This window comes from Lathamus discolor, chromosome 5, assembly GCF_037157495.1.
Source record: "Lathamus discolor isolate bLatDis1 chromosome 5, bLatDis1.hap1, whole genome shotgun sequence".
Taxonomy (NCBI): Eukaryota; Metazoa; Chordata; class Aves; order Psittaciformes; family Psittacidae; genus Lathamus; species Lathamus discolor.
In genome coordinates this window covers 76,671,605-76,743,693 of record NC_088888.1, presented here as the reverse complement: position 1 = coordinate 76,743,693, position 72,089 = coordinate 76,671,605, and positions in this window count along the sequence as shown.

Genomic DNA, 72,089 nt, shown 5'->3' with positions numbered 1-72,089 from the left:
TTCCATTTGACTGACAATTTTCCTGCCGAGGTGATTCAGACCAAAAGCATCTCCCACAGCTCGCATGCTGATGTGAGAGAGAGACAGAGCCTCTTCCAATCTGTGGAGCGCTGTGCTGCCCAGGCACCACTTCATCACCCACTTGGCAGCCCCCCCTGCCTGGCTTGTGGCAGGCAGGTGACACTGGCTGTGGTCTTGGTAGCCTTAGATCTGCCCAGAATACCTTTACTGACCAGTATAAGCTGCCCTGGAATAGCTAAGACCAAGGCTTCAATAAGTCTGTCAGCACACGTATCGTTACAGGTGTTAAATCATTCACTCTATCATTCATTCTAGTCAGATGACTAGACTGTAGGGAAAATAATGCTAAAGGTCAGAAAATAGAGTTTCTACTCACAGACAGCTGTGAATTGTGTTGGGTTTTGTTTAGGGTTTTTTACTTGGTTTTGTTTTGATTTGGGGTTTGGGTTTTTTTTTTTTTAATTTTAGGGTTTTTTTCAAAAAGAAACATTTATACATGTGTGTGCTTTCACATATGTGTGCATATACAAATAGGAGTGTATATATGTGTATGGATGTGAATATGTGCATGTGAATCTATGGATATGGGAATGGGCATCCACATGTGTACGTATAGGTGGATTTACACACATACACACATTCGCATAAAGGCCAACAACCAGAGTACTTGAATTCACATGGAAGCCAGAAAAAGAATTGTTACAGAGTGTTTTACATCCCCTTTTCTACCTATGGATCACTCCTCTGGCATCATAAACTGTTTTCTCCCTCTAAAATAAGGGGAGTATACATACAGTAAGAATTGCATTGTAGGTGGTGTAGCATGGCCAGAAAATCTGATGCCTAAAAGAAAATGGAAGTGTAAAGCCATTTAACATGCCCAGGAGATATCCACTGGATTAAAAACAGGGGGATTTTGACTCTTTAAATAAACTCTATTTCTGAGAGTGCAATTTCTGAGAAAATATCACACCCCAAAAGAAGGCATTTTACATTAAAGATCTCTAGTTGAGAAATGAATTTTTCAGCTATTAAACAATCCTGAATGAACATATTCCTCACCACGAGGGTGGTCAAGCAATGTGGCAGGCTGCCTGGAAAGGCTGTGGAGTCTCTGTCCCAGAGGGTTTTCAACACTGGACTCAGCATGGCCCTGAGCAATCTCCTGCTTTGAGCAGGACGCTGGACAACCCCACCTCGCATTTTCTGTCTGAGCCTGTGATTTTCAGCAAGTTACCACATGGAGGAAGCATATAGTTTATGCTGGTCATACAGCAGGCTTTTAGGACTTACTTAGAAAGTGACGGGATCTTTCTGCAGCCCTCAATAGTGACCAGCAGTGTCCTCAGTTGTCATCTAATCTCATATTTAGCCATGTCTAATTTATTACTTCCTGGCCAGCAACAGGCTGAAGGATGAAAACCTGACTGGGGTGGTCCAAGGTTTTGTAGCTCTCAGTCTCACTGAGGCACATGAAATGGGAACTGGTGGCAAGCCCCTCAGAAGCAAATTCAGCTACTTCAGCATCCTATTCAGGAACAGAGACAGAAGCACATGTGCTCCTTGGTCTCCATTCTGCTCTCACAAAGCCCTGGATGTCACCTGTGAGGCCTCATTCACTCCTCTCTTGCCTGACATAGCACATTTGTGCCACTGCAGTTGCAGAAATTCACTCCTCAAAATCCCCTGAGTAGAGCCTGGAGGACTGTAAGAGTGGCTGCAGGGAAAGCCTCAAGGTCTGGGACCTTGGCAGGTCCATCAGGAGGATTTCTGAGTGCCAACCTGCTGCCAAGGGACTGAAGCGTGTGTGGTACATACCTCTGCAACTCTTTGCGTCTTTCTCGATACCATTCTGGTTTTTATCTCTTGCTGTCTTTTCACTATTGTATTTCCCATCTTTCATGTTCCACTTGTGCAAATAAACAAGACATAGAAGTAACACTAATTCATTTAGCAAAATAGTAACCTTGGCAAAAAGAGACATTTTCAAAGAGAGCTGGCAGCAAAATAAACACAGAAGAAAATAAAAGGGGAGCACTACTTTTTTCTCTGAGCTGCCGAAGTTGTCTTTGATCTTATTGGAGCCAACTTTCATCCAGAAAAAGAAAACTCAAAAGCAGAGTGACATGGTTAAGTTTACCTAGAAACTATATCTTACGAAGAGAAAACCATCTAATTTAAAGTAGGGAAAGTCTGACATTCTTCAGGCATCATGGTATTGAAGAGAGACAAATTCAGAAGAGAAGTAATGCGAAGGTATGACAATCCAGTGCCAGCCTCTGCTATTTGTTCTGTGCTTCTCCAACAAGAAGTCAAATGGTTTGGTAACAGCCAAGAACATCCTGGCTTGCACGTCACCATATAAGCAGGAAATTCCAGTCACGAAAATATAATCCTGTAATAAAAAAAAAAAAAAAAGAAAGCAGGGAAAATAAGAAAAAATATCTGCAGCTCTGAGGAAGGAAGAAGAATTATGCAGAATTGCCAGGCCTTCCTTCCACCTGCTAAACACAGTAGCAAAATCCTGTAACGTATGACTTTTTTCCCCCTACGGGACTAATATTCTTTAGCTTTTTCTTATTGACAGTGACTGTTATAATAATCCTTTTTTCACATAGTCATAATGTTCTGGAAAAACAATTCACTTTAGGGACTAAAAGTTCTTTAAATCCAGTCCCAGCCCAGAGACTTTTCTGGAAATTTGAACAAGATGCTGTCAAGTATTTCTGAATTATGTGTAGATGTCTGTCAAAACAGATATTTCCTTATTATTTCCTTTCTTTCTCTTTCTTCATTCACAACTTAAGGTAACTTTTTTTAGCATAAAATTTCTGTTCTACACCTATACACTTTTCTGGCTCTTTATAAATGATTTGAAAATGGATCTTCATTATAGCAGAGTAGTATGTGTGAAATATTCAAAGCTAAGGATGGTTATGATTGTCACATGAAGTTAGAAATTTTAGGAATTTTCTGTGTCAGAAAGTTCATTTTTCCAGATACTTACCATGCGCAGAGACCACAGTGAATTACGTTATTTATGCGTGAAGCGCAAACAGGCAAAACAAGCAGAAAAATAATAGAAAGTCACACCTAATTTTTAAAATTAAATAATCACAAAATCACTTTTCAAAAACACTGTTATGTTGAAACACACAGGCTTTCAGGACATATTCATAGTGGAAAAAATTGTTTTGCGGGTAACCCAGTCGCAAATTACCAAGCCATTCATTCAATACAGCCTCTGGTTGATATTACTGATACTGAAGTTTCTTTAAGGAGCTTGTAAGCACTGGAAATCCTTTCCTTCCTGCAGAACTGGAAATGTCAGTGGCTACGAGCACAGGATGTACACCTGCACAGAGATAATGTTTTGTCAATAACTGTGTCAAAATAGCCCATGTCCACCGGAGCACCCCCAGGTGATCGGGTGGGTGCCTGAGTCTCTCCTCTGTGCTGGGTCTGCAGGGCTGTAACATGGGGCAGAGGCAGCCTGGAGAGCCCTGACCCAAGGGATGTCCCATGCAAGTCCAAGAATGCTGCTATTCCCAGCAAAATGTGCCCATGACGCCGGAGCTGGAACCCTGCTCTCACTACAAATGCCCTGTGATTTTCAGTGACCACAAGTGGTCAAGTCCTTAGTTTTAAATTTCATACATAAGCTGTGACAGGTTCACCAAGATCAAAAGGAAATGCCGGAGCAGAGGGACAGGGCCGTGGATGTCTGGGAAAACTAGTCCTTACAGAAGAAAAGAGTTGAAATTCCCCACGGACTGTCTGGCTTTGTATTTTGAATGCCATTCACTTAAATTGGTTGCCTGGTGTAGTCATATCTGCTATAATTGCAGCAGATTGCAGTTGCCGAAACATCTCCTGTATGCATACCCTTTTATTATGGCATATAAGCACAACATTTCCAGTAATTTAGGGGCAGCTAAAATCTCCTGTTCCTTGGAAGTTGCCTTCCCTGTTGTAGTTTATGTAGCGTTACTGGAGCAGTACAAACAAGAGTGAAGTACAGTAGTTACTATGTTAGAAGTTGATGTTACTCGCTATAAGTTCCTACTTGGCATTTTAAAAAACCCAGCCTCTTAAAATCTGAAAAACAAATGTACAGAACTGTACTCAAAGTTCAATTAAAAAACCAAACAAGCAAACACTGTGGTTTTGTCTCTCTCATTGAACTCTAGTGTCAATTTGACAGTTTCTCTCTAGTCCACTAGAGATTTGTGATGTATTTTTCTTAGCATCTTTTGAATCAATAACTTGGGCTTTAGGGTGGGGTTTTTTTTTTCCATTATATTCTTCCATAACAACTTGAAGGACAGCATGATTTACAGGAAAAAAAGCCCAGAGTGAGAAGCCTGAAGCCACCAAATCATGGTGAACTTAGTGTCACTAATTTTTCTGATATTCAGTGCTTTTCAAGAAGCATCCTCTACTAGAATTGTCGTTCATTAAAAAGAGGTAAATTACCAGCTTTCATTGTTTTGGAAGGACACTTGAGAGTCTGAAGTGACTGCAGAAACCCTGAAGCAATTAAAAGAGAAAAAACTATTTTGGTTCTCAGGAACTCTCAAATCAATCCCATGATTTCTGAGTGTATCCTTCATGAGTTTTGATCTCACACAGCTGGCACTACTGTATTCTTTCCCTACGTACAATGTGGCTTCTCTTTCTCATTATTTGAATGTAATATTTTATGCTTCAATAGAGATTCAGCCTTTGGAGTTAAGCAATTATAAGAAAAATTTTGGATATCCATTCCCCCTCCACATCATTCCAGACAAAATCTTGACAATATAAAGCCTAAAAATTAGAGGTGAAGACCCAAAAATTCAAAACCCAAACCAAACACCAACTAATATGCTGCATTTTTTAAAAAGAATCTCACAATACCTGTAACTTATAGTCTTTTTGAGAGCCAGTTTATGGGCTTTGGACCTATGAGATGACTAGCAGTTAGCACTCGAAGGAGGAATTAGGTGGTGCTTTTCTTTTACAGTGGCTTGAAAATGGAAAACACTGTTTGCCAGCAGTGCCACATATTGTTTATACTTTTACACCGCTTTATTATTTATATTACTGTAGAGCCAGGAAGCCTGCAGCAGTCACAAGCCTGCTCCATTAGTTACTCCACACTGCACAAAATGAGCCTCTTCCCTAAAGACCACGCTGTTTAAATGGCTTGCCCTGGTCAATTTGTTCAATTAAGGGCCTTTTTGTTTCACTTATCTTTGCTAGTGTAGGGGCGTCAATTATGCTTTATCTAAAGTGGCCCAGGAGGTTCAGAGGGAGCATGATTTCAGGCAGGCAAAAGGAGCTGGCACTCATCCTCCACTAGAAGAGGCTCTCAGGGGCGGCTGACCTCTTGCTCCAGCTGGAGCTGTGAATAGGCAGGGAAAGCAGAGGGGTCTGCTGGCTTCTGGGACACAGCACAGCACCATTTATAGCTATTTTATATGCTCTATGGCTATGCTTTTTACCATCTTCCAGGGGAAGCACACACGTGTACAGCATAATCCAGAATATAGCTAAGATATGGTGGCATCTACCAGCTATTGAGGTAGCACAGCTACCTCCTCCTCCAGGAGCTAAGAACACACATGTACAGTATAATCCAGAATATTGCCAAGATATGGTGGTGTCTATCAGCTATTGAGGCAGTACCTTAGCCTTCCTATAGCAAGTGGGGGCTTCTCCACTGATTTGGATAGGGCCCACACAGAAGAATCGTGCCCTCCCTCCTCCCATCTCCCTTAGAAAGAAGTATAACTCAGGAAGTGTACGTAACAAAAAAGTAAAAAATACCCCATTGAAAATCTAAGCAGAATAAGAACCAGCAGTGTAATAATGTTACTGATTTCCAATTTGATCCTAATCAGATTTTGCAAGACCTTTCAGTTACCAGCCATTCACAGACTTTTCAAAGCAGTTCCAAGCCATGTCCAGCTCAAGAGCTAAAAGCTAGAGAACTGATAACACAGGAGCTGCTGGTAGGAACAGTCATCTGCCCAGCTAGGAAGATATTTATTTATAGAAAAGCCTTTGAACCAGACTACTACATTTTAACATAGTAATAAGCAGTTATAGTGAATTCAAAGAGTGGTAGGGTGCAACACAGCCATGCATTATATACCCCGATGTAAATGGTCTCTGAGGGAAAGCCTGTAATTTAGGGAGGCTTGAATGGCAAAACCTGGGTCATTGTAACAGATACTTTGTCTTGGTTATTTTTATGGAGAGAGTGAAAAAAAAAAGCTGGCCTGAAGAAGTCAGGCAGTATGTGTTTTCATTCAACCTTAGTTAGCTATGAAACCTCCCGGACCTCAATCCCCCTTGGCCAAATATTTGTTTTAAGATTAATTGTTCACACAGGAACTAAACAGCAACTTGCTGAATGCAAAGCTTTTAAAGGAGATTTCTGTTCCCCCTCAGGACATTTTTCTCATGTGTTTCTGGCTCTTTCGTATGTTCTGTCACCTTCGGGAAGCAGGATTTGAGCAGAACCAAGGAAATGGCTTTTCTGTTTATTTGTTTGGGTTTTTTTTAAAGTTTATCCATGTATGAGTTGGTTTTAAGATTAATATTATAGGAGAGCTTCAGGGCTCTAGTCAGAGGTCCCTGTTGTACTGGATTACTTTACTGCAAGCACTTGGCAGGTAGCATAACCCTGAGCATAACCCAGGAAGCAAAATCAGGACAGTGCCATCACCATCGTGCACCACGTCTTCAGGTAGGTGCCCTGAGCAGGTTGAAAGCTACAGGCAAAGAAAGAAAAACACATGGTAAGGGAAGCAGAAGCTCCGGTAAAGAAAACCTGCCTGCCTGGATCTCCGTAATCCATCCCAGCTTCCACAGAGCCATCTTTTTGGCCAGGAAGAAGTGTGGCATAGGCATGCCGCCTAACTCAGGTGGAGAGCAAGGAGAAAAGCTTGCCCTTGTTCCTTGTACAGCTTCCAGTTTTGCCAGATCACTCCTTCAAAAGCCAACCAAACCTTAAATGCAAGCTCTTCAAGCCATATAGTCAGTTCAGAGCAGGGTATACTTTGTTGCAGTAACCTGCAACTGAGACCCATTTTTTGGCTAGATGTAGATGTTCCCCATCTCATTCTAGTCCCCATACCTGCATCTTGCATTTCTCTCAAGCAGTTAATTTTTCACTCCCTCTTTTCTCTACACAGAGCATAGGTATCACAGGCAATTTCACTCTTTTAGTCCAAGGCTGTAAATACATATGCCTCTGTGAATAGTCATCAAGAGGTTCTGTTGTGGGTGGGCTTTGGTGTGTGGCTCTAGTAGCATCAGAGAAAATGTTTCCTCCAAAATGTTAAAAAGCAAGAGAAACAGCCAACCAAAGCCAAACTCAAATATTAGAAACCAAGATATGCAAAAATAAGACCTCAGTAATGCCTTAGTGTGCTTCCAGGTTATCATGGCTGAATAGGAAATTCAATATGGACACATGTATTACAACATTGTTCCCTTGCCACTAAAAATGAATTCTTTTCAAATGATTTTAAGATTTTCTCATTTCTGTGTGCCTACTATTTAATGAAATTCTACCCAGAATAGGTCAAGTTTCTATCTGTATGATCTGTCTCAGCTCTCTTATCCTAATTTCCTGTTGATACAGAATAATCCTAAGTATGAACTGTAACTCTTGTGTGAGAGGAGCAAGATTTTTGTCTGGTTTTCATGGATTATGTTTATAGACTGAACAAATTAGAAAAATAAAAGGAAATATTGACTTAACCACCACTTTATTTATCCTTCTGATTTATGCAAGAATTCTTCATAACCTTGCTTCTCTGGCTTCCAAAAGATACTTGATTCTCAAAACTAACATTCAAAATCAGTATTAAAAAACTGAGGTTTTATCAGCTGAACCCCAAATAATCAAAAAACCACATGCCTTTAAAATAGTAGGCTGTTGGCGTCTTCTGTAGTTTTATCCAATCTTTCTTTTGGGAGGAATACAAAATGGTAGAACCACACTGAATATCAGCAGAACCAGATGATGAGATTCCCAGTAAAGTTACTTTACCAACGGCACAAGTTGGAAGGAATCGCCAGTATTAGGTGTTTTAAAAGCAGACAAGTATAAGGCACAGGGGATGGTGTGCCTGATTCTCATTTACTATAAATCACTTCTTCATTATTCTGCAAAGCAGCCTATCTAAAAGTGAATATTCACATTAAATGAGACTTAAGCTCTCTATTATTGGAATTTAAGCCAAAACCAACTGAACAAACAGAATCCAGACGTCATTCAATACATAAGGCGTTGTTTCAGATAATAATTAGAAAGTGATAATTAGACACTTTCCAGAATGCTAAATTAAACCCCTATGGCATAGCATATTGGTACTAGCAATTTCTTTTATGGCAAAATGACTGTTTAGAAGTATTACTTGAGTTAAAGAACAAACCAGCAATTCAATTTCACATTCACTAACACTGTTTAGATGAAAAACATGACAAAGCACTGCTACAACTTACCTAGCAGCATTACTATGGAAAAAGAAAAGCAAACTCTACGTGACAATCGGTGTCTCTGTGGGTTCTAGTGGCAGAGTATGAATTGTCATGTGAAATATTTGTTCAGGATAAAACAAGCCAGAGTATCCAGGTCTGCTACATTCTATATGGTTTGATTTGGTTTAAACCATGCTTAAATCTTTTTCAGGATCTAAATTAGTAATACTACCAGCATGCAGTAATGTCTGGAGTTTTTCTAACATTCACATTCAAAGAACAGTCCAGTTTATGCTCAGCATGAGTTAAAGACCTTTGCAAATGCAGGCTCTGGCTGAGTTTCACATACAGATCTCTTTTAATGTCTCCCCTAGCTCAGCAGTTCAATTTAACACTACACCAAATATGCTATTCATACAGTTCTAGTATAAACAATTCAATTTGCACTAACAGCCACTCAGCACCACTTTTTTCCAGCTAATCTCATGTTAATATTGATGCTATACAAATACATCAGATGTATCAGATGTGATCAGAAAGAAATTGCTAACAGCCAGTGCCCTCCGGATGATATATCTATTATTAACAAGAAAACTTCCAAATACATTTCTTTTTCCCCACCACATTCTGAGATTAAAAAAAAAAAAGTAGAAGAAAATTGTGCATGCAACCTGACTTGAATTTGGCATAGATAGAGACTAAGAATGTCTGTGTGAAATATGGGGTTTATTTAAAATAAGCTATTAGTGTAGCTGTTGAAGGTGTTTAAATCTAATTGCTGCTAAGCTGTGTTTTCAGAAAGTAATATTTTGTGGGTATCATTTTGGTCAAAGACCTGTAATACAGAGATAAATATTATTTAAAATACTTATTTTACACTCTGAAGGCTCAAAAAACTTGTCAAAGTTAGACACAGTTCCTGGCCAACCTCATGACTGGAGTTGACCCAAATACAAAAACAAGTGCAGCAAAAAACCATGCAGCTATTTCCTGGATTTGTGGGTGAATGTGTCAGTCTTTGTCTTTTATATATTCCTAATAGTCAAGGTTTTTTCCATACTTTCCTTCCCTTGCTTAGCTTCGTTTTGGTAGACAAGGCATGCAAGGAGCATGAAGTGTTGATAGAAGCGGCAGCTCCAGCCCTGGTATCAAGGGAAGATCGGCTCATGCACGGGAGGACACTTTGAACAGCACAATAAGCAAAGCTAATCATGCCTAATCAGCTACAGTCACCCACCCTGCTGCAGCACTGAAATCCTAGAAAACCAGGTGCTCTCAGTGTTGATGTAGGGTAGGGGAGCTCATGCCTGTGATTGGATCAGGAATTGAAACCTGTAGTGTCTTGTTTCCCTGCATTATCTATGCAGGGAGACCTGCATGACTAGGTTGGATTTAGACAGTTAATATTTAACTTCTGAAGTTAGATGTGGTGAAGCCAATCTGAAGTCACCACAGGACACAAAAAATGCAAACTACATCTTCCAGGTTAGGGCTGGATCAGGGTAAGGGTGTAACACTAATAACAGCACTCACCTGGAGTACCTCACTTCACCACTGATTTTGAAATGTTGCCTCTGCTTCATTGTCCTTTTGCTGCAAGGTCCATCATTTTACATAAGTATTGGCCTTGCTCAGGAGAGAAAACTGTAGACTTGTACTGGCCTCAAACTCTGTTCTAGGTCAAATTCAATCTTGTCTTTATTGTCAACTCCACAGATTGAAGTGGGAACCAAACACTACTGTTACTGATGGTTTTAACTGAAAATTCAAGTTTTTCTCTGCCCTTTCCATTGCTTCCAAATTTTGAGTGGTTTAGAAATAGCTGTGAGTATCTGCTTCACAATAAGGGAGTATCCTCTCAGGAGAAAATCTTCAGATACCTAGGAGGAGAGCAGGGAGAATAGATTTGCTGATTTACATGTCATCCTGTCCAGACCCTCAGCATTTTTAGATCCTTCTACAATTTATTGCAGCTAATCTGATTCACAGTCACCTATACATTATACCTGAGTGCTCTGAATTCCCAATGTGCAAAGTCCAGTATTCATTGCTTCAAAGAACTTTATAAGCGCTTCCATCCCGAGTAACATACAGGGACATCAAGATACATAATGCAGGAATGCAGGGCACAATATTCTTTGAATTATGGCTTTTAACCCTGAAGTAAAATTAAAAGACTTAACTAATGGAGGCTTTGGGTTTTTTTTTTTTTGTTTGTTTGTTTGGGTTTGGTTTTTTTTTGACGGGGGGTAATGTGTTTAAAACACTTTTATAAATCATATTCAAGTAGCACTGGAAAATCTTAAACTGATCTATCCTGTTAGCTAAGAAAATTCCAGACACTTCATTGAGGGGAGACTGTAAAGACATTGTTAATTCTCCAGTGAGACCTGTTATTCTGTAACAAGCTGATTAGTCATCTGGCAGCCACTCAGTTTGATCTAATCATCCACAGAATGCAACTGGCAGAAGAGCCAAAACACATCCCCTGTGCATGGCAGCCTTTCAAGTCTGAAAGTTGTTTCCAAAAATAACAAGACAAGAAAAGAAAATTAGGCTTACTTGGTACCAATACCAAGATGAAGGGCGGGACGAGTGCACGACTGAAGATTCATTGCACATGATTTTTGCAAATCATTTCACTGACACTGAGTTTGGTTAATGCTCCGCTTTTGTGGGTCCTGATGGGAAGGTGGGTGCAATGGAGTAGCTGCCTGAGTGGTCACTATGAGGACAGCCCTCAGCAGAGGCAATTCTGCCAAGAAAATTCATTTTAAGCCCTCAGAGTGGGAGCCAGGGGAGAACAGTGCAGTGCGGTAGCTATATATGGAGAATCAGGCATGGGAACGGGGTATTCTCCTGCCCTGCATATGCTTCACTGCTTCCCTGACAGCTAAAAATAGGACGTCATGCACGAGCATCAGTGAAGAAAGGTTTGTTGAGAAGGAGAAAAATACTTCTTTTTTTACTGTTATCTTTCTCTACTTGACTGCAGTAAAAGCTGGCTTGATTTTCAGTTCAAAGACCAATTTAAACATATGGATTTTTCTGCTATTATACAACATGAAGTTCATCCATAAATTCTCTGGAAGTCCATTAGATGTTATTTATGATATTATATCCTAGTTTGATTCCAATAATTCAATTTTTAACAGCTTAAAAAATACTGTAAAATGCCAAATTGCATTAACAGCAAAATATATCAGATTCTGAAATCAGATATTAAGCCTAATCTCCAGATTCAAAATACACTGTTACCCAGAAAACTGTTTCTTGGGAAAGAGCAAATTTGGTTTGGATCTGATTTAGTGAAAACTACTTACAAACAAAATAAATAACTCAAAAAAAGTTATTAAAAATCCACTATGTATGAACTAGATACATTCAGGAAATCATCTGATAATATTTTCACCAAAACAAACATTATAGTTTGGTGTAGTCTGATCAAAAAAACCTGCTGTTTCTTAATCACTATAGCAAGATGAGAGACATTATTTTAGACGTCAAAAGAAATTCATACTATACATTAATATATACACAATAAGTATTGCATATGTATGTAATATCTACTGTAAAATGAACACAGAGAAGTCTGATTTGAGAAAAAGTATTTAGGCACTACTATGTCACTGCTGCTGTAAGAAGGAGCTTCTGCTTTCTAGATAAATTACTTACATTGCCTTTATGGCCATCTGACTTTTTTTTACCTTTCTAACTATCATATTTTACCACCAATATTGGTATACACAGCCAATCACTTCTCTTGAGAATCCTTGGAAGATTCATGCAATTTGTTCTGATGATAATCCAAGCTGATAAAAAGCTGGTAATTCGCTGACAAATGAAGCTCATAATTGGCCAGACTGAAGCCTAGTATGAATGAGTGCTAGAGTTTTGAAAATTCAGGGGTGGAGTTCTAATGGAAATAAACTGCTTCATCTTTTTGGGTCTCCAGAAAACAAAAGCATCACCATTGGACAAATGCAGTAAAACACTCCACATCCTGTAATTTGGACAGTCAGGTCCTCTTCTATGTCTGCGAGTCCTAGGACATCTATATAGCTTTACATGTAAATGTCATGGCAGCAATTGACCCTCTTGATGTTACTAGCTCTATATGCTGCAAAGTTACAGATTATGGGAAGTGCTTGTAATGTGTAGCTGATTTTTTTTCAGAGTGGGCATGTGTTTTTGCTACACGTGCATACTGCATATATCACTAACATGCCTGGTCACCTATTAGGGCTATGAAGCTTCTTCCATATTCCTTTTGTCACACAGAAATTCTATTCCATAGATAATGGTACTTAAGCATAAAGACACAAGGCAGAAAGTCCAAAAGACTGTCTCTAACAAAAATCATATTGAAATTATTTGGAATTCCCTCCTGCCTCTAACTAGTAACAATTTCTGTGTGAAAGCTAGATTGACATGGATGAAAAGCCAAAACAATGGCTTCAGAAAACAACTCTATTAAAAAATGAGATGTACTTATCTAAATGTAATGGCCGTGATCCTGATTAACTAACATTTTTTCTCTGTTACTATGCTCTCACAATTCTCATGAGGAATTTTGAGTTATAATTTAAAAAAAAATAATCTGTGTAAAGCCTTTTTGTGTGGAAAAATACTGATAATGAATTAAATATGTTCTCAGTGAGCACACAAAACATGCAGCAAAATGCTGAAAATATGATGTTCTCCTGTAAGCAGACAGATTGTTAGCTCATCAGTCTAGTTTTACAAGCACAGGATCCTCTCTCACAGCAGTTACAGTTTTTTGATGAATTATTTAGTGTCAGACATGGAGAAATAAATTTTCATACTTTTTTATTTAAAACTTGGATTGCAGGGAAAGAAAGTATAAAGCATTTTGCCTGGATTAGACCATTCATGGATGCTTCTAAATCAGAAGTAATTTTATGTTTGTTTCTTTAAAAAATGTGAACCTTTTTGTTCCAGAAATGGAGAATCTGGGGCAGTTAATCTATTTTATTGCTCATACTCATTGTATGTGGTACTTGCCCTCATGACATTTCACACGTCAGGTCTAATTTTGCTTTTTTCATTTCTCATGTTCTCCCTGCCATCATGGAGTATAACGCTATCATTCAAGGCACAAGGAGGAGTTGCTTGTTATCTCTAACTGACTCACACCCTCAGCTTCTGGATTTCATGTTCCTAAGGTCCCTCAGCTACATATTACACAGTATTTTAAATTCCCTTTTTTCATTCTCATATAGACCTCATATACACTGAAATGCACTGAAAGGTTTCAACTGATTTCACTTGCTTTTAGTCAAACCCGAATTACTTTCAATATCAAAACAGAAGAGGTACATCAGGAGATTCTCAGTTAATTAAGCCAGATCCAAAAGCCAGTGTGCCTCTACATTAATGTCCCAGATTAATCTCAGCTATTCATCATGCTGCAATTTTGAGTTTAGCACATGAAACTAGCAATTACTGCTGTATGAGAGCTGAAGTGTCAGAGCAGGCACATACCTAACTTGGGATCCTAGAAAAGCTCAGCAGCAGCCCATGAAGAAAAGCAGGGTAGATCACAGTGAGAGTGTAACTCTGCATTGAGTCTGCCAAGGAAGCAGACTCGCCCAATTGGCTGTTCCAGTTGAATGCCTGGATAAAGTATGAATACCCTGGTATGACCTCTTTCTGCAAGACCACTAAGCTGCCTTATATGATCACTATACTTATGTAATGTATCCTGCAGCTGAAGGGTGGGAGTGAGCTGGTAGATTTTTTTCCTGGTTTTCTTTAGCTCTTTACAACTGTGCTACTGAACTGCTGAGGCATTGGGACAGATCTATGGACACTGTTATCCCTCTGTGTCGATCTGCTTCTTGGGGTCAGCAAGTGTACACTGGTCCTAGTAAAACCTCTTCCAACACAGTTATCATATTAACATGCTTCTGAGATTTGCAGATGCCTTCCTTGACACTCTTGTCCTCTAGTTTTCCAATCCAAGTCCTATCTCACAAGTACATGATAGGGCTTATACACGGTTTTCAGATCCAGAAATCTCAGTGTTAAAAATATTGTTTCTGAACCTTCTGAATTATACTCAAGTATATCACGAAAATGAGGAAACAAGAACCGGTTGAGACAGCTGAGCATTTAAAACATCAGCAGAAAATCCCACTAAATCTGTAGTAATTAAAAATATTAATGAAATACTTTAATAATACCTACGACTAACATAACCATGCATGAAGTTGCAACAAGGCTAAATTATCCACAGGAAGGTCAACCCAGTTCCTTCTACAGACTCGCTCTATGAAGAGGAGAGATTTGGCAGATCTTTTGAGGAAAAGAGGCCGAACAACTCCTTGAACTTCATTGCTATGGAAATACAAATATAAACAGAGCACCTCTTGCTTCCACAGGTTCCAGTGGTTCATAGCTCAAAGGCACTGTAGAGCACAAGATGTAACAGATTCGGGAATTCAGGTAACAGCAGAATTCCATTTCTGCCCTTTCTGAAACTTTTCCTGAAGTTCAGCTAATTCCTGAGATTCAGCATGCTCTTGCTGTAATGCTCTCATTATTATTTCTTGACTCCATCACTAGGCATATCAAGGATGAGGGGGTCATTAAGAACAGCCAACATGGTTTTATGAGGGGGAAGTCATGTATGACCAACCTTATAGCCTTCTATGAGGAAGTGACTAGCTGGAGGGATGATGGTAGAGCGGTAGATGTAGTTTTTCTTGATTTCAGTAAGGCATTTGATACTGTCTCCCACAGCATCCTCATAGATAAGCTAAAGAAGTGTGGGCTTGACGATCAAGTAGTGAGGTGGATCGAGAACTGGTTGAGAGGAAGAAGGCAGAGAGTTGTGGTCAATGGCGCAGAATCTAGCTGGAGGTCTGTGACTAGTGGAGTTCCCCAGGGGTCGGTGCTGGGACCGGTGCTGTTTAATATTTTCATCAATGACCTGGATGAGGGAACTGAGTGCACCCTCAGCAAGTTTGCTGATGACACAAAACTGGGAGGAGTGGCTGACACACCAGAGGACTGTGCTGCCATTCAGCGAGACCTGGACAGGCTGGAGAGTTGGGCGGGGAGAAACTTGATGAAATTTAACAAGGGCAAGTGTAGAGTCTTGCATCTGGGGAAGAACAACCCCATGTACCAGTACAGGTTGGGGGTTGACCTGCTGGAAAGTAGTGAAGGGGAAAGGGACCTGGGGGTCCTGGTGGATAGGAGGATGACCATGAGCCAGCAATGTGCTCTTGTGGCCAAGAAGGCAAATGGCATCTTAGGGTGCATTAGAAAGGGAGTGGTTAGTAGGTCAAGAGAGGTTCTCCTCCCCCTCTACTCAGCCTTGGTGAGGCCGCATCTGGAATATTGCGTCCAGTTCTGGGCCCCTCTGTTCAAGAAGGACAGGGAATTGCTTGAAGGAGTCCAGCGCAGAGCCACAAAGATGATTAAGGGAGTGGAACATCTCCCTTATGAGGAGAGACTGAGGGAGCTGGGTCTCTTTAGCTTGGAGAAGAGGAGACTGAGGGGTGACCTCATCAATGTTTACAAATATGTAAAGGGTAGGTGTCAGGATGATGCAGCTAGGCTTTTTTCAGTGATATCCAGTGATAGGACAAGGGGCAATGGGTGTAAACTGGAACATAGGAAGTTCCACGTTAACATCAGGAAGAACTTCTTTACTGTAAGAGTGACAGAGCACTGGAACAGGTTGCCCAGGGGGGTTGTGGAGTCTCCTACACTGGAGATATTCAAGGCCCGCCTGGACAAGTTCCTGTGTGATGTACTGTAGGTTACCCTGCTCTTGCAGGGGGGTTGGACTAGATGATCTTTTGAGGTCCCTTCCAACCCTTGGGATTCTGTGATTCTGTGATTCTGCACTTATGTGTGACTGTCCTCCTCTGTTCCAGCTAGGAATAAAATCAGGAATACGCAAATGGCATATGAAAGGTGTTTGGGGTATTTTTTTTCTCTTTTTTTGATGTGAAATAGAAAATTCCAGAAATCTCTTGAGTAAGCCTGTTTCTATAAGGTTCTTAGCCTGGTTTTTGGATAACCAATCAGGACTTTTCTCCATTAAACCAGAAAGTCTTTTAAGGGGCAGCCAACTGTCCACTGCAATCAACCCCTTTTGTTTTGCCCTGAAGTATTGTTCAAGTGAAACTATTCCAGCCTGCTTCAGCAGATATCCTAATGCCTCCATTTCTGTATATTATGGAAGAGGAGCTGAACTAAAAACTACACAGTAAAATTATCAGTGAGATCAGAGAGGCAAGCAGGTGAAAGTCATAATCCTAAATATTTACTGGAATGGGATGTGTAGTAAGTTATTTGGATAAATGAGAACTAAAAGAAACATACTTTTTTAAATGCCTTTAGTAAAACTACCTGCTGCCTTTTATCAGCCTGTAAATACCCTTCTCTAGCTACAGTTTTATTTTTATAGAAAGGGGAGAAGCTGTAGTGTCACCCTGCACATATGCAGCTTGTAGCCTTTTTTATACATTTATTGCTATATAGCAAACTACTGCACTCGTTCAAGCTTCAGATGTGTCAGATGCTTCAGGCTGGCTGGGCTCTCCCCCAGAACAGAGAACGGGTATTTGCTGTGAAAACACTAAAATATTTTACATACAAAATCTCTCCCCAGACAGCTACAATCAACTCCTGCCTTTTAAGAGGCTCTTCTGGGCTTGGCAACACCTTTTTTAAACAGCGATTTATCTTATGATAAGAAACAGAAAGACTTCATTTACAGTTCTTTAATGCTATTAGAGACTATGCACGTAGTTTCCATAACAAGGCAGGCAAAACAAGCCAAGTCTTCTGCGTAGGGCTTTTCTGATATCCAGGATATAGGAACACACCTATGGTATCGTGGTGTATGAGTCACTGGGCTGCTTATGTCATGCACTTTGTGTTGTTAGGTTCGGATAAGTTACAGAGGTCAGTACAAGACAAGAGCTTCTGGCACACTGACGTATCACCTGCCATTATAAAGTGGTAACCAGGAAGAAAGCTAATTTAAAACATATAAAATATTACATTTAGAGGCAAAGGAGAAACATTCAATTTTCCATTTTTAATGCAAAGCTGTTAAGCCTGCAGGAAGCATGTGACTGTAGTGCTGAGCATGGAAAATCAAAAGCAGCACTGCCCTTTGTCCCCCCATCTGTCTCACTGACACTGGGCTCCCTGGGCACCCTGTGAGCTCAGGAGGCTGTGGCACCCACACACAGCCTGCTATAGGCAAGAAGCGCTGCAGGAAGGGCTGACAATTACAGCTGTTCCTCAAGGTCTCAGAAAGTGTGTTTTTAATATGGCTCGGCAAACAAAACAGAAGCCACACTCCTGAACACTCTGCAACATTTAAATAAGAGTCTCAGCTGCTGCTGAGGTGAGCATTTGCTATCCAAACACACAGCTGTGCGGATGCTGTCAGAACGTGCACTCACACATCCCAGACATCCTGACACACACAGGGTGAACAGTGAGAGCAGTTTATTTCAAGAGAAAAAGCATTAAGAAATGGCTGAGCACTTGGACAAATGAAGACGAGGCACCAACAGGAGTAAAAATAAATGCAGCTGGCCATTGCAGTGAAGAGGAACTGGTTGCCTAAAAAAGTATCGAACATCCTTGAACATCCAACAGCCTGCTATGCTCTATGGACCTGTCACATGAACATAATAAATGAAATAAGCTTGATTAGATAAGTGGACATTTGCTTGTCTGTACACATACATGTGAATGATACTAATCTGGATAGTTAAAAAAAAAAAAGTTAGTTCCGTTAAGCAGGCAATAAATCTGATTTCTCTCTTAGTTAGGAAGGAATGCAGGTACTTTTCTCCATTTGTTATTTGGATCTTTGTGCATAGTACAATACATTGGGGTTTTTTTAATGGAAAAAGAGAAAAGAATGTGGTTGAAGTGAGAAAAAAGTTGTCTCATCTTTCTCTCCTATGCTTTCTTTGAGGGGAACAACAAATACAATCAAACAATCAAAGCATTGGCCCAGATTTACAGAGTTTGGCATCTAATGATGATAATACATACACCTTTTCAAAGCTGGACCGCGGCGCACCCAGCCCCACATGAGGCTCCATCTTCTCCAGTAGCAAAGCTGGAGCAGAGCTACTAGGATTTCCACACACCATGACGTACCTTTTTGAGACCTGGACTATTAAAATGCAAAGGCAGATCAGTGTCCCATCACACCTAATGTCCCCATTTAAACGCTCCATTACAAGATCCTGATTCCACTTCCTGGGAGTTCCAAAGGCCTCTTTTTCTGAAATACCTGCTTCTCTTTTATGCTATGGAAAAAGGAATTCCGTCTGCTCTCTTCCTTCTGACTGGTGAGGTGAGCCCATTCCCATATCTCCTAGGATCCCAGCTTTTCTGCAGATTAGTTTATTTCCCTGCTCTTTCTCTGTGCTTTCACCTTTCAAAGAATTGCCATTGCACGACTCTATCCATAGCAAGCACTCAAACTCTCGTTTGCTAAACTCACTCTTATCTGAGAAATCATGACTACTAGAAAATAGTTGTATGTTGCCACCTGTATGAACCTTGAGAGGAAAAATAAGTTCATATGAGAAACTGAAACCAGGAAATTATTGCTGTAAATTGGACCAGTCATATTCTCTGGTTTTGCTATTTAAACTATCAAACATTTGAAGCTATGCTATTAGTAGTATTTAGAATTTATGATTTAGAAAAAAACCATGCACTCAGTCAGTCGCATGCTAACCTTCACTCAGAAATAGCACATGTGCACCAGTCATAAAAATCGTCATTCTTTCCTGGATAATTTGCAAAGAATGGTGAAATGGCTAAACCTGACAAATATCCACCATAAATAGTTTATACCTGACTATCTGATGGGTGAATAGTTCGATGGATAAGGAGAATATGTTCTATAGAGGGTCTTTAGACAACTTCCTTGAATATTCACAGTTTCAGGTTCACAGATCATAGCCCTGTGCATTGCTCCATTTTACTGACAGCAGGCACAAAGAATGTCTTTCCCTCACACAGTTAAACTATATAGAAATAACTAGTAGAAATAGTCTGCCAAAACATGCACAGATCATGCAGACCACTTTGCAAACAATTATGTAAACATGTGAAAAACATATACTTCCTTATGCTACAGAGGTTGATGAATGACAAAGAAGGTATTAGCCTGCCGCTTAGTCAGTTACTGGGGAACTGGGCTGTGCAGCACGGATAGACCCCTCTCTCAGATGCTCTAAGATGTATGGTGCTTGCTGTGATTGTGCAGATGCTGGGGTTAAGAACTGAAACATAGGAAAAGCTATCTGGGGACAGGGTCAAAGTTCCTTCAAGGAAAGAATTCTTGTGTGAACAAGCAACCAATCATCTCTAACCTTCAGACTTTCTGCTTGCTCATAAATAATCTTTGATCAAGTGGAGAGGTAATTGCCTTGGCCATGGCCAAGGATCATTTAACTCCTTTTCACTCGTAAACAACCGATTTCATGTCAAATAAATACGTATACTCTCGTTATTGTTGTTATTGTTGTTGCTGTGTTCAAATATGGGGTACATAATCTGTAGTCACAAAGCTTAGGCAGGCTGAGGAGCATACCTGACAAAGCCACTAATGCTGCCTATGTTTCGCCAATGCTCTATAGCCTTGTGTAAGACACCTTTCTTGGTTTCCCTCAGTGTTCCTGCCTTTACAATTGGGATCCTCCAGGTGTTGAATGAAAAGCATAAAATTATTAATATTAATACCCTGCCTAGTGATTTTAGTGGATTCCTGAACAGCTGCTCATGACTTAGACATCAGTGATACTTGTATGATATCATTGGTAAAAGTAATGCAAATATAGAGCATCATTTATTTAGTATTTGTTGGCCAGGCACTTTACTATGTATTTGTCATGCCAAATGAATACCAGAATACACAGGCAGCTGGATGAACTTATTCATTTACTACTTGGAAATCATGTTTTTTGGGACTAGTCATCTACAGCATTTTCATTGGTGAACTGGCTCAAGATATATAGTGATGAGATTATTTACTGATTAAGGAATTAGGAGCAGAAGTAGCGTTCTTTATCCTTCCAGTCACAGAGAATAATGAGGAAAGAAATAGGAAGAGCCAGCAGATCAATACCTGGCTCCAAGCCTGGTGTCACTGGCAGAAATTGGGGGTTTAGATCATGTATCAGTATACAGGACACCAGCTGCCAACAGGTGGAGTACACCTGTCTCAAAGGAGGGGAAAAGGATCTTTACAAAGGAGTTAGCAAGGCTCATTGAAAGGTGTTTGAAGGGAGAAAGGGACAAAACCAGGCTTGCAGGAGATAAGCCTGAAGGTGGCTCAGCAATGTTTGAAGGACAGCGTGCTAGTGAGGTCCTTCAATCTGCTGTCTCAGTGAAGGTAGAGGATGGAGATCTATGCAGCAGCAAAGAGGTGAGGGTTATTGATATATCAGAAACCATGGAAGCCCCTAAGAATGGTCATGTAGGAATCAGGGCATCTCCCCAGAGGAATGTGGAGGGGTCCTTAGCACAGCAGGAAAACTGTGATATGGTTGACAGAAATATGTTGGGATGAATAGAACAACTGGAGTGTTTCAATGGATGGCTATAAACCCTTCAGAAGGGATAGGCAGGGAAGGAGAGGAGGTGCAGTAGCCCTGCATGATAGGGAGTATTTTGACTGACTAGACCTTAATGATGGTGATGATAGGGTTGAGTGTTTAATGGGCAAAAATCAGGGGGAAAGCCAACAAGGCATATATCATGGGAGTCTGTTATAGACCACCCAACCAGGATGAAAAGGCAGACAAAATATTCTATAAACAGCTGGCAGAATCTTCATAATCGCTATCCCTTATTCTCATGGGGGACTTCAAGTTACCAGATGTTTGCTACAAATGCAATACAGCAGAGAGAAAACAGTCCAGGACTGACACAGCTGGTGAGTGAGCCAACTAGGGAAGGTGCTGTGCTGGTCACGTTTATGAACAAAGAAGGACTTGCAGGTGATGTGATCATTGGAGGCTGTCTAGGACACATTGATCATGAAACGATAGTTTTTGATTCAAAGAATACCAGATTGGAAGGCTCATCTAGTCCAACCTGTTTTGGCAAAAACATGGTCTGTTCTCAGAGAAGGAAGCAGGGGGGTCAGCAGAACTGCTACTTTGGACTTCCAGAAGGTAGACTTTGGCCTGTTTAGGAGCCTGGACAAAGGAGTCCAGGATGGCTGGACATTCTTCAAGAAGGAAATCCTAAAGGCGCAGGAGCTGGCTGTCCCCATGTACTGAAAGATTAGCCATCAGGGAAGAAGTCTGGCTGAACAGAGAGCTTTGGCTGGAACTCAGGAAAAAAAAAAAAGGAGAGTTCATGGCCTTTGGAAGAAGGGACAGGCAACTCAGAAGGACTACAAGGATGTTGTGAGGTTATGCAGGGAGAAAATTAGTGGGACCAAAGCCCAACTAAAAGTTAGTCTGGCTACTGACATTAATGACAATTAAAAATGTTTCTATAAGTACATTAGCAAGTGGGCATAAACTGACTATGAGGAAAGAAATGTAGGGAACTACAGAAAATATTTTACTGTTAAGCCGATACTCTCTAAGAATAATAAGAGTAGAAAATTAGTTTGGTTTCAAGCTTGGATCATTAATTAGTAAGACAAAAAGACAAAAGCTAATTTATAACACAGCTAACTGTGTTTACGGTGATAGCAGAAAACAGGACTTGAAACTGCAGGAGTCCTTCTTTAGTTGTTCTACTTAATATTTGTTGAACTACACTTGCAAGACCTGAAAAGAACATCTGCAGGATATGGAGAAAATAAAGGAATTGCCTTAATGCAGTTCATATGAATTAGGCAAATACTTAAATACAGCCACTTGGATCCATATGATTCCACTGGAAGTCAAATATTTTTGTCAGACTTGTGTGATCCTGAAGTACCTCTTTGTTCCTTGTGAATGCCTACTGGTTCTGCTGAGCAGGGTAACTCAGAGCTGGCTGTCTGCTGGTGGGCACATGCAGGCACCTTCTTCCCTCTTCAGCTCCCTCCACCACCAGCCTGGCATGACCTGAGGCTGCTGACCCAGAGAGCTTCCCAACAGGCACAGCTGATCTCTGGAAACTGACCCTTTCAAATTAAGGGTGAATGCTGAGATTTGGTAATATTGATTTATGGTGAGAACAAAGAATCCATAATTGAGTTGGCAAAGATATCTGCATTCATTTAGTTATCAAACCCAATGGCTATGTGATTTTAAGCACTTAAATGAAGACCAGTAGCTTTCAAATGTTGTAAGTAAAAGGCAGAGTTTTACCCATGCACCACCTATTAATGCCTTCATAAACAACTTTGTTTGGCTAACTCTGAAATACCTATTCATGCACATTTCAGAGTTATATCGATATTCATACATAACCATATGAATTAATATCTGAACATAGTAAAAAATCTTACCAAATCAACTATAAAAGACCCAGAAAACATATGGCAACTGTTGGTAGCAACTTTCCAAAAATTATTCAGCATGCCATTTTTACTTTACTGCCAGAACCATAACTGAGACCAAATACAAAACCCAGGTCCTATGGTAAACTATAAACCACTCAACTACTGAATGAAATAACAGAGTGGAGTGCAAGCCAGTCAAAAAATAACAGCGAAATATATAACGAATACTTAGTAGTATGGGTCTATGAGTGGAGAATCAGCAATTATAGACTTGGAGGAAGATGAAAAAAATAGTCACTGAAATTGAAAAACTCTTAAAACTTGAACAACTACAAAGCTTAGAAGTGTATGTCTTAGAAAATCTTCAGGGAAGGTACGCTTCTGTTCTCTGTCATATGAAATAAGAGCAAAGAGTTACTCACCTGTATCAGGGAATAACAGGTGTAAATCTTTTTATGCAATCTGATCTTGGAATTTATTGCTCCTCGATGTCAGTGGGGTGAAAATTCTATATACATTGAAATAATAATCATATTTTCAGAAAAAACAAAGATATCCAGTAATGTAGCAATTAACATTACAAAAGCATAGGAAAAAGCATGAAATATTTTGTCAGAATTTATCCCAATCATCAGCATTTCCCAGGAGACAAAGGAACTCCCATCTATCAGAGGAGGTTCTTTCATTTTTCAATTATTAACATTTTCTTTTTTTATCTGGATCTAGCCATCTTCAGAAGAGACACAGAAAGCTATTTTCATATATTGGCAATTGCAACATTAAAACTTACACAGAGAGTAAGAAGAGGCATTGGGAAAATATATTGCAGCAGAGAAGTTTATGAATAACAGTTCTAAAGCTGATTAATTCTTCTTGCTCCACTGAAGGCGAGAAAATCCTTACTGTATCCTCTGAGCTCTACAGAGAAATATTCCCAAACTTCTGCTATGTTCCAGCGTTATGGATTAATGAGGATATGACACAGTTAACTAACAGCATCTCCTTATTAACCTAACAGGTTAATCAAGACAGTTAATACATCAGACTTGATGGCATTACTTGGTGATTATAGGTCAGATGGCATTACTTGGTGATTATAGGTCAGGCTTTTTGCCAGCATATACTCAGTAAGTGCCCTTAAAAATAGTAAGAAAAAAAAAAAGAGAAAAATGTCTGCCAGGTAGAAGCGGATATAAAGTGGAGGGACAGGTGACTTTCATTTAAAAAAATCACTGCAAGAACTGTCCCCAAAAATTCTCCAGAAGCCATGTATTTTAACCAGTTCATTCCTTCTCTCCAATTTCAAGGGGTGTCGTGGTTTAAACCCTGCTACACAGCTCATTCTCTCACTCCCCCCCTTCTTTCCCTCCCTCTACTCCCAGAGGGACATAGAGGAGAATTGAAAAGAATGCAACTCCCATGGGTTGAGATAAGAACAGTCCAGTAACTAAGGTATAACACAAACCACTACCGCTACCACCAATAATAATAATGATAAAGGAAATAACAAGGGGAAAAAATACAACACCTCAAGACCAGCTGACCGATAACTTGCCCAGCCCACCTGACCAAGCACCGACTGATACCTCATCCATCCCTGGAGAGCATTAGCTCTTCAGGTAACTCCCCGTTGCATCCCGGGCATGACATGCTGTGGCATGGAATACTTCTTTGGCTAGTTTGGGTCAGGTGTCCTGTCTCTGCTTCCTCCCATCTTCGCCTCGTCCCTGGCAGAGCATGAGGCTCAGAAAGTCCTTGGTCAGACTAAAACATTTGTGTTATCAGCTCTGTTCCCAGGCAGAAAGTCAAAACACAGCGCTGCACCAGCCACTAAGAAGGAGAAAAAATGACTGCTACTGCTGAACCCCGGACAAAGAGGCTATAAATTAAGCTTTCAGGAGGCAGGTCTGGTATGTTGACTGGCCATAGGTGTGTAGTGCCATCGGAGATGCCCTTTGAGCTGCAGATATAACACAGGACCTATGGGAGGGAGGCAGGTACCCTTTCACAAGGGCAGTCAGAGGCCAGGCAGGCTACTTGAGGGGATCTCATATGACGATATAAGTCTGGGAAAGAAATGTCATAATGTTCCACTGACAGGAATTTTGCATATTTTTTTCTCCAGTGATGAGTACTGAAATCACATTGTATCAGTCAAAGTGTCACTGAACTCTCTTCTCTGGTTGAACAATTTAATGTACGCTTCTCTCTGCACCGTTCTTGGTAGTGTTTGTGGCTTAGTAGCCATATTCCCATCTCCCTACTATGAAAGGTATTTTCTTCTTTTTGCTATGGGAAAGAACAGCACAAACAAGGAACTGAATGTCCAGGGAAAACAGTAAAGAAACCATACAAAGCTCTGGAACACCATGAAATTAAAAAAATAAAATTAAAAATAAAGAGAGAGAAAAAAGTGGTGAATGTGTTCAAATGCTGTTTCATAAATGTGTGTAGTCAGGCAAAATTTTTTGACAGAATTGAGGACTCTTTTTAGAAAGGGAAATATCTCACAAGAATAAGATAAGGAATTCCCACAGTACAGGCTAGGAAGGTCTTCCACATGAAGTTTCTTCTTGTAATGCGAGATTTAGTTTTAGTCATTCATTAGAAGGTCACATCAGTTCCATGATTCCTACCAAATGCCAGTAGCATACAGGAAATTAGTGTATTAGATAGATAAATCAATAAACAGATAGATATTATGTGTGTGAGAGTATGTGTGCGTGCACATGTTGACAACACTGAATAAATTATGATGACTCCTGATGAAAAAAATTGAATAAAACCCCATATAAGATTCTAGTAACGGATGTCATCTCCTGCAAGCATCCTGATAGTTTACCATTTTCCCCACTTGATATTATAATTTGCAAAAGCAGAGCATAAAGCTCCAAAAATTCTAATCATGTGCATCTAAGAAACAGAAGCGTCCAAGAACTGAGTCCTTATCAATAGCAAACTTTGAGCACAAAAGTAAGCTTCTCCTTGTTTTCAACCTTTCAACATGCTTATCTGGAAATGGACTTTTTCCCCTCCCTGTTTTCTATTCTCCCTCCTCCTCTCCACCTGGAGGAGCCTTGCTGACTTTCTTGTTCAGTGCCTATGAAGCTGATCTTCCATCCTAAACCAAGTCAGCTGCACAGCAAGCAAATGTGACAGACCCAATTAACCGAACTGCATGTGGAGTATAACAAAGCACCTTTAGCAGACCACCGTGTGGCTCCTGTAGGTATCTGTTGTCTTTCCTCCCAGGCAAGGGTGGGTTTCATTGCTTTCACTGGTTCGCCAGCCAGTGTATAGCTACACTGTTGTCCTGAGGGCAGGGTGGGTGGATATTACCAAGCAGCATAAAAAACTTCCCCTCCTACTTCTATTGCTCCTAATAGAACATATTCTAATGAATAGAATGGAATGGTGGGGTTTTTTCTTTTCTTTACTTTTCTCCATGAAATTTTGCTTTGATGTGAGGATACAAGCATAGTAGGTTGGGGGACCTCTGCTCTGAGCACTGAGCCTGCAGAACAACACTGCAGGAGCTCGAAGCTGGCTGAAAAGCTGCACCTTAGCTCTAAAGCTTCTGACCTTACCTTAACAGCAGCACACTTAATGTCACACACTTGAGAGAAATGGACATCCTAAGCATAAAAAGATCCACCTGGAGATTTCAGAAACACAGCAGAAACTTTGAGATTCGGTTGGTTACTCTTTTCAGGTTAGTTGGACTTTCCAATCATAGTGTCATTATCAAACAGCTAGATAGCCCCATAGCCAATTTACTAGTACCTCATGCCAGAAGAATTAATCTCACTTGTATGCAGTGAAGCTATATAGCATTTTCCCTGCCAAAAAGAGCACTTGTTCACAGAACTTAAATATTATTCATTTAAATACTAATAACTGAAAGTATGATTGGAACGACAGGCACTTGGGAATGGTTAATCATGCATCCAACATCCAACAATAAATCTTCCCTTGGCAAATACAAGACTGGGATTAAAGACTCAAGGTTTCCATTCCCACCTTTGCAATGGCCTCTGTGCCTCATCTTGAACAAGTCCCATGTCCACTCATTTGCTTCTATTGCTTAAAATAGGTAAATTCTACCCCCATCTTGACAGAGTTTTAAGTAGCTCCATTCATTTCTGCAGCAGTGTTTTGCAGTGCTTTATGTAAAAGTGTAACGTACAAACCCAGGAGAGAAAGGATGGGGAAAAAAGCTCAGTTCCTCTCAAAGTGAGACTGGACCTCCTTGCCTCAAGACATCTGGGTAATAAAAGAGTTGATTCCTCCTCGCACTCAGCACAATCATGTAGCATAGCTGCTCTTTAGCTGATGCAGCTTTAGATTACCCCCTCTAGTGAGCAATATTATTATGTTTATCTTCCCACTTATCAACCAAATTTCTAAACTTTAAACCGCCTATCATTTCTAGTTGAGTAACAAAATGAACACCATCATTATACCAAGGCAATTAAGAAAACATTGCACAATATCACTGCCTGAGCTTGTCAGTTTATCAGATACCTCTTATCGTCCCAGCTAACTGAATCTTGAAATAATTAGGAAACAGAACAATAGTGAATCCTGAGCCATAGATAGGAACAAGCTGGAAGGGGACAAGATGGGAACAAAAGATGGATGCTGACTGTGGGTGTTGTGGGTCTATGTCAATGATAGATGGAAGAGGCTGGGAGGGGATGCTCATACAGGCAGGGAGCCACTGCCATTGGTGCCAACTCTTCCTGTGATTCTGGTAAGGGCTACATTTTGGATTAGGTTTTCTGGTTTAAAAAATTGCCTGGAGGAAAGTGAGAGCAATATGCATTTGTCTGTCAACCTTCCTATGCTCCACCCTTGTACAGGCAAAACTTTTGAGCCTTGAACTAAAAAGGAATCAAATTGTATGTTATTGTATCTTTTGAAGCAAAATGTTTAGGAAGATTGTTGAGGAAACTAACTCATAGTTTTATATCAGTCAGAGATAGGCTGTCATAAAAGCACTGAGAAACAGCTGAAGTACAAAAGATGAGATTAAAGAAAAGGCAGGATGAATGACAAGGAATATTTTCTTAAATGAAAGGACTGTAGAAAAGAGTGCTCAGAGGAAGAAAATGCAGATTTTCACCTAACAAGAACTGAGGCCGTATAGTATAAGAAGATGAAAATACTCAGTCCAAAGGAGAGCCATACACACCTGAGAGCTGACTACAACCTAAGGCTGAACTTCAGCCTGGTGAGACTGATTATATGATCCAACATATTTAAAGAGGCAGATATCTAGAATTTGCTTAAATGAACACACAGAAATCCAGATGATTCCTTGATGAAATATGGCTATTAAGGACATTTAAATTAATATTTTTTGTTCATTTCTTGGTTTTTGCCTACCCCTACATTCTATTTTTCAGTTCTTCTGAGTCTCACTTTGAATGCAATAGAGAATGAGGGATTTGCCATTCATTCCTATTCAATGTCTTATGCTCTCACTGGAATAGACTTTCCCTGTGTCAGTCAGCCTAAATATCCCCATCTTGCATCTGTCCTTGCCAATAGAACAGGTCAAAACAGAGTGGTTTTTCTTCTCTTTATTTCCCCATATTGAAATTCTGAAAATATTCAGTTAGTTCCAGTTCCTAATGATCTCCTTTTATCTCCTTACATTACCCATCTAGGACTCCTCGCCATCCATTTTCTGCAAATGCCACATGTAATTAGGTTTCCCTATAGAGATATTATTCCTGGGCTGCATCAAAAGGAGCATGACCAACAGGTCGAAGGAGGTGATCCTGCCCCTCTACTCTGCTCTTGTGAGACCTCACCTGGAGTATTGTGTGCAGTTCTGGTGTCCTCAACATAAAAAGGACATGGAACTGCTGGAACAAGTCCAGAGGAGGGCCACGAGGATGATCAGGGGACTGGAGCACCTCCTGTATGAAGACAGGCTGAGGAAGTTGGGGCTGTTCAGCCTGGAGAAGAGAAGGCTGCGTGGAGACCTCATAGCAGCCTTCCAGTATCTGAAGGGGGCCTATAGGGATGTTGGGGAGGGACACTTTGTCAGGGACTGTAGTGACAGGACAAGGGGTAATGGGTTAAAACTTAAACAGGGGAAGTTTAGATGGGATATAAGGAGGAAATTCTTTCCTGTTAGGGTGGTGAGGCACTGGAATGGGTTGCCCAGGGAGGTTGTTGATGAGGCTTTCTACAGGCAACTGGAAGTAGCCTCGCGACTACATGCCTTAGTCGTCGTGGGGGACTTTAATTACCCCGATATTTGCTGGAAGACTCACACAGCCAGTCATTCACAGTCTAGGAGGTTCCTCGAGTGCATTGATGATAATTTCTTAATGCAAATGGTGGACGTACCAACTAGGGGAGCAGCGCTGCTAGATTTAGTACTCGCCAACAAGGAGGGTTTGGTCGAAGTGGTGACGGTCAATGGCAGCCTTGGCTGCAGTGACCATGAGATGGTGGAGTTTAGGATCCTGTGTGGGAGGAATAGAATACCTAGCAAAGCCACAGTTCTGGATTTCCGAAGGGCCAACTTTGGCCTCTTCAGTCAACTGCTAAGGGAAGTCTCGGGAATTGCTTGAAGGAGTCCAGCGCAGAGCCACAAAGATGATTAAGGGAGTGGAACATCTCCCTTATGAGGAGAGGCTGAGGGAGCTGGGTCTCTTTAGCTTGCAAAAGAGGAGACTGAGGGGTGACCTCATCAATGTTTACAAATATGTGAAGGGTAGGTGTCAGGATGATGGAGCTAGGCTTTTTTCAGTGATATCCAGTGATAGGACAAGGGGCAATGGGTGTAAACTGGAGCATAGGAAGTTCCACGTTAACATCAGGAAGAACTTCTTTACTGTAAGAGTGACAGAGCACTGGAACAGGCTGCCCAGGGGGGTTGTGGAGTCTCCTACACTGGAGATATTCAAGGCCCGCCTGGACAAGTTCCTGTGTGATGTACTGTAGGTTACCCTGCTCTTGCAGGGGGGTTGGGCTAGATGATCTTTTTAGGTCCCTTCCAACCCTTGGGATTCTGTGATTCTGTGATTCTGTTGTGAGTGCTCCATCCCTGGCGGTGTTCAAGGCCAGGTTGGATGAAGCCTTGTGTGGGATGGTTTAGTGTGAGGTGTCCCTGCCCATGGCAGGGAGGATGGAACTAGATGATCTTGAGGTCCTTTCCAACCCTAACTATTCTATGATTCTATGATTCTATGATATTATTTACCTGTGATTCTTATAATTTTTACTGAACCATGACCTTTACAATTGCATTGCCCTCTACTGATTTCCTCCAATTTTTCTTGCTAAATAAATGCCTGGAAGTAGCATTCCAGGAACAATTAATTTTGAGCTGGAACAGAATCACCTCAATTTCTAGGTTCCATCCAGCTTCCCGAGCTCTCTCTAGTACAAAAGACGTATACAACATGTCTCTCAGGGGTGCTTTTCTGCATGCTTCTCCATTGTGCCTCCTCTACCAGTGCCCTTCAGCTCTGGAGTAACAGAAATTTAGACCAGAATGGTTTGCCTGAGGTAATTTAACACAATTGTAGACAAAGATTTTTCAGCAGGCTTCATGTCAAAGCCGCAATAGTTTTGCATTTGCAGCTATGCTGCAGCAACTCCCAGTGCGCTGTTTCTTCCCCAGAAATTTGGCCCTGGTGGGTGCCAAGTCCCAGTCTCCAAGATGGATGGATGTTGCTCTTCCTCTCTGGCTGGCGTCAGCTCCTCACAGCAGGAGTTTCCCCCACACTCCCAGGTGTATGTGGGGCGTGACAACGCAGCTGTCTCCCCGATACATCCAAATAATGAGCTTATCTTCAGCCATATCCCTGGGGTCTCCCAAGTACCCCCCCACTGCCACCGATGGCTCTCCAGCCAGAGCTCTCTCCATGTTGCCCTTGCTAGAAGGCGCTCACTGCCTCCTGCAGATCTGGCCTTTTCGTTTTCATCTTTAAATTAATTCAGATATACATTGTCAGTGTAATGTTGCTACTGCTCACAAACTCTAAGACTTTTAACATGTACCACATGTTCCCGCAATATGGCTGGCTCACGCTGCATTAGCATAAAAAAAGACACACTGCAAACCCATCCAACTGCTTTTAAAATCAAGAGGAATTTTTCCACTGAGTTTTATAAGAGCTGAATTGAGGCCTTGTGACCCCGCTACAGTGAAGTATTTACACACATGCCAAACTCTAAGTATGTGAAGAAGCCCCATGAATTCAACAGGCTTCTCAGATGCTTAAGCACTTCAGTCAAGGCCTTAATGTGTTTTTTTTTAGGTTGCTGTAACAGTGCCCCTGTTGTACAAAATAAAACTCATTTGAGAATTCCCTTTGCTCCTATGAAAGAAGTAATAGGCCTTTATATTATGTATAGATGCATATATATGTACTGCATTTGTAGTACACACATATGCACATAGATATGCTCACACATACATTAGCATCTCTTCTTCTATTCATATTTCTGGAAGTAAAGCTTTTATCTCATCTATTTGATTAACTGCAAATTCCAGCATTTAAGTCCTCATTCTTTACACTGGAAAAAATTTCCTTTTAAATGCTTTTGTCCCAGTGTTGGTGGATGCTTTCCAAGCTGAGATACTCTCACACAATAGACAAATAAAAAGCCTGAAGAACCTGAGAGGTAGAAATGGCTTTGGAAAGATAAAATAAGAAATAAAAACAGTTGGGGAACATACTGAAAGATTTACCTCAGTGACTTTCAAAAGGAAGACTCATTTCCTTTCCTGCTTTAGGGCAATGTTTATTTAGATTAAAATGTAAAAGGTGCAGTGGAAATCAATGTCCTCTTTGTTGTCTATAGAACTTTCAGAGAGACCTGCATCTTATGACTTTCAGGGGAAGTTTTAGTTCTTCTCTCTCCATTCTCTTTCCCTCCTTTATCTTTTTTTTTTTTCTATTAAAAAAGTACCCAATAAAAAAAAAACCCAACCAAACTGTAATATGCAGGCTTTAGCCTAAAAATTGCTTGCTAAAACTGAGTGAATTCATGCATATATGTGTTGAGCAGCTGCAATCACATGCAACTCAGAAAGGAGCAATGCAATATTTTAGCTGCAAAGCCTCCAAAAGTGAGAGTTTACCTTGGGGTAAGGGCTGGCAGGCAAACACCGGAAGAGGGACTGAAACAGTATGTCTCCAGTTCTTTAGCCTCTGATGGAAAAGACTGAATTGATGCATTGCCTCACCGAAGAACAGATTCCTCCAGGTTCGCTGTGAGTCATTTACAGCAGTATAGAAACAGATGGTTAGGTAGATAAATTTTTCTATTTAACTAGCAGGTTGTTTCTGCTCTGTTTTTATTTGATTCTCCACAATCCATAAATAAAATAAAATAAAATAAAATCAATAACATCTGTGAACATCACTGCCCTTCCTCTCTTCTGAAAATAGCCCATAACCTTCCATAACTTATTTTATTGCTATTAAGCCCCATGTCAGTCTATCTTAAACTTCTATCCTAACAGGAAATAATGTCTGGATTACAAACACTTGGGTTTGGGGTTGTTTTTACAGCAGCAGGCAGGCAGGCAGAAGAGAAAACATTCAAATTCAGGAGTATTAAAAGGATTATGACAACTGTTGGCTTTTGGGGGTCTTCTTTGGAGTCTTCTCTCTCCTTCAAGTGCAAAACACCTGAGAAGGCAGCTGACCAGCACAGATGGGGTCTGGAAGCTTAAAATCAACAGAGAAGAGCACCATTTTATCCTGCCAGATCTTCTGTTAGCCCCCCAGGGGATTACTTCTTATGCAAGGGGTCTGTGGATAATACTAATGTCATGAAGCTTCAACTTGTGTTGGGACCTGAGAGAGTTTTATCAGTGGCAAAGCCACTTCTATACCCTCAGAGGCTGGAGAGGTAATCACCATAATAGTCCAAGAGCTAGCCCAGTATTTCATCTGTGCTGTGCAGTTTCTCATCAGGGACTGAAGAAGCACAAGGATATTTCCAGAAAGTAGCTGGCAGAGGCAGAGGCTGTTAGAGAGAGACTGGTGGCTGCTGAGGTCCTGTAGTACAGCTTAATGGGCATGTTGCATTACAGCACATTGCTTGCAGCTCTGCTGGGACTATGAAATATGGAAGGTAAAGAGCAGGACTATGACTTCTTAAGAGACAATTATATTTTTTTCTGTTTTCTCCATTTAAAGTCTCTGAAATGAGAAAGCTGTGGTCCATGTTTTGCATGCCCTGGCTCTGGCAAGAGGACGTGTTTGATGGTGACATGCTTGGAGGATAGAACCCAAGGACTGATTTGAATAGAAGAAGGGAGATTTCTTGAGGTTTTGCTCATAGCAACCACTGGGAACAGTCTCTACCATGTAATGTCACCTCAACCACATTTATGTGTTTTCCAGGAGAAAGGTGTTTGAAGCAGATCTGGAAAGCAAATTAACAGCTATCTCTACAAGATGACCTAAGGTCTAGTATTTGAGCTCACTCCTTGAATATTTCTGGATATACCCAACTATTTTACCTCTCCTTGTTGAAGAAAAAAGTTATTTTCTTCAGTGCTTTTGATTCCCATGTCTGTACATTCCAGGCATTTATAGCTCAGACTTCATTTATAGATGTGGTAATGGACTGGCTCTACAGTCTGCATTCTGAATGAGGTAAAAACTTGTAGCGTCAATGGTCTCATTTCTTCCCAAAATTTATTAATCCCTCTGTGAGAGATCACAGGGAGCCTTATAGGAACCCATTTATGCACATAAACTTTTTCCTCTATCACTAGCTTCTCTCTTTTCACTTAGGTACAGAATTGACAGCCGCAAATCAAGCCCATCTTACACAGTTGCATACATCCACTTCTGAACCTGAATATGGAACTAAACACACAAAAATATCATATGCAGATCAGCTTGGGAGCAAGCTTCCTGGATAGTTGCAACTATGCAGGCTTTGCAGGCCTGTCTGAACTTCATGTAGTTGCCGTATATCAGACACAAGCATGGCTGAGACACGAAGAGCAGAGAGTCATCACTAGGAGGTCATTACATTATACTCTCCACTGTATCTTATGAGCAAGACGACGTCAGGGGATGTATAAGCATAGGCAGTGCATAGCAGGGCAAAGGCAAACCCAGCACTGAGAGCAATTTAGGCTAAAATGTGATGCTTTGACCTCAGCTCACATGAAGCACAGGCACATTCAGTCATAGCTCATGTGAGACTGATGAAGTAGCTCCCTCAGAGCTTCTGTCCTCATATCCCAGCTGAAAAGCAGTGTCTGCAAAGCCTGCACTAGCCAGTGCTTTGTAGATGTTAACATAGCAAAGGTGGGTACACTCCAGGCATTTGTTTTGTCTTGGATCACTTCAGGATCCAGTGCTCTATGTATAACATTACATTTATACCCCCGTTTTCAGCAGCTTTTTCAAAACCCATCAGTTACCATTTGTCCCTCTGAAAGCATTTGAGCTTTGTGTATTAGCTATAAAAAAGGCTGAATACTTCATTACACTGATCAAATTTGGTTAAATGTTTCTCACGAATGCTGTAATTTCTTACTGTCTGTGAAATTTCTGTTTATGTAATGATTTTCAGCATATGTTTCTAGGAGGCTCAGGGGCTGTACAGTCAGGATCCATAAAACATAATGCAGAAAAGCTAGTCTATTTTCAGCTAGCTTGAATCATTTATGCAGAGATCCACTAGAGATTTTTAGTGGTTAGCAAGTGAAAGAAGTTGAAATAAGTTTTTTTCTGTGTCAATTCATTTCACTTGATAATTATCATGGACTGATGCTATATTTAACTATCTATGTTCAGTGTCATGTTAATCTTTGTTTTTCTAGTCTTTTTTATGCTAAACCCCTAGACATTCTTTCTGAAATGAAAAAAAAGATCACATCTCTAAAATGTTCCATTTTTGTTGACAAGTTTGGAAAATAGATCAAAAACCTGAAGCTACGGACTTATTTCTTCTAAACAGAAGATTATCACAGAATGTCAAGATTATTTTTCATGCCCCTCTTCTTTCTTCCTTACATGCTACCTCCCACACCCACCTCCTGGTAAGTCAACAAGCTCTGAGAGCAGTCAGTCCCCACTTCCGTGATTCAATCTCAGAGCATTAAAGCCTTAAACTTGGAAGCTGTCCAGGATGAAGATATTTTAACAAACCTCCCACAAAGACCACTCTAATCATAGCAAGCACTGAAGCCTTGAACATACTACTTCCTCCGTATATAAGATTCCCCATTTTCTTAATGGCCTCCTCTCAAACTTTGCAAATCATATTGCAAATGTTCTTTTAAATATCCCAAGTCTTTCCCCAGCACATAACCAGCATGGAAATTACATAAGGAAAAAAGTATAATCTACTATTCTCTTCTGGCTTCTGCTGAGAAGTCTTCTTCCAAGTCATCATTTATTGGAAAATAAAAAAAAAATACCATTTTCAAGTTATATTTCAGAGATGCCTCATCTTGTAATTCCCATTGCAACAAGAGAGGCACATACTTGCATGAAACATTGTTTATCTCTTTTTGGGTGACCTCATCGAAGGTTATTTGGAATAAGATGGAAATGCAGACTGATTTATTGGAAGCTGAAGTCCGAGAATTTCATACAGAATTTCAAATGGTGGACTTTATAACTACGGCTAAAGAGCCTCCATTCTGTAAGTTGTAAGTAATTTCCATAAGTACATACTCAGTTGTCTGCACCACACTTAACCCTCCTCCCTTCTTTTATGATACCAGCTGACACTGCTTCCTGACAGCTACATTCAGAGCAAGGATATTTACAAATGAACGCAATTGCACCCATTTTTATTCATACCTAAGGGGTGTGAGCAACATCCAGCTAAATCCAATTTTACTGCATATGTACATTTAGGTTATGGTAGAAATGCAGAAAAGATTCTGGATATCTCTTATCTGAGACCTATACAATCATCTCAATTAATAATTACAATTTAGTTACCAGGGAGAGATATAGAAGTTAGTTTCCTTATTCACTGTATATTATGCCTGCTACTTCACAGACAAATGTATGTAAGTGTAGATGTGCAATTAACAGCAATTTCAGAGGACTTTTTCAACAGATATAAGTTATACATTTTTCCTGAAAGTTTTCCTGTTTACACTACTGAAACTCATAAATTGTTCTCCGATTATTTCAGGCATTATTTATTCTCTGAACATTGTTCTTTAGCAGAAATCTATCATACACTAAAAGAAAGAGCTGTGAACAAATTTTGTGACAGTGTACTTTGTACTCTGGAAAAGGCTGACTATTGAAGGTAGAAGCGTCAGAAAACATACAGAAGTCCAAGAAGAAACAAAAGCATTACAAAGTGTAATTTATGGAGTGTACTGGCACGATACAAACTACTGCAAAAGAATAGAGTTCTCCCTCTTACAAGGCTTCATGCTAATCACAAAGCCCATAACAACCCTGTATAGTTTTTGTAAGGAAACAAGGACTATGGAGCAGCTCCAAAACAGGATGGGGGAATCCAAACCCTTTCAATAAGGGGAGATGAACATCTTCTCATCCATAGCATGTGAAGTAAGGAGCACCTGTTATGTCAGCCAGTATTAATGGAGAAAGAAAAACCTAAACCTCAGTTACTTATCTGCTATAAAATGCCACAGTTGTGTTTATTTCAGCTGCTTATTTATGCTAACAGAAGGTCTTTTCTGCATTCTGCACCTCAAGCGAACATGTCCACATACACAGCAATTTCTTGCTATGCCTGCTGTAGTGTGGTCCCAGGCCGAGCATCGACTACTGCAAATCATCTTTGAGTTGGTTTAGTTTTCAAGTGAATCTAAAGTCAATATAGCTCTTTCTCCTATGCTGTTCTTCACATTTCTACAATTTGCTCTTGCTAAATATCTGATTTTCCTGTAACATTTTTTTTTTACGTCAGTGAACAAAAATGCCTCTTTTAAAATTTTTACCTTTTTTAAGCATGGAAAAAGTAGTGTCTAGAACACTTCACACAGACATCTCTCTGAAATCTGGCACAGTCATTAAAAAAGGATACAATGCACAATTCAGTAAATGTGGGAAGAAAAAGTTTTGGTGAGTCTTGAGTCATCACTCACAAAATTAATGAATGAGATTTCCAAAAACCACCATTTCCAAGTTCAAAACTGGTGAGCAAATCCTTCCCTTAAATGGTTCTGACTGGTTGCCAGTAGCCAATTCCTCACATCCTAGACAACAGACATAACTTCAAGATACAAATAACCCTCTTGGTAGAATTGGCATACATACTTCAAGCGGGGAAATAACATTTGACCATGACTGATGAGGAAATAATTTGTTCCTTTCATTTAAAAATTAATGGTGTTCTAATTTAAAAACTAAATCACTGTTCTTTTAAACCTAGTCTCCAGCTTAAATCTAAATATTTTTGATAAATGTGCTCTTAGGAAGCAAGGCCTTCTTTTCATGTGACTAGGGAAGATGAATTAAAGAACTAAGGAAAATTAAGCCCCTTGGTTAAACTAATAAAAGAATGATAGTGATCATCTTCCCCACCCAGCCTTAATAGCAGTCTCTCATAAATTTTCCATTAAAATCAAATGAAACATTGAGCATTACCATTTTAATGAAATACTTTGCAGATACATTCTCTCAGCCCAGTGTTAGAATTAAGAATTTAGTGAGTTTCTTTTAGAAGTTAATTCAACAGTCCTTGCCATTATATAGCTACTATCCATATACAGCTACTATCTCATTTTCACTTAACCACTGAGACATTACGATCTTCCAGAATGAGATTGTTTCAAAGCTATAAAGATTATTTGCTGAAGTTTAATAATACTCACTTGGCCATGAGCATTAATTTTAATGAATACTCAATACTCTCCACATTGCAATAGCCTGACATTAAGTAGCCAGCTATTCATTTGCAAGACATCAGAATCTTTTTACTAAGGACCTTTTGCCATTTGATGTCCCCCTTTCAGAGTAGCATAATTTATTTGCATCAAAGTATGATCTATTCATAGCATTTAAAATAAAACTTTTCAAAATTGGTCTGATCATTCTTGAATTACATGTCTTCTGGAAATAATTTAATATTACTAGTTCAATAAAGAGTTGAAAGATTAAAAAAACCCAACTCACTGGTTGATTTAAGACACTTTTTGTGGCAGTTATAGTCAGAAATGTTGCAAGATTGACTTTTCTTTTAAGCAGTTCCTTCCAATAATATCTGTGGAAATGTGGAATTAGATTTCTTTTTGTGTCTTGGCTATGTACATAGACTTTGAGATGTTTTTTCTTTATCAAATAAGTTAACAGAGCGCATAGAGATTTATTTTATTTTCCATTGTAATTTTTTCTGTCAATCATGCTCAATATAGTATCAGATTGCCACTCAGCCAAATGCAGCCCTTCAGAAGCAAATAAATCTCAGTTATGTGAGGTGGATCTTGCTCTTGTTTTGCAGCATCTCACGTTTGGAAACTTGGTGTGGAAGAGTCATAGACTAGTTTAAGATGTAGGGACTTCTGGAAGTTATCTTGTCACACCTCCACACTGTCAAGGTCCTTTGACATGATAGCTTTGACCTGAAGCCTTTAATCACTCCTCCCTGTTTGGTGTTTGTGAACTTTTCGAACTTGAAGTCCTATTGGCCAGGTGATTGAGGAACAATGTAAGCAGTATCAGCTCTAGGCAGAACCTCTCAGGAAGGTCACTAATACCCAGCAGCCAGCTGGATTTCAAACCACTAATCACAATTCTTTGAGTGCACCAGTTCAGCCAGGTTTCACCCACCTTGTAGTTCACATGCAGTCCACATCTCCCTTATTGAACTGCAAGAATACTGTGCAGACTGTGTTGACTGTGTTGTTAAAGTCAATGGAAATGACATCCAGTGTTCTCCCCTCATCTCATCAAAGAATACAATTAGGTCAACGAGTCGCAGTTTTACCTTGATGAATATATGCTGGCTGTTCCCTTTCACCATCTTGTCCTTAATTTGTCTAGACATGACCTGTGGGAGGATTTGCTCCACAATCTGAGAGCTTGTGCTGAGGGTTGTAGTCCCCTGGGTCTCTGAAATAGGCTTCATCCACTTCCTCTTCCTGACTGGGTAGTCTGTAGTAGTTTCCCACCACAATGTTCCTTCTAATTGGCTTCCCTCTGACCCTGACCCATAAGCTCAAATGGCCTTTTCATTCTTCTGTGAAAGAGCTCCCCACATTTGAGCTGCCCCTTGTGCAGAGTGCAACCCCACACTCGTCTTCCTTGCCTGTCCCTCCCAACCACCCTGTGCCCACCCACTGCAGCTTTGCAATAGTGCGAACTGTCCCCGTGTGCCTCTTTAATATCAGAGATGCCAGAGGTCTGTGACTGTGCACAGTGATCCAGCTTCTCCCATTTGTTTCAAAGGTGAGTGTTCTTATGTACAGGTGCTAGCAACAGGGCTCAGTTGCCCTGTATAGCACAAGAACTCTGCAGGTTGCCATATCCCAGGTATGCTTCCCCTCTGTTGCCCAACCCTTCACTTAGCTGTGGGCCACAGTCTCCATCCTTCAATGAACCTCCTTCAAAGCTGTCCTTGCTAGGTTAGCAGGCCTGTCATCAAACACACAATACCTCCTCTTTGTGAGATGGATCCCCAGCAGTCCTCATTTCTGCAAGAGGATCCTATGACAAGAGCTATGCCTGTGACACCAGCCACATAGCCAGACTTTGATCTGTGGGATATGTATGTTCTACCCAAAACTTTGCTCATCACTGACAGGAATGAGAACATCACCTTGAGGACCAAGCCTTGTGCAGGAGGACTGGGACCCAAGAGAAGCAGAACACTGACAGAAGACCACCAGAGACTGTGAGAAGTGATGTCTTGAATCCTTCCCAGTCCTGAGACTTAAGAGATTAACCCCATAGGGGTTTTTAAAGCATGATAGGACAGCCGTTTGAATTTTGGTTGCTTTGGTGGTGGTTTTTTTTTTAACCAACAGCTCCCTGACTAGCACACTTACAGAGGACATGGGAACCCCAGGTCCTAGAGTGTGTTCAGTGAAAGGAGTTCAAGCCCTCCTCCTTCAATGTCTGGGAGAGTGCTGTAGTAGCAGATGTACAGACTACTTGGGACAGAAGAAAATGTGGTGGTTTTAGCTCTTTCTACTGGAGCTGTTCCACCTTCACAAAGTAATTCAAGATTTAGTAGGCCAGGAATGTTACTTTCTAGCCAAACCATTTAGGGCACTCTCTGGGAAATAGGAAAACCTGGGCTCCAAACTCTGCTCCAAGAGACTGTTTATTTTTTTTTTTTTTTTTACATTAAGCAGTCATTTGAGAAAATCCATGAAGACTCCAAGGCAAAGTACAACGTATGTGTCTCTCCACTGGTACATATGCAGCAGTTAAACTGAAAACATCAGCCTTCAGGCAGAATGGCTCCAGAGAGAGACACCCAAATGTTTCCTTCAGCAGATTTTGCTATTTTTTAATCTAATTTGAATAGTATGCTCCCATCCAAAAAGCTACATTCCCCTGCACAGCTAACCCATTTACTCACTGAGTTGTTCAGTTCAGACTGCTCTTTCCAGCACTGATACTATCTGGGGAATCAATGCATTTTCTGGCAGGAGATGCGGAATGTACCTGTTCCCTTCAAATCACAGTATGTCTAGACTCATGGCCAAACAAACTCTTTGCTGCTAAAAGTAGAAGCAAAGCATTTTTGGAAAAAAAAAAAAAAAGAAACAAACAAAAAAAAACCCACCACCACAAAAAAAAAAAAAAAAATTTTCTTTTTAGAGTTGTGAATTGCATAGGATGCGGTAAATTGTCTAGTCAGTGTTTATCTACATGTGGTCTGACCATTTTTTATGACAGTCTTGTGTTTAAATACATATATTTTTTGAATAAAGATTAAAATCCCAAGAGCTGTGATGCCAATAGCAAATTACAGGGCGTTTTCTTCATCTACAAGATCACTAGCTTTTGCCATTGTTTTTAGGTACTGATTTACCCATAAATATGAAACGGAGCAGTCATTCTACCAGAAACATACATTGTGTTTTCAGTACAGCTGAGGACATGGTTCAAAGAAAAACACACATAGGCACACTCTCTCTGTTCCCACTGCAGTCAGTGTACTTAACTTTAAAAGTATAGGGTACTTCGTCCAAGGGCGTTTCAGGAATTAAACACTTTCCTATAGTAACAGAAGCTTCAGAACCATTTAGCATTCTTTCATTTTGGTTTTTTTTTTAATTTTATTCTTAGAAATATTTTTCTTCTGCAATTGATGTATTGAATTTTATCACTTCACATTTTTCTAGGAAAAAGATTTACAAGCAAGATGCCCTTTTTATCTTGTTAGTCTCCTAAGAATGGCTCCTATTAAGCTGCATAGGTACTCCTGATGCCTCATTATCTTTGGTCACAAAAAGTCATTTTTGTCTGCTTAAAGAAATACAGTCTTCCCAGAGAATTATAGCAAAAATAGAGTTTAAAATCTTCCTTCTCTAGCATGAGTGAAGTTGATTCAGGCAGTTTTCAGAAGATGCACACAATTCACAACATTCTTAGGGAATTCTTTTACTATGAGCATCACTCTTAAGACTGAATTTATCCTAAGACTATTTTAGTATTGCATCTTGATTTACCATCCTGCAAACTTTTAGATTTTTATAGATATAGAAGCAGCACAGAATAGCAATACCAAGCTCAAAACAAACCAAGTCAGTATGCTAGAAAAAGCACAGTCATTTTAGCAAGCAGGCTAATTCCCCCCACTTCCAGAAAACTGGACTTAACCACACTAAGCTGACACCTACAGCTTTTTAAAGTTGTATTCAGCGTGGAATCTTACACAAGAACCTGGAAGGGTGAATAGCATTCCCGAAATAAAAGTAAACCTCATATAAATACCACACAGAACACTAACTGATGCATCTTTTTTCTCTATGAATTTGTTTTGCATTAACCTCACAATTAGCCTGTGTCAAGAGCAGATCTCCCTCTGACTTGAAGCCAGCTGTTTTAGAACAGATTAACCTGACTTGATTAGCCAAACCAATCTACTGCCAGTTTTGCTGCTCTCAGTCTAACACATTGATTTGCATGGGTAGGTCGTTCAGTTTAAATGTATGATTTCTTTCATTTTTTTCTTGCATCAAGATAAGTATTCTGAGTGGAGAAAATGCTACAAGCTTACTGAAGACTACTAGTAATGACCACTCTAATCCTGGTATTAATACAGTCCCAAATTGCTCAGCGAGGTATTTCTATACATGGTTCAGACACTCTCTTGTGCCGTGAATACTTTTCAGAGATAAAAAATGAAAGAGAAGCATCTTCTTGCAATTTCTCCAAACTTATCAAGGAGTGAAATTTTGCCATAAAGACCTTCTTCATCCAACTTTTAGGATGCTTTTTGGGACCCTTTTATAACCTGGCTAAGAGGAAATTGGTTCCCTGGCCAGAATGGATCCAAAGACAGCATTTCCACAAAAGCAATGGCTAGCACTACTGTGACTCAGAATAGCCCTACCCCACCACTTTTAGTCCACTCATATACTAAACATGTGCACTATGCTTAGGAAAAGTATGGCCATAGGAGAACAAAATGAACTTAGATGCAAAGAGTACCCACCACAAGCTTAGGCAAAAAAACTGACCAGAGGAAATTTCTTGGAAGACAGATGAAAAGCACTCACAGGTTGCAGGCACTGTGAATTCTATGTCAGATGAAGGAGTTTTAGGGAGCACACTCACTTCAGAGGATCAGAGAAAAGTAGAAGCACTCTGGGCATCCATGGTAATCCAGTGCCAGAACACCTGGGAGGCAAACTGAAGTGCTTTCACTATGAAAAATGCAGTTTTGAACCACCAGTGAACCAAACTAGGAGCTCACAGAAATATGAACTTGGAAATAGAGGTCTTTAACAATCTCTACAGACCTTGCTTTCCCTCCTTGGGTAGGTTCATTCTCATGTCCCAAATCTCTCCATACATTAGAACATAAACAATGAAAGTGAATGGATAATAAACCCAGGTGGATGCCACATTTGGACCAGCTGTAAAACTGAAGTAAAAAATCAGTCCAAAGAACACAACACAGTAGATCTTGAGAAAATATATATCTCTACCTGCTACCAAGACCCAAGAATTAACAAAGCAAATACTATGATATATGAAAATTAATTACTTTGAGATAAACATAGATAAATAAGACTGCACGGTGCATTCCTTAATGATTAGCCGCATGTATCTCTGAATATCCTGTGCTACCCTCAAGATCAGTTGCAGCATATGGGAGGAGAAATATAGAAGTAAGTATAACCAACAGAAATGTCCTCCTTGAGAAACATATTAACATATTTCAGCATCAATTAACCTGTAGCAAACACATACCATGTTCACCAGTGTCAACTGCAAGAAGAGTGTCATCACCCTCCAAAAAGTATTTGTCTCCATTTACTCAAATACATAACCCCCCCCACAAAATGTTACTATTGACTACAGCATCACAAGAGGTGGAGTCCGGGAGTTGTGCTTGGACGGTGCTCAGCTTTCTTATGGTGAGCATTGCACCGGGACCTGCTGACAGTCTTTTCAACCTCTTCAAGTATAGTGTTTGGGGTTTTTTTTTAGATTATCATTCACTTTCTATTTTTACAAACAAAACAGAGCTAGAAAATGGAAACTAGTACATGGAGATATATAGAATTTATAAACTGTGAAGGTGCAGTTGTGCAAAGCAAGGATATTCCAACTATTAGTCAATATTTCCTTATTAAAATAGCAGAAGACAAAAGGACAGGTGAGAGGAAACTCAGGACTAAAAATACAAAGCAGAGGAAATTCTAGTCAGTGTTGCTGATGCTGATGCTCCATTGTTACCATGACTTACTGCAGTGTCCTTATTCTTCAAGGACCACAGCTGAGAATGAGCTGTTATGTTGCATGTCCTTGAGCTAAATCTATACACAGCAAAACTAAGACACAGAGATAAAGTTAGCTATCCTTGTATTTAGTTTTTATAAGTTGTTGTTTCATGCCAGACTTTTTTTCAGTTCCTATGCCTTTTTATCAGGAATTTAATGATTTTGAAATGAAAACAAAAATACTATTTTAGTGTGCATATGAGACACTCCCAGTCTTACGGCTCTTATGGCACATCATGGCTCTTGCAAGATGTCAGGTTTACCCCTATTGACACTTTTCAAGGCTTGCTGGACTTAGGCTAGATATGACATTATTTCACTCTTTGTTGTAGTCCACTGGAGAAATATGTGTTTTATAGACATATAATACAGGAACTGCCTGGACTATAACAGTCTTCTGGATCTGTAGTGCCAGCACTTACTTACATTTTGCTTGACTGGTTGCTGAAGTGGTATATAGGCCTCTTGCTGCTATTAGATCCGGTTATATCAATGCATATTTAACTACTTCACTGCTGCCTACTGTACCAAGTATATAGGACAAAATACATGTCCTGCTGTATCTCTGTGGTCTGTTGGCTTAAAGGAATTACATCATATTCATTGCCATGCATTTAGGAAGACAGCTGCAGTCTCTAACACTACACTACATTGTGTATTACCTCTACTTCTAAGTACCCTACCTAACTGAAGCAACAGGCAGTGACTGGTAGCTCAGAGACATCTGCTTTTGAAACACAGGAATGTTACAGAACAGCAAAGTCAAAATAAGTGCTTCAAGGCTTGTTGTGCTGTTTGTAGATCTGTGTATAAAATGTTATCCCAGCACAGATATAAGAAGGTGAGATGGCAGCTTTGCATTGTGGTCAGAAAAAGAGAAGTGAGCTTTTCTAGGAAGGGCTATGGGAACAAAAAGGCACACAATTATTCATTTCATCTTTGCTGCAGGAACAGCAAGAATAAGGAATTATAATATGTGTCTGCACCTCCCTGAACATGTTCAGAAAACAGTATGAATAGGGAAAGCAGCAATTTAGGGTCTGTATTTCTACAAATCTGTGAAGAGTGACACCTTGCAAAAATACTTTCCATAAAAATTGAAGGATTACAAAAATATCTTGTTCCATTATTTCCTGTTCCTAATCCTCTAAACCTGATGGTCATTATGCTGACAGCTAGACTAACAAAATCAAGTTCAGAGTGAAATCAAAGTTCACTTTAGAGCTTAAAGGTTACATGTCATATTTAAACTTGAAGGTGACTGTAAAGTATGCACTCAAACCCATCACTTGGAGCTCACTCGGAGCATTTCTCAGAGACATTCATGCAAACCAATGCCCAGAAACCTTCCAGCATGACAGTTCACCTGCAAAACAGCTAGAAAAAGTAATTTCTACTATCCAAATTAAACTCTTGTTGCATATTAAGTCAAATGTCTTCTTATCGCTCTCCAGCAGCTACAGAAAACAGCACATCACTGTTAAATAACAGCATTAATAGCTGCTTCCAAACAGAAAGTCCATGCCAGTCCCCCCCAAAAAAAAATATTAATTCATTTTTATTTGTATGAAGTTCTCTAAATTGTGGTTTTTCATTTTTTTGTTATCCAAATTGTCTCTCTGTTTCTAAGAACCCCGTGGGCAAAAGCCTTCCAGATGAGACTCTGTCACTTCCAAGTGGAAGAGAGTATTCTCTTTGCTCTAATAGTCTTACACTAAACCAAGGGTTGCCTTTTTAGTTTTGGGACTGAATATTAGATAATGAGGCAAGTGTACAAGTCTTGTCTGGACCCAGCGGCAGAGCACAGCTTCCTACCTATTTTTTATGTTCACAGATGTATATCATTTATGTGAAACAGTTGATAACAAGGAAAAGCTCTCAGCATTTCTCAGATCTCGGTATTTAGCAGGTACTAACACATCAATTAGCATTTGGTTAGGGATCAATAGTTTTCAAAATAAAATAATAGTATTCCTGTGCATACAAGTTAGATTTATGGCTATATAGAGAGTGTAAATGCGGTGCATGATAGGAAGAATTTACTTCTCAGCTGTAATGTTTGCCATCAGTGAGAGCCTACGAAGTATTCCTTTCTAGTATCAAGTATAGTTGAAAACATACATATAATATGAACCACCTCTTAAAAGAGAACTATTACAAAAGTTTTCCATGGCTACAACTTCCTTTCCTTCATATGCTGGGTTAAGAGCAAGTAAGAGATAGGGAGTGAAGAAAAAGCTCAAAAATGTGATCAAGTTGTAACTTCACCGGGAACAGTCAAGCTGCCTCAATTTACTCCAGTTAAAGATTTGGCCAGGAAAGAGGAAGTATCAAAGAGTAATCCTCCATCAAAAACATTTAGTTTGATTCTAATCTCTGACTAACAAACCACAAGGAAATGACAGTTGAAAGAAAAAAGTAGCTATTAGTATAAGCAAATGTACAAGTAGCAAATGATACGTGCAGTAAGAAATACAGGAGCCAGGGGGGAGGAGGTGGGGAGTGTTGGAACAAACTAGCTGTAATCTGCAGTTTGTAGTCTTGGATGGAGATACTTCAAGCTGCAGACTCAGTGCAGTTAATTTCAGTGCCAGAACCAGGAAAGCTTCAGCAGACACTGTTGGAAAGTTCTTTTACCCCTCAGAACCCTTCAAATCATGGTAATCCACTTTATTTTACAGCACATTGATTTTCAAGGTTCAGAGAAGTCTAAAATTAACTGTTTCAGAGGTGAGAGAGAGACTTTGGGAGGGGAGGAGAACAAGATCAGCTGCGGATCAACATCCAGGGCAAGATGGGGGAGATAACCCAAAATGATGCTGATAGAGAATTGTGTCAGAAAGAAAAAAGGTTATCTTTATTATATCTTTATATATTAGCTTGTATTTTCTATATATTATTAACAGATATTTTCCGCTTTTCCTATTGAAAGAGCACAAGTCAAAAGTTGAAGTGAGAAAGAAAAAAAAATATGTTTCCATGAGCAGTGATAGAGAGTAGAAATACTTTTTAAATCATATTAAAACAATACACAAATCACCCCCCCACCAGGAAACAAAGTTAGGTCTTTCTCTGCATTTCAGAGAAAACAAGCCCCCAGAGGTCAAGGAGGTTGCTAAATGGGTGGGGGAGTGAGAGAACATTTTACAAAATCATCCTTTAATTTGGAGCCAAGGTCAATGATTCAAACTTTAACGCTCATCTTGAAACCGAACACACAATAAGCATAGGTGGAACCGTCCCAACTAGCAATTACCCAGAGCCAGGCAGACAAGAACTGCAGAAGTAACTATTGCTGTAAGTGAATTAATGTTTTCAAAACATGACATCAGCCCTGCCAGTTTGCTAGCCGCCGTTCTCTTCTGATGGTGATAACTTGTTAAGCCACAATACTCTAGCCACATGCCTAGCATCTAGCTGTATTGGGAAAATGCAATTGCCACAAGTTGTTGTACCGCTAAGCAGTCTCAGCTGCACCCAAGGCATTAACACTCAGCTTTCCAACGCTTCATAACTCAAGCTTCTATGCCACAGTCAAAAACAAAAGATGAGCTGGCTACCACTGTATATGTGAAGTTGAGTGTGTCTTTACCAACGAACGCACCGAAATTCAGCATTGCAAAAACGCCAGTGAAGAACTTTCTTCACAGAGCTAAATGGTCTTGTGGGAAAGGGAAAGGGGAGGGAAAAAACTCCAAAGCAATCACAATTACTGCATTTCAGGAGGTCTGACCAAGCCTTCCCCATGATAGAGTGAATCCCATTTCTACGTAATTATATGGTTCACTGTTCACTTTTTTAGCCGAAATTTTAAGCAGCCCACACAAACTGGTGTCATCTTAGTGCTCATTACTGTAAAATAATGACCTCAACCTGCTGAATCATAGAACAGTTTCTAGAAAAGTTTACAGTGCCCTGTATGTTAAAGAATCCCACACCCAGCCAAGTTTCCACTATAAACATTTTGTTTCAGATTTGCAAGGGCAACTAAGGGCTATATTCCAGAGTACCAAGCTTACTTCAATCTTCCCTATCTAAAGGATGAAAATGATGGCAAATACAGTGGAATTTTATCTGTCTAGGCAGAAACTAGGCACAGCATTAAAATAAACTTGCTGGAAGATTGAAAAGCATAGTGTTTTCAAGTGAAATCCCTAAATTATCAACTTGCCACAGAAGAATAGGAGGAGGCTAAGGTGAGGCTGTGGAGTTGGGAACCAGCAGGTTCTTAAATGGGGGTATTAGAAGTATATCACAGAGTGACAGAGGTTGGAGAGGACCTCTGGAAAACATCTCCTCTTTGACTAAACACACAGTGATTTTCCAGGATAGGTTTTTTTTTAGAAACAAAATGCCTTTCCCTGGTAGGGAGAACAAATTGCAGCACTGTTACTATAAAATCATGCTGAAGCTATGGCAACAGCAAGTTGTAAAAGACCCACTTCTTTCTTTCATCTGACCCCTATATTCTTTGACATCCAGACAAAGTCTGAAACTGCATTTGGTGCTTCTAAGAGTTAAAGAAGAAGCAAAGGGCTCAAAGACTCTGAGACAATGCCCCGCTATGTCTTAAAGTGCTATTCATTCCCCTGCTGCTTAAAAACGGTAAGATAATAATAAATTTTAGATATCAGAATATATTAGTGCTTATCAAGATTCTTATAATACTTTTTTAAATTTTCAGCTTCAGGAGGTAATCCCATCTTTTATAAATAAAAAGGAGAGACACTAAACTTGATGGCTCTAAGTTGCATGACAAAGCACGACATAGGAACACCTTAAAAATTTCAGAAGGAAAAGACAAGTAGACAGAACTCCTGCCTATATTTTTATAACAAAATAAATCCAACAAATGATTCATAATTACACACCAAATTTCAGAGACTTATTTCCTGCTCATTTTAGGGGGGTTTCTATTTCATTTTCTAAATCAGGTTTGATTTCTGTCTCAAGGGTTTGTTTCTTCTTGATGCCTATGTTCAACTGGTCCACTCAGAGCAGAGATAAGTGACAGTAAATAATTTCCCTGGCACCATATGTTTTTACATGTTTCCATCTGTAATTACTAAATTGTGTGAAAATATTTTTCACTGAAAAGCAGGAAAGAAAAAGCAATTAGGGGGAAAATCTTTTTAGCAGACCCTCTTGCAATAATACAAGGGATAATGGTTTTCAACTAGGAAAGGGCAGACTCAGACTGGATATAAGGAAGTTTTTTTACTATGGTGGTCATGAAACACTGGAACGGGTTTCCCAGAGAGGTAGCAGATTCCAGGGTTGAGAACCCTGGAAGCGTTCACAGTCAGGTTGGACAGGCTTTGAGCAACCCGATCTACTTGAAGATATCCCTGCTCATTGCAGGGGGGGTTGGACTGGATGAACTTTGAAGGTCCCTTCCAAACCAAACTATTCTATGATTCGGTTTTATGAATAGTATTTGATTTTGCAAAATTTATTCTGTGACCTGGCAAAGGATGTGACACTGCATTCATCACAGATGGCACTCTCATGATTAAATTAATGCTTTTAACTGGAGATCACGAGTCTGGAAAATGTTCACCAAATGTTATGCTCTTCATAGGCTTAGCTTTTGAGAAGTGACTGCAATAGTGATACTAGACATCAAGCTCTGAGGTATGAGGTCAGAGTTTCCTTCCCTTTCCAACACTTCTGATAAGTACAAGAGGTATACTTCTGGAAGTTTTTACTATTTTTCATTTGCACAGTTGTAGCAAGAGCTTAGTCCTGTTAAAGTCCATTTTCTTTTTTTTTTTTTCTTCAATTAACTCTTACTGATAATATATTATCTGAAGTTCAAGTTACAATTGTTTTTGTTCCAAACACTTTGAAAATGATACAGGTATTTGCTCTTTCAAAGCTGAATCAGGATATTAGGAATTTGTGATTCCTTTGGAAAGGTTGGCAAGGGAATTAATACACAGTATGGAAGAATGACAGCTTACAGATGGAGTCCTGCCTTTGGGGTTATCCCACACTCAGGTAGCAGATATATAAACAGTTGATTCCTCTAAAATAATTCTTTGAAAGATACCAAGTTAGCTATTCAGTCCCACATTTTCCATAAACGTGCAGTACTTCGTGTGCCAAAGACAGTTCCACACTGAGAGAGTGCTGTTTGGAGTATCACCAAGACAAGGCTATTGCTGTTGGGTGGTGGGGTTTTTAATATGGTAAGAATAAGGAATTATCAAAGGGCAGTAATAAATACAGTTTATGAGCCTTGCTGACATCAATCCTGAGACACCCTCAAGACGCCTCTTGCCTCAGCAGTATGTTCCAATTAAGTATATTTACACATTAACTGTGTTACAGAACGGGCTAATTGTTGCTTTCAGAAATAAGACAGTCTGTCAGAGCAAATAGAACCGAGCATGCCAAAGGCGTTGTCCTGTTCTTCAGTTATAAGGATGCCTTTAGCTCTTTACCATATAAGCAAAAATATTGCACTACCAGCCTTTAAACTCCCTACAGGAAACCTAGGCACTCTTGGTATGACATTCACAATTTATCACAGGCTTAGAGGAAAGTATCTCATAGACCCAACTGAAACATTGTGAAAACAAGACCAACTGTCACAGTAGCGGAAGACTAATTTCACTGAGCAACTAGAGAAAATCAATGTTGCTTATTAGAAGGAAGAGACAGTGCAGCTCGCTGACAGCCGGTAGCAAATAGAAATGCTATGACAGCATTTTTGTTAGTCATACCTTGAGCTGCATCAAAAGAAGCATGACCAGCATGCCAAGGGATGTGATTCTCCCCCTTCACTCTGCTCTCATGAGATTCCACCTGGAGTACTGCATTCAGCTCTGGGAACCCTGACATAAGAAGGATGTAGACCTGTTGGAGCAAGTCCAGAGGAGGCCACAAAGATCATCAGAGGGCTGGAGCACCTGCTCTGTGAGGACATGCTGAGAGAGCTGGGGTTGTTCAGCCTGGAGAACAGAAGGCTGTAGGAAGACCTTATAGCAGCCTTCCAGTACCTAATGAAGGCCTACAAGTAAGCTGGAGAGGGACTTTTTACAAGAGCATGTAGTGACAGGACAAGGGGGAATGGCTTCAAACTGACAGAGGGTAGATTTAGATTGGATGTTAGGAAGAAATTCTTCATTATGATGGTGTTGAGGTATTGCAACAGGCTGCTCTATGAAGCCTGTGGCTGCCCCATCCTTGGCAGTATTCAAGGCCAGTATGGACAGGGCTTTGAGCAACCTAGTCTAGTGGAAGGTGTCCCTGCCCATGACAAGGAAGTTGTAATTAGATGATCTTTAAGTTCCCTTCCAACCCCAATCATTCTATGATTTGATTCTATAATTTTCAAATAGGCTGCTTTAAAACAAGGTTAATAAATTGTATATTTTAGTCTCCTGAACCTAATGCTCTAAGTCAATGGGAGATTAAACAGGAAAGATGAACTATAACATCCACATGAAAGGAAGAGCCATCTCTGTGGTACACTCATTTGTCCAGCACAATCCCCAAAGCAGTGACCCTGTGGGTATTGAATAGGGTCTGATTCAAGGAGGAACAATCACGAAGAGGATAAAAGTGGAGAACTGAGTCACCTTGGAGGACAAGTGTGATCATAATTGAACATGAATCTGATGTTTTACCCCTCAAATGTGCTATTTGAGGGAAAAAAAAAAAAACCAAACCTTGTGACTAATTAATTAAGACTATTACCTTTCCAAAACCAGCAGTGAGGGAACACATACACATTTCCCACAAATGTTTTCTGATATGTAGAGAAAATCATTATTATTTTTTACATAACCTCAACCTTACTACCTATGTTGGATGTCCTTTTCTAATATATTATGTTAGGAGGAGGCAGTTAAGATTTCACTCATGCTTAAATGAGCGTATTTTTGTCAAATTAATTATCAATTTGAGTACAAAGCCTGACGTTCCTACCTCACCTACAGTAATTTCCCACTAAACTAAAACTATATTTTGTAATTAATGCTCACTTAGAAAAAATGGATCAGATCTTCCTCCCTAGCAGAGAACAAGGGAAAAAAATGTGTATCCAAACAACTTACAAATTCAGATGTGATACATAAAGTACTGTATGCATTTGTTAAATATCTGACTTCTACCAGCTTCCTATTTTGATCTTTAAAGTGTGTGGATCTACTAAAAATCTAAAGCAGTACAGACATTTCTGTGGAAGATTTGTTGGCTCTTCCCCTACAAACATAACCAAACTAACAGAGATCATCAGGTAAAAATCATCACTTCGAGTCCACTGGAAGATATAGATGCACTGAACTGAAAGTTGTTAACAATTTTAGTGGGTATTGTATGTTGACCTGGGCCACTGTTGACTTCAGAAGGGAATCAATAGGGAATGGAGGAGGCCAGAGTTGAAGGTTTCATGGTTATCAACAAAGCAAATAAATGACAGTCAGCCCAAACAAAAAGACTGTAGATATACAGATCTCACTGTAGGTATACAAGGTATGTTACTTTCTTAGCTATAAATCTTTTTTCTGGGCTAGGGTCATGCAACCATCTGATAAAATACTGCTGCTTGCTCCAGGAGGTCAGTGAAGGAAAAACAAAATGAAAATAGCTGTGATCAAAAGTCAGGGCCCATGGGCACCACAAGCCCTGCCTGTGCCTGCCCATCCGTGAGGCTCTTCCCATGTCCCAGTACCCCATTTGAGGCGCCGAGGACCACTGGTCACTGCCCCACTAACACTGCAGCACGGCCACTTCATTGGGCAACCTGTTCCAGTGCCTCACCACCCTCACAGTAAAGAACTTCCTCCTTATGTCAAACTTGAACTTCCCCTGTTAAAGTTTAAACTTTACCCCTTGTCCTATCACTACAGTCCCTGATAAAGAGCCCCTCCCCAACATCCTTGTAGGTTATCTCCAGATATTGTAAGGCTATGTGGTCTCCACGCAGGTACAAGAAAGACAAACTGTGAAATATCACAATGCCAGAAGACAAACTGCCATAACCCTGACTGCCCCAAGAGGCTTAAATTGCTGCAAACAGCCTCGTTTGAGACACCCACCCTCACACTCCATACTTAGACCCCCGGGCCCCAACTAAGCTCAGGATCTGGCCCGCAGTCCTAGCCTGAACTGCATTGCAGCTAGTCTTGCAGCCAGCCATGTCCCCTGCTATTCCAGACAGGATCTGTGTCGTTGTCTTGCCCTGTCTGATTATGATGAGACAGTTGATGGGAGCCATCACTACCACCAGCTCTGGATCATAGACCAGCAGCACACTACCACTGTCTGACAGAAATGAGGTAGGAATGCAAGGCTAAAGTGATGCTACAATACGAGTGAGAGAAAGGGAAAAGACAAAGTTAAATGAGGAAAACAGGGTTAACAATTTAACTGCATCCAGAAGGAACACAATTTGTACAGTTTCAAGACTCTTGCCTTAATAGAAAGATTGGTATTACCAGCCAGAGGGGTGGTGAGGTGACTAACCTGCTTAGACAGAGATCAGAGAAGCTGCCAGAACAGCACATATAATAATCGGAGAGTTCAACTGTACCCATCTAGACTGAAGGAATATCAGAGTGAGAAATGATACAGAAATTCAAGTTTTATATATCATGAATGATGACTTGTTAAACTTACTAGTCAGAAAACCCACAAGTGAAGAAGCAATTTGGCTTAGTCTTCAGCGGATGAGATGTGGTTTGCAATGTTACTTTTGAAGAGTTGCTCTGTAATTATGACTACTATGTACTCAAATTTAGCATTTGCAAGAATGAAGTAGATTTAATTTCCAAAAAAAAAAAAAAAAAAGAAGAGGAAAACATAAAAATGAAGAAGCTTGTTAAAAACAAATTAAAAGGAACACAGAGAAGAACAAAACTCTTGCAGGCAGACTTGAGATTATTTAAAGACAACTAAACTGGAGTCTTACAGTAAATAATACCTTCCATACAAAGAAAACCAAAAAAGGACCCACCAAAGTCAGAACCACTGAACAATAAAGAAAAGCTTTCAAAGTTAGAAAGATTTCCTTCAAAAAGCAGAAGTCTTATCTGAAGAAGGGAAACAAAAAAGAGTATAAATTCAGATAAATAAAATGCAAGACCCTATAAGGCAGATGAAAACAGATTTTGAAGATTAACTTGGATAAATAAGATCTTCTGTGCTCCCTGGAAGAAAATTTCTACAGTCTGCAGAGTTAATAGAACTAAAAAAAAGTCATAACAAAGAAGGTTAGATGGATTCTCTTTACCCACATTCTCTTAAGAGATTGGAGAGAATCACAGTCACTTTCTTTATAAGGGGCAAGCTTGAGGGACCACTAAAAAGACAGAAGGGGACATTTATGCACAGACTGATAAAATAAATGCCAAGGAACCACTTGGACCTCATTGGTTTATAGTCCTTCTGAGCATCCATCCCTTGCCAATGAGGCAGAAATCTGGATAAACACACCTTTGGTCTTCTTGTCCTAAGGACTACACTGCTGTCCCAAAATGGCTAATGCAAAGAAGAAAAACCACCAGCAAGTGTGCTAAAGTGTATAGCAACATTTCAGACAGGAATGATGAAAAGAGCTGATCCTTCTTTCTCCAATATAACCTCTGCTGAACCAGGTTTTATGCAGAACTTACTGTCATGATTTCAAAGCATTTCTTTTAGGGTCTGTTATACAGAGTGTCTGTGACAGGTATAGAACATGCTTCTCCTTTAACAGCTTGTCCCTTTGTGACAAAGTATAGAAATATTTTTAATTAGATAAATTTAATACATTCAGTCTTAATTTTCCAGCCTCCAAATTACTAGAAACTGCCAAGCTTTGCCATAAGGCCAGCACTCTTAGATTTTCAGCCTTCCCAGGTCCTTCATCCAGAGCAGCTCTAAAAGCACCTTCTGAAACAATAAAGTGATTAAAGCAATATCAGGTTGTATTCTTGCAAAATATGATAGCATGTTACTACTGAAGATACTGAAAATCTCCCAGTCAGACCGTCAAACAGTCAAAACAAAACACAAGAAGTTTGTTTAATGTAAAGAGACTTGTTTCTTTCCTTTCGATTTTACAGTTTCAACCTCATCAGCAGGTGACAGATGCTCACAATTTCGTACTAAAAGCGTAAAAGACATTCAATACTTAAGTCAGTGTTCTATAAATACTCAAGACAATGACATTTCTGTTTTCATGATGAGCAAACCAAAAGGTCAAGGCTGAATGCTCATTTTCATCTCTCAGAAACGTTTGTTCTTGTCAGTGGTATTTCCCAGCAACTGTGTTTCCTTCTATATTGTGCATTGCTGTATAACAACAGTTACATGGTGGAACATAGGTCCAGTTTTAGGCTTTCAGGATAAATGTGCTTCATGTCAGCCTCGCTGTCTGCCAGAATTCACATCATGCAACCAAACATTATAAAGAATACAAAGGAAATACAGAAAAAGTGGAAATTCATGCTGTGGTTGAAAACATTTACGTAACTGCCACACAGAAAAACCAAACAGAAGTGTTCTACTGTCACTGGTAACAGTGTTTTCAGTCCATTATATTTTGTAGGATCGTGGTGAAGTGGTTCTCTTGCCAGTGCTTTCTCCTGCTGTCCCCACAGATGTCTCAAGAAGCAAAAAAGTTGTACAGAGGGAAACATACAAGAGGTTGAAAATGCATGCAACTGTCTAATATTCTTTCATCTTTACATTATGTGTACAGGCTTCAAAACCACCAGTGAGAGCAACACGACCTAGATGATAAGCAGAGAAGAGAGAAACATTGAGTAGCATGGGTGGCTGTGGCATTTCCTCACTGCATGAAGAAATTGCCATGATCAGGTCTTTTGAATAGACAAAGTGTGCTGAATGCACTCTCAGGCCCATTTTCACTTCCAGTGAAATACAGTTGGGCTGTCATTCATACCAAATAAGAATTGCTGGCTTAAATTCACTTCCACCCCCATTTAAGAAGATATCTTTATCCTATGGCCTGCATCCAAATACCCAATATTATATCTCCAGGTGCCACTTTTAACTGATAGCCTGCAAGTAGTGTTTGATGGCCCATCAATGCATAATGTGGTTCCTCCCTCTGAAAGAGTTTTCTCTTTCTTTAAATTGCCAGGATTGAAAGAATTATGTTCTAATCTCCTCACTTCATCCAGTTCATTTTGAAACTTAATGGTTTTCAATTAAATCTCCATTGGGAATTTATTCACTTCCATTGCACAGAACAGCTAGGTTGTCTTGATTAATTACTAGCACTTACCCTTCTAATTTAGTAAGTCTCAGTACGATGCCTAATAACTGGAAAGCTTTAAATCAGTGCTCTATGTCATTCCAAATCTGAAGCTCTGAAGAATTCTACAAAATCGAAGAAAGGCAGGGGGATACAGGGAGTCTGTATTGAAGAGCTGAGAGTGTGTGAGGTTCAGAGCTGATTCATTGCCTAGGCTAATAAACTCAACTCTTAGTGGAAAGCCAACTCACACAGCTAATACAATTCATCAAATAGATAACTTACGTTTGGAAATCAAATTACATTTTCAGTCCTGGAGGTGCAACACAGCTGCCAGATTTACAATTTCTGGTGTACAGGAGCTGTATTTTAGATATCCATCAGTTAACGCAGGAGATGGAGCTCATTAACATGGCAGAGATTAAACTCAGTGTCTTTCATTCTTGTGAAGTCTACAATATTAACTAGATGAAGAAAAGTGTTTCTTCTAAGCCAACCTTTTATTCTAAGCCCAGTTTTGGAAACAGACCATCACACACAGACCAAAATTTTCAAATTAAAAACAAAATAGCAAAAAAAACCAGAACCAAAAGAACTATGGATTATCCCTTACCCGCATGATAACTTGTGTTTAAAATCAATGAAAGGAAACAACCTAAACCTGAAAGTGTTATAAGGCAAAAGTAGATATTCTTTTCCTAAAGTTAATCCTTATTTTTTGTTTGCTAATTAGCTGTGACTGAGTAGGCAAAGGCCCCTTGCCAAAAATTAGTTGAAAGCTTCTTTCAACTCAGTGGTAGGCATAGAGATGGGGAAAAAAAGTCTTCTTCACAGTCCTCAGAATAACACAGCATTTTTGCTCATGCCAGTTAGGACAACAAATGTTTATTAAATTATGAAGATATTTCATGCATTCAAGTAGTGAGCCATATTTTGATGAGTCTGACCTTCAGAAACTTCTGCAAATGAACTAGCTCACTGAATGAATACGGCTAAAAGAATGGATCTCAAGAAGCTTCAGACAAACCTGAGTCCACTCCATCCATCCTGGAAACCCCACCATCTTTCTCTGCATCCCTCGGATGCCCTCAATATCCTCCTCTTTTTGTACCTCTTTCTCCCCAACATTTTCACCACTATTCATCCCTTACGCAGTGTATACTAATTCCACATTTGGTTTGGGCAGCAGGCAGTTGAGAATATCACTGCCACCACCTCAGATGATCTCAGCGATGGGTCATATACATGCCCTTCTGGCCAGTCAGTCTAAAGGCAGGTTTGCCCTAACCTACGCTGGAGGTGTAAATTGTACATGTAGTTACAGTCACACCTCAATAATTTTGCATATGCCCATTATCATTGTAGTGAGCTGATAAGGCTCAGACGCTTCCTGAATTGGAACCTTCTTGGAAGGCAGAGAGAAAACTTGCAGTCTAATCTGGTAAATGCTTGTTTAAACAGTGTATAGTTACAGTGACATACAAAGGCCAATAAAATTAAATTCCCTATTTAAAAAAGTGAAAATGATTCATTTGTTTTTCTTAAGTGTCCTGTTAGTGTTATATGTTATTTAAACTAACCTTATGAAAAAAGCTGTAGTTACCTTGAAATACATTTTCTGATTTATGATAAGGAGTGGGTTGTGTTGAAAATTGGATGATGGCTTTATGTATGTCCCAGGTCTGACTCACATTTAAAACTGGCTTTGATTTTGCTTTCTGGATGCTTAGTGTTTTCCTCTTTCTAAGGACATGAGTTAATGTTTTATCGAGAGTCCTTAACTCCCACTGAGGTCAAAACTACCATACAAGACTAACCCCCAGCAATACCTTAAGGGGAACTGGAAAATTTCTGCCAAGGCATCACTACATTAGAAACAGGATTAGAAGAAAAATGGCTTCCAAAAGAGGATTTCCTTTCACTTCCCAAGCAGAGCTGTATTTCTCTTTGGTCTTTCCTTTTGGAATTCAGGTTCACCTCTGTAAAAGTCAAAGCTGTCAGAGCATTCCTTTCAAGAAATACAAGGGAGTGACGGGGGGGGGGGAGGTGGCGGGGGGAAGGGTGGTGTGCGGAACGGGAGGTAGGAGCTGTTTTGTCCTGGTGTGCTGACTTGAAGAGCAACAGAAAGTTTTCATCTTTCCTGGGTACCACAGCAGAACCAATGGTGACACTAACACAGCAAAATCATACACTGATATGCTAGCACAGAGATCAGGTAGGTCACTGGCCCTGGATCACGTGCATCAGGAGTACAGGGCAGCTTGTTTCTGTCTTGCGATAGCAGAGGAGTGATGCTGCTATCTAACCAGCTACTCTGTCTTGCATTGCCCACAAGTAAATCTGTTTTCAAAAGATGTAAGTCTTCTCTGATGGACTGATAAACAGGCCTGGTTTTTAACAGCATGGGAACAAGGTGGTAGTGCCGGACCACCAAACCAAGCTCCCACAGAGATCATGAAAACTACTGAGCCATGATTCTTCATATGGGAACATCACAAACAAAACCCATTGGCACTATTTCTAGTGACAGTTTATTTTCTACCTCTATTTGCTGCCAGAGCAAACCCATAGATTTCTGCTGTGATTTCCTCATCCCAGTGACAACTCCCACATACTGCTGGGCAACTATTCACGTCTTTGTTTTTCTGCTCCAAGGGCAAGTTTCAGGCCAATGTCTTCATTCCCTGTTTAAATACAGAAGCTTTATTAACAAAAACTTATCTTCATTAGGTTATTTTTAATTCTAATCTTCAGAGTAGCAGCCAAATAAGTGACAAGTACTTATGGACTGTGAGACTGGTTACAGACACTGTCTCACATCTCATGTGTAGACACACACATAAAAAGAACACAAATTACTTGAGCCTAAATGTCTGTCAGTGAATAAGAACCCCGCTTTGATAAGGCATAATACTGTTAATAGCCACAGTCTGCCAGAGGTACAGAGGGTGAAATGAATAGATCTGAGCTCAGCAAGAGTGCTTTGTTGTATCCCACTGCTGAAGTAGAAAACTGCTCCTGAACCTGTCCCTCTTCCCACTCCCGCAGCTCTGTGCCTTTTTCAGCATTCTTGCAACTCTGGGTGACATTTTCCTCCTCTACAATTTGGCTGTTATGTCACATACCTTAACCAAAAGAAACATCATTTGTATCATTACCTCAGGATATACATAACTCGGGATAAATAACATAGAGTGCTTGTAAACAAACTAATCTGTCTCATTATAAAAATTATTGAGAGAAATAATTCTTATATCAATAACGTTATCTGCATATCTCTCCAAGTAAACAAGGCTACCATCACTATTCAGGTATGCAAACACTTCCTCTGTACCTAACACTTTTAAATAGTATTATGCTATCTTCTTATGGATATGATGATAATTACATCTATATTAGTAAATTAGTTAACCATGGCCATGATCCACAAATTATTGGGAAGTAATAATTGAATTAGGCCAGATACATGCTAGGGGTCTTTCTAACAATTTAACTGAAGGTCAAGCTGCAAAACCCTGAGTATTCCCTGACATTGGTTAATCTGTTAATGAAAATGTAGCCATTGTCTTTCCATGTGCCATAAATGTATTGAGTACCCATTCATGTGTATTTCAGAATCCAGAAATGCTGTCATACCACAGTACAATATTGGCCTCTCACAGCCTAAAGAAACTTGGTGATATTTTTGGGGGTCTTTCTGCTTCTAACTGAAGTTCAAGTTCTAACAGCTGAGCAAGTTAGGGCTGGATTGTACCCCTAAAATCACGTCCCTCCTGCAATGGGATGAAAGACAGTTTCCAGCTATGGAGATACTGGGAGCCAAAGAGGTACTCACATAGCAGTGGGCATCCTCCCACCACCTAAAGGCACAGCCTGCCCACCCCACACAGGCAACCTGTAAGAATTCCTACAGTTACCATCCTGGGGCAGGGGCTGCTTGAGCTCCACAAGCAAGGAAGGCAAAAGTTTGCAGCAAAGAAGCAAGGTAGGGATGAACTTTGGGCTGCCCCCACATCTAAGTTCATAAGTTGTCTTGTCTTGGTCTGATTGCAACTGAGATCATGTTCAGGTCTGAGTTTTCTCTCCTTAGCTACAAGAAGCTAAAACACATAAAACAGCCTCACATACGACCACAAAAGAATCAGCCAGTCTGCAGAAAACCAGCCCAGGTTGCAGAACTGGTTGCAATGGCTCTGACAGAGGGACCAAGATTGCCTCACAACCATGTATGTTGAAAACAGCATAACTCTTGAAGTTTGGAGGTTAGCCACAGGTTGTGCAGAGCTGTAACAAATAACATTCAAAGAACGGTCACACTTTGGCTTGCTTGATGGAAGGCTCATGTCTGTGTGCAGAGGGTGAGTCTCTGTGCACACCTCTTTTCACAAGTGTAAGTTAAAGGAAATAAGCTGGGTCTAATTCACTTCTTCTCACCTTTCTGCACCAGGCCAGAGGTGCAGACAGGCAGCCAGTGATGACAGATGTTGCCACCCTCTTTTAAGCCTGTCTGGAAACGGGTGTGCAGCTCCAGACTAGGAAAGCCACCACCATGCTGAAAGATGAGGTACTGTCAAGCTGGCAGTATTCCTCCTTTCTACCCAGCTGGCTCATACCTCCAGCTCTTTCAGTTCAAGGTAAGCGGTGCAGGAGGCTGTATTAGGTACATATATAATTTATCAGGGTTTTTTTTTTATTTCAGGTAGCAACTAGTGCAATGTAACAGCTGGAACTAGCAGTATCTTTAGGAAGAGGAAGCTTTATCAGCCTTGTACAAGCAGCCTTCATTTTGAGTGCCAATCGAGCAGTGAAAGCAGCAGGGCAAAAGCAGACAGATCTCAGTGATACGGGTATAAGCAAAACAGTGTGGGGAAGTGCTAGACCAAATTCAAAACCACCTGGCACCGACAGTTTATGAAAATACACTTGTCTGAAGTAGTATTTTTGCCCCTTTAATTTCCCCAGTCCTCCATCTGTCATTTTAGTCATCTGCTTAAGCATCATTTACACCTTACACCAAGACTTTAGTGACAAAAAACATATGGTTACCTCCCTTTTCATCACCTCATGGCACCCAAGATCCAGAAGCCCTGATCAACTTTTCCCCCAGTGCTTCTGGACAAGTCAAGCTCCTTCCTGGCTGAATAAATAGATCTAAACAATGCCTCTTCTGAAGGAAAGGGGAAGCAGGTCTAACAGCATCTGTTTAGTGACTGAAATGTGACTTATGCTTACAATTATTAACACCTGATTGCAATTTACCAAATACCTTTCACCTGCATCAATGTAGGAGTGCTTGCTACTGGACACTTACTTGCTACCCAGGACACTTAGCCATAACTGGCATTTTATAGTGGACCTGTCAAACATCAGTTGTTTCCTACAAGCACCTTGCTTTACTTTTTTTTATAGCTCCCCTTATTTTTCTTCTCAGTGAGAAAAGTAAGCTGGAAGTATTACCATCACATATGGTTTTACGTTGGTTGTCATGACTGGTGCCTTCACAGTACTTAAAGCACAGGAAGTGGGGTATAGTGTCTGTGTGTGTCAAACTGTGGAATGTGATATCTAAAAGCAATGGTGTGCATGAACCTTAGCTAAAGTTATGAAAATATGCTTGTCTACCCTTCTCTACTTGTATATGTTTCCTCTTACATATACTAGTTTCAACCATAACAAGGTTTTGGAAAGCTGCAGTCAGAAAGATCTTTCACACTTCTGTTCATATCAAGAGAACTGTAAAGGAAAGAAGAGTTTCTGTTTATCATTTTTACTTGTCCTTTGCAACTCTAATGATTGAAGGAGGGTTACATCATAAACCAATGCACATTTTTGTTGTCATCTGCCACTCTATAATCACGCTGTCCATATTTATTATCATTATTCTGGAAATAAAATAGACAAAAAGAAGGGAAGGGAAAGGAAGGGAAAGGAAGGGAAGGGAAGTTTATTTTTAGAGGAAGCTCATTTTAAGGAAAATAAAGATCTGAATATTGTAAATTTAATGAAGTTTCAGAAGTTTAAACCAAAACCAGAGCAAATATGAAGAAAAATTGATTCAAATTTGAAATAGAAATTCAATTATATTATTTAAAATGTGTGCATTATTTCTTGGTCAAAACATTATGAAGAAAAGCCATGGCAAGCGTCAGTTATGTCACTCTTTCACAAGAGCACTACAGTATGCATCAACAAAAAACTGAGACTATCCCCCAAGCTTAACCACTTGATTTCCTAAGTAACTGCCTTTTCTTTTAAAGACTTCAATTTGTTGGAGAAGAAGGAAGTGGTAAGCCAAAACCGATTGAAATCTATGATCCGTCACCACAGAGGAAGCTGGTGCATGGAAATTGTAAAAACACAGTAGTAACACAGAAAATGAGATCAACCAGATAGTTTGAATACAAGATGGTTGCTCTTATTTGTCTGTGAATCATGAGAAAGTGGCAATTTTTAAAAATGATAATGCTTAGGTATGTAGCTTTCACACTTTCGATGGACTGTGCAGGCTGTGCACTTGAAATCACCCTCTTCATATTCTTGGGAAATAGTGTGATTGCAACTCAACTGCCCACACGGGGCAGTTATTTCTGGTGACCATGGATTGCAGGCATTTAGAGGGTAAAATATGCGTCTGAAATACCTATACCACGCTCAGAGGGAAGGCTGGTGCCTTCTCTTCCTACAGCACTGCTTACTATAGCTTCTCAGTCAAGGGTTTATCTCAGAGTACACAAGTATTATATGTATACAAGTATTTTATATACACAAGTATTCATTGCTTCTGTATGCCTACAGTGCATCATTCCTGTGCAGACATATCTTCAAATACCCACTATACCAGTCTTATTTGTGTTCCATGAAAACAGAAATAGGGTATGACAAAGGCTATTTTCCTTGCTGTACAATATAGCAGAAAGAGGTATAGAAGCAGTCTTGACAGTCTAGATATATTTAGGTCATAAAGCCATTTATTTTGTCCAGTAAGCCTAGAAACTACTGCATTTTGGCATCTACAGATGATTGTAACTATGAACAAACTGAGAAGAGTTAATATATGCTGTGTTATTCCTGATCAGTGACAGAAATTTGTAAGAAGCATTTCCAGTGCACTTAAGGGCACTGCCAGCAATTCTGCAGCAGAAGTGATGGAAATTTGGCAAATACTATATATGACATAGAAGAGGTATGAACTTTTTCCACTGCTAAAGGGGTTTTTTGAAATTGCGTAAGCCTTCTTCAATTAAGTAAATATGGTTGACGAGTGCATTTTTTCATTTTTGGTGTCTCCAGGACTGTACAACTGCATCTGAACTGAAAACCCAGTTTCTCAACATCATACCCAGCCCTTTTCTGCTTCACTAAAAGCTCTTTTCCTTGAGCTTCTGGCTTTGCTCTTCACAGTCTATCTCTCTGAAGCAAGATGAAGTTGAATAGTACAGACGAGCCAAACTGAAAATTTGAACACCCCCCCTAAACACATACACATGACTTCTGCTATGAGGAGAGGTATCAATTTTATTTTCTTGCTGACAGGTAAACCGCCGCCAAGCAAGCACTGAAAATTTGTTTCGTATTATCAATACATCTCCTTCTGACACAGCTGTTAACTATGTTTTTCTCTTTGGCCAAGTCTGTCCTGCAGACATTGGTTGGCCTTGACATCTGTTTCATCAGCTTTGCAGCAGTGGATAAAAAGCATATGGTTGAAGAAGTTACCATCTCCAGCCACCTGTCTTTCCCCCAGTAAGTGGAGATGTCTGCCTCATAAATCAGCTCCTGAACTACAGCAGTATTAAACTAGCATATTAAGATCAACCTAAATAACCAGACCAAAAATTGTAGCAGCAAAGGATTGTCATTTCCAGTGACAACTGCAATATGGAAACAAGCTGCTCAACGCACAATGCTGTAATGCGTTTCAGCAGCTTCTTCTTTTTGTAACAAGCTTCTCTCAGGTACATGCTCTTTGCTAGCGTTATCATGCCTGCTCCTGAAGGTTTCATATTTTCCAAAACTACTTTTTTTAAAAAAAAAAAAAAGGCTAATAAAAGTGATGCTAATTATAATCACTAGATTAACTTTCGACATCCAGAGCATGTTCTAACCTCCTATTTTCCTCTAATGAGTTTTTCCAAAGTGTTCTTCATTTAATGCTAACATACTGTAGCAAGTTCTGTTCCGCCACATTTGCTTATCATTTTAAAAGCAAAAAATTCGAAGTGAAGTCACTTAATATTTAATCCCAAACTTTCAAACTGAGAGGAGAGTTTGAACACGGAAGCCTATCTATCATCTGGCCCACTATCTAACCTAAAGACTTCAGGGCTAAACCAAATCTCAGCAGAGTTTATTGGCACCCCCCAGTGAAACTGGGACTGTTATAAAACAGCAGACACACTTACATGCCTGGACACCCACGGGTTATCAGTAGGCTTAGCCTCTTATCATTTAATAATCAATTTTTATTACTCGAACCCTGATAATAGGTAAACATAGAAAACAACAAAGAAATTCAGGGCAGAGATCTTCTCCCATCCTGCTGTCAGAGTTTGCCTAGCATGGAAGAAAGTAGTTTAGCTCACAGATTTCACAGATAACCTAAAATATGCAATCACTTTTCAAGGGATTAGGGTCTTGTGCCCATGGACACAGCACCTTGGGTTGTGGCTGCACTTTCCGGTAAGAGAACCAGTGCGGGAACCACACATTGTATCCCTGATCAGTCTCCTCATGAAGTCATTCCTCACCTCTATCTTAGACCGCTTCATCAAGCACTCTGTGAAGTAGTGCCCGAACATAGCAGGAGCTGCTCCCAGTTCATAGTGGTAAAAGGTACATTTGTTTTGGCTCTCTCCCATCTACACAGCCTTATAACACCATCCCAGTACATGCTGCATCTTTGAACACACGCCACATCCTAAAGAATACAACATATATCTTCTAATTTGTATGCTAAAAACACCCATCTGGTGGGTTGTAACATGGTCCCTGGATTATTTCAGGCAGTCTGAACTGCAAAGAAATGCAAATATTCAGGCCAGAGGGTCCCAGAAGAGATGAAAGCCAATTTCTACTTAGGGTTCATTTGAGCCAAGGGTTTGATCTGTGCCTGTGATTTCTTCAGCAATATAAGCATTGCCCAATGCCCACTCCATCTTCCTGGATACCACAAAGTCTTAGTCTGAGGTTGCCCTTTGTAAAATCTAGTCTTTCAGGTTACAGCTTGTTAACATGGAGGCACTCACGTACGCATAAGCTATCATTTTACAGCACAAGAGACCTTCTGCACTAGTACATGGCATAGGCGCTCAGGCTATGTTTATTCCCTCTGGCTCTGAGGCCATCTGGCACTAGTGAAGTCTATTATCATCCAAAAAAGGGTGCCCACATCCAAACTACATGTTGGGCATAGTGCCTGGCCCGTGCTAATTCTCAAAACATGCCCAGGAACTGTTTGGAAGAGGCCTGGGCCAACTGCCCAGGCAAAAACCATTCCAGGCATCTCTCAAACAATTTAACAGTGTAGACAATGAAGTTAGTGCCTGGGCCTGTCTGCTGGCACTAGATAATTTCCAGTATAAGCAGAGCCCACAACTGCAATAAAAAAAGGCTGTTTTGCTCATGAAGCATACTTCTCTCTCAGAGTGTCATGAAGTCCTTCACATCTACTGCATACTAAGAGTGCCTTCAGAGATCTGGACCACTGACTTCAGCTGTCTGCAGCTGCAGCTGACCATGCCATATGGTCCTGGACATTTATTAAGCTCCGTCTTCCTAACTAGATTATTTGCCTCTAAGACAGAGATATTCCTGAATTTTTTCTCCAGTCAGAAACCTTCTTCTAATTTTCAGACTGAAGTTATTCACAATGAGTACATGCTGTTGTTCCTCATGCCATCAATGTCGTTGCTGAAATCTCTCTTCTCTCCCTTCTGCTATTTACAGAGACAAGGCCTGTACCACTCACAGCCTTGGGACAAACAAAATCCCTTTAAAATATGTTGACATATTGTTGATGATAAAGGTCTTTGCACTATTAATGGCAAATCTTCAATAACTACCATGTATCTTTTGACACAAAGTTATCAAGAGATCAGATTAGCTTGGCATGGTCTTCCTTTGGTAAATAGGTTGCAATTCATGTTTTTTCTTTCACTACGATAGCTTTAGTTCTTTATTCTAATACTCTGCAAACCACTCAAGTCACACTAATGGACATGAAGTTGCTTTTTTCATTTTCACAGATACAGATATTACAGCAAATGTTAACATAAGGATAATATAATGAGTTCATAAAGACAGTGTTAATGAAATCATAGATGTCCTTTATGTTTTCTGTTTTCCTTTTTTTTATTTTTGAGTTTATTTGGGGTTGCTTGTCTTTTACTTGTTTGTTCGGGGTTTTTTAATTATAGTCCATATAATAAAAATGTCAGCAGAGAAGTAAGTCCAATGCTGGAGAAAAACATTGAAAAATTAATTCTTTGCATTTTGTTTAAGTTTTGCATAAGTTTAATTATAGAATAAAGAGCTTTCAATTATAAGAACAAATTGTGTCAATGACTTTTTTGTAGAGAAAAAAATGTACAAAACCCTGATTTTTTCTTGAGAATCAGAAAACACTACTGAATGAAAATCCACAGGAGTCTCAGTGTACTACTGCAGTACAGGTATTAGTCAACTGCTTTAAGAAGTTGACTGTCTACAGTTGAAAGACGCAACAGATATGTGGTTTTCTGCCTCTACGGCTGAGACGGTCCTAGCAGATCATGAAAGAAAAGGCATGATTTTTCTCATAATTTAAAACTCTTTAAGTAGACTCATGGATTTAATTTAAGGATCTGGCAAAATGAAATTTCAGTGGAGAAAGTTTCAGCTGAAAACAATCTATTTGTGGATGCTCTAAGCAATAAAAAACTGGAAGTTAGACACTAACCATAACTCTAGAAGCCATGCATCCACACAGATTTACTGAGCAATTTTCAAAGTAACACTGCAAGTACCTTTGATCTGTGTATGCTTACTACTACATTGTGTATCATGTGTATGAGCAGCACATGAGATGTATCGTAGGTTGGTCATCTGAGCTTGACTGTGGTGCTTTCTAGTAAAACTGCAGGCAGAAATACGCTTACAATTATGCCGGCACTTAACTTCATTCATATTTATGATTTGCCCTCTTTCCAGAGCTGTGCATCTATTACAATAGCTTCTGTATTTGGGCTGTGTCTCAGTATTCCTTACAATTTTGCACAAATCACAAGCTGTGGCTGCCTGTTATCCAAATCAACTTTTTGTCATTAGAGCCTTTGTCACTTCCATCAAACATAGGCCCTTTCTTAGTTCTGCAACCTGTATATCTGGAAATAATTTCTTCTCTTAATTCGCAGATTCTTATGATTTTCCCTAAGATTTCCTCAATATACATCTCTGTCCCTTTCACTTTCCTGTCAGCATCTACTTTCTGAGATGTCCAGACAAAGACTTTGTATTTTCCTTTCTTGTGGTGTCCCTTCTTAATATCATAGTCTTATACTCTTTATAAAAAAGGGATAAACATTAACACTACGTTGCTCATACACCTTAGTATTTGCAATGATTTTCCAGTGTAAATCCATTATCTATCTTCATGATTTTCTTCATTCTCTCCTGATCATGTTTTGTTCCGTCTGGTTTTCTGTCCCCTACGTCTTCAGTAAGTACTTAGACTTATACAGAAATTTATTCAATAGTCTTGTGAAACTTTAACGGTAAACTCTTTAGGGTATGAACTATTTGCTTCTCTCACGTTTGCCTTTATTTGTTTTTGTAGAGTGCTAGGCATGCCTAAGTTTGAAATACTAAGTATAAGGGCCAATGCCATTAACTCCTCAAACCCCAAAGTCACATGCCAATTTCATTTTCAGGCTGTATATTCTACATAAGGTGTTTCCCACAGTCCAAGGACCAGACTGGATCCACGGACTGATTAATGCCTCTCTCCTAATTTAAACCTTGTGAGTTATCAAATATCTAGAGGAATGTAGCATGTTGTAGGCATAAATTGTTACCTTAAGCTACTTCAGAGATACCAAACAAGAGCAATGCTTTGGACTTTTGTCATCTTCATTGCTGTGCAAACATGGTGTCCAAGCTCACATTCCCCCCACCCCCAAAACTCCCACTGGCTCCTGGTGGTGCCGCATAGACTTCATGAGAGTTTGCAGAGGAAAATTGCCTTTGGAAAACTATCTTGGGAGCTGATTCTGTCATCAGTAGAATCACACAGGTTCTGCTGGATGTTTACAGTAATTCCTTTTAAGTGAACAGTCATTCACCACACAGAAGCACTTTATGGTACTGATACCATATAATCTCCTGGTAATTTAAAAATAAAAATGCCACAACAGCAGAATATTTACAGTAACATATGTTAAACACACTATTAATTCATACATCCAGTATGATTAAACTATTGTCCAGTATCTTAAACATTCTTTATTCTTTTTTTTTTCAGTAAGTCAAGCTTTATTTCTAATTCCCTTTCCCAGAGCAGCTATGCATATCCAGAAAAAAAGAGAACTAAGCATTACTGCAAGAGAAAATATAAAGGTTAATCAACCGAATAAACAGAGAGTAGAGATTACTTATGAGCTGTGCATGAGGGAAATTCTTCTTCCCATTTTGGAGGTGTACTCTGTAACAATGTTGAATGCCCATCTTTAAGTACTCACATTTATTCAGGTCTCCCTTCCCTGACAGCACTTTTTATGTGCCTGCGCTCTGGAAGCTGCAGCCCTTGCCCTGTAAGTTAACAGGAGACTTAGCAACTTTAGGAACAGCTCTCAGAAGGAGCTGTTGAGAACTCCAGCATGCCAGAACTTCCCCACCAAATCCAACTCTGTGGAAGCACTGGCATCTCTTGATCCCATCAGCTACATACTGAGACACCCTTCCCTGCACTGCATCCCTGGCCCCTTCCACAGCTGCAGGCTTCTCCTGTTCTGACATACTTTGCACAAAAGTTCATTCACTCATCATTTACAAAACCACAAATCACATTTTCCTTGCTTTTCTTGCCCCTGTCTGCTCAGTCTCTTTCCCACTTGCACATCATCCTTTTCTCTTTTTTAATGTTATGCATTTTCATTTATAAATAGATGTCTTTTTGTATTTGACCTTTGGTTTGCAAAGCCTTCTCCACCCTATGGCTCAGGAAAGACCATTTCAGTCTTTCTGGTTTTGCAGTTTTCCCAAGAATGTAATTTCCTGGGGAAAATGGAAAAGAAAAAGAAAAAAAAAAAAAGACATAAAGTCTTCCCTTTCATATCAAAATCCATTCATCCACTTCTAATTTTAGTTTCCCTTAGTGAACGCTACCCTGTAATTAAAACATTGGCAGATGGGAATATTATAGATCTTTCCAGTTCAAGTGAACATTATTGTTAAACATGATAATTTTGTGTCAGACAGTCTAGTAAACTGACTGAAAACATGTAGGACCATCCAGATTAAGGACTTGCAGGGACTACTTTACACTGCATTGTTCAGATAGGCTCCATTTCCACAGGTAGCATTTGCATTAGACCAAAACCAATGAATGGCTGATAGAGGTCCAACATACCAGGACCAATGCTGACATCTACCAGCAGATGATTTAACTTCCTCTTCACAGTGGCTCTGCATACTTTCTTGCAAGCCTTCTATTCACAGAAGTGCTGAATGTTAAGTACCAGGAGCATTGCAGAACCATGCCACCAGAATAAATTTTGTCCCATGACCTAAGCATCCACCTTCCACTGACATCCCAGTTTTCCTAATCTGGAAACAAAGATTCAAATTAATATGTGCCATGCTCAAGAAAACAAATGCTCATGTCCACAGGTGTAGTCATATAGGAATTTTTGCTAGTAGCTTCACTTGCATGAGACCTCCTATGACCACTCATTCCTACCCTCACCCACCTTCCATTTCACTAGTCATTCCTTCCATCTCCAAAACCATTTCTATACCCACCTTCAGTACAGCTGCACCAGCAAAACTGAGGCAACTGGGACCAGCATTATAGAGGTAGGAACAAATTCCTGGCAAAGAGCAGCACCTCTTAAACAGTTGATACGCCAAATCAGAGTTTCAAAAAAGAACTATGACATAGAAACTACCCGAATTTTTTACGGCTGATGTATAGCTGTGACAGAACTAAACAGCAATTTAGCCTTTTTTACATCAGAAAATGCAAGGTTGGATATTCTGGTTAGTTTTTCACCCATCTGTTTCAGAGATTTTAGCCTGACAACTGAAATCATGCAGCAGGCACTTCAGCCAAACAGAATGAAGTGAGCAAGCTCAGGGATATGAATGAACTTCAAACAGAAAAGCCCAAGAGGGCATTAATAGTTTTATCAGTCCTAGAAAATCAGCAAGGATGTGCCAAGTAATGCCAGCAGCAGAGCACATGCTAGCTACTTACTTTTACCTCTCATCTACCTTACAATGCAGAACCTTCTCTAGTTTTAGCTGGGTTCATCATCTTCCATCTTTAAGTTTTTTCTTGTAATCTATACAAGTCAGAATCTCTCATAAGGCACATGAGGCCTTGAGGAAGGTGAAGGAAGAAATCATTCATGCATCTTCATGCAGCACTGCCCAGAGATAGGAATGTAGGGCTGTGCTGACTTTTACAAGAAGGAGGGAAATTGTAAGACGCTGGCTGCTTTTTATTCAGATTTGTGCAAATGAGAAATTCAGTGGGGAAACATAATTTTAGATAAAGAAATAAATCAGGCTTATTTAAATAGAAAACAGAGTTCAGTTTTTTCGGTTTCTTGCAAGCCAGATGACCTACATTTCAGAAAACTAGCTCTACCCTCCTAAACTCCTAGTCTATATTAATATTTTACTGATGCAGTACACTGAAGTAAAACATGAATGGAAGTATTTAAATTGTGACATTTCAGTTTTAATCTGATTTCTCTGTTACCACCTTAATAGCTCATTCTTTGGGATTTTGTCGTCACCAAGCTCCAGTAGGAGTTTGCTGGCAAATTTCCTTGGCCTCCCAGTCCCTGTACAGATGGTGTGTTGTCCTGACTGTTTTGGTGTTAGCTATCTAAAGGGGGTGGTGGGTTAGTTGGTGAAATATGTACCTTTTAAACATCAAATATAAATATTTAACTTCAAAGGTTGCAGGCCCAGCCTGCTGAATAGCTTCTGAATAGTTAAAATAGGAGCATTTTGCCTATGATGGGTGAAGGACTCTCAGGACTCTCAGGACTATGGCTGAGAGACAGCCAGTACTTCATGTGTCTGTAGTGATCCACAGAGCAGAACCTCAGTGGAAACATGCAGAAGGAAAGCAAGCCCTTTGCCCTAAGAGTGTCTTTCCCCTGCTCTCATCCGCATGCACTGCAGCATGCCAAGAGGTAGCCTGTTCTCTCACTCATTTCTCCTGCCTGAGTGACTCACCTTCCATGGTACTCTCCAATGCTTTTCACAAACCCATTCCCACACCTGGGAATAAAGGGTTAGCCTCACAGATTCCAGCAGTAATGATGCATCAGCCAGGTTTTGAAACACAGCATCTGTTTTGCATGTTCCTTCCTCCTGAAAACAAGTTTACTATCTTACTCTTCTCTTCTCCAGGCTGAATAGCCCCAACTTCCTCAGCCTGTCTTCATACGGGAGGTGCTCCAGTCCCCTGATCATCCTCGTGGCCCTCCTCTGGACTTGTTCCAACAGTTCCGTGTCCTTTTTATGTTGAGGACACCAGAACTGCACACAATACTCCAGATGAGGTCTCACAAGAGCAGAGTAGAGGGGCAGGATCACCTCCTTCGACCTGCTGGTCACGCTCCTTTTGATGCAGCCCAGGATACAGTTGGCTTTCTGGGCTGTAAGCACACACTGAAGCTGGCTCATGTTTGTTTTCTGTCGACTAATACCCCCAGGTCCTTCTTCACAGGGCCGCTCTGAATCTCTTCTCTGCCCAACCTGTAGCTGTGCCTGAGATTGCTGCGACCCAG